This window comes from Aythya marila (genome assembly GCF_965140915.1).
Source record: "Aythya marila genome assembly, chromosome: 34".
Classification (NCBI taxonomy): Eukaryota; Metazoa; Chordata; class Aves; order Anseriformes; family Anatidae; genus Aythya; species Aythya marila.
The window spans coordinates 589,884-652,353 of NC_139075.1; the positions used below are offsets into that span (position 1 = coordinate 589,884).

Sequence of the window (62,470 nt, forward strand, 5' to 3'; positions counted from 1 at the left end):
CTAGGGTTCTTGGGATGCTGACATGACCTGTTCTTCCCCGAAAGCTGTGCAAATACGTTCTTGTCCTTCCTTCAGGGAAAGTCTTGGCTAAATGTTATCTTTCCTATCTTTTCATATGAACCGTATGTTAAGAACCTGAGACCAAGATACCATGTGTCCAAGAGATAAGGAAAAGATTTAAGTCTCCAAGTAAGTACACAGGATCCCATTCCTCTTGACTGCGGTCATCCTTGGGAACATCTCGGGTGGGGTGGATCACTGTGGAGAGAAGCGAGCACCTGTGGGATTGACTTCTCTGAGCTAGTTATCCACAGAAGCCCTTCCTGTCCACAGCAGAGGGCTTCGCCTTTGGGAAGGGAAAGATCTAATGCTAAGGGCACACTTTGCTGCTGTCAGGCACATCCTACTCCAGCAGAGTGTACTGCTGTGGTGGGAAGTGGAAAGTTTTCAAAGAATGAGCTCAGAGGAATATGCTGGGAGGGGTAACAGGTCATTGAAAGATTTCCTTCCTTTGTTGTAAGATAACGAGGACGATTTCACAGAATCACACAGAATCACAGAATTTTCTAGGTTGGAAGAGACCTCAAGATCATCGAGTGGTACATCCCTCGTGCAAATAGTGCAAGCCAAAGGGGTCCTCCTTTGAATTTTTATCGGGGTATTGAGCCACAGATGACAGTCAAGTCCTTGTGGATAAAGTAAGGAACTAACCAAAGTAATTATTTCCTTAGAATCAGAGAGATGTGAGAGTGGAGCTCAGCAGGGATGTCCACCATGTCATTCAGCTGATTATAAAATCAGAAGAGATCAGCTTCCATCAGAACAGACACTGGACATGCCTTTGAGCACAGGTTACTCTTTCCCAGTGGTTCCTCTCTTTCTTTGCAGGAAGGACTGAGGAGATAAACATGAGGGCACAGGGAGAGTCGGAGAGAAATAAGAGTGAGAAAACAGCTGACTTGCAGAGACAACTGGACGTCTCAAAGCACACAGCCCCACCTCCGGAGGAAGTGGCCAACAACCAGGCTTCCCTCCAGGCTATCTCTGAAAAAATGCAATCTCTGATGACATCTTTGCAGAATGTGGAGGCATCTAGAAAGCAAGATGCCTCAGAGATCCTTGAGATCCTCAGAGCAGAGATGAAGGGCAAAATAAGCAATGTTTTGGAGGCAGCAAAGAGGTCGTGGTCTGAGGAGAACCTGCTGGAGATCGACAGTAAACTAGGTGAGCACTACAATCCCCAAAGAAGCCTTTGACCTGTGCTTTAACCCAGGTGGGCAGTGAAACACCACACAGCTGCTCCCTCATGTTTCTCTAAGAGGATGGGGGAGAGAAGTGGAAAGGTAATAGTGAGAAAGCACACGGGTTGAGATATAGACAGTTTAATAGGCAAGGCAAGACATATGCTGCAAGCACAAGCAAAGCAAAATACAGAAGCCATTCACTGCTTCTGACTGATGGGCAGACATTTTGCCATCACAAGGAAAGCAGGGCTCCACCAGAGGTAGTACTTTGTGGGGAAGACCAGTGCAAAAAAGCTATGAATGTCTCCCCTTCCTCCTTCTTTACCCCGGCTTTTATTGCTGAACAAGGTGTCATATGGGATCCCTTTGGGCAGCAGGGGTCTGCTGTCCTGGCTGTGTTTCCCCACTGTAGCTTGGGCACCCCCAACACCCTCCCTGGCAGAGCATGGTGACAAACAGAGAGCAATGGCAGCTGCCCCTGAACCTGAACCATGATCAAGTGAGCCAGTGTGCCAGAGTCAGCGTTCCAACTGGTGTTCCGTATCTTTGGATTTGTCGTCAAAATGCCTAGTGGCCACTAGAGAAACAAGGGACTTTTTTAATGGCAAACTTTCTTGCAGGTGCTAGCTCTGCAGCTCCTCAGCAGGCAGACCCGGTGAGAAGGATGAAGACTCCCCATGCAGGTGAGGGCCTGGCTTCATGCATGCTGTCTGGAGGCAAAGGGAAGCGGAGAGGCTGGGAGCAATACACTTGTCTTGGGATGAATGAGAAGGGTACTGCTGGGTCCATTCCTCTGCTTCCTAAGGTCCCATCCTACCTTGAAATCCCCGGTGCTGCTTCATGGATCCTACTTCACTGCTGGGAAGGTCTCCAGCAAGGCAAGCTTTCAGAGATTTGGAATCTTCGGAAGGGCTTCTCCAGAGGTTTCCACCTCTCTGGCCACACTTTGGGAGAGGTCGTGTCTCCCCTGTGCAATGCAGACAGTTCTAGCTCGGTGGGCACACAGGGCTCGGGCATCCTCCGCCTCCGCCCGCTATCTTTGTGCACTTGCTTCTCCTTCTGGGATGGCAGAAGGTGTGGCACACTGCCAGAGAGGAGGAACCTGTGGAGGTCTGTCATGCTAAAGGCCCACCCCAGGACTGTGAAACCATTGCTCTTGGAAAAAGCACAGTAAACCTTCTCCATCGCCTGTTCCAAGCACAAAGCACTCCCCGCTCTGCCTTCAGCTTTACCTGTGCACATGTCAGGAATGGTCATGCCCTTGGAGAGAATCCATCGGAAGGAGGAGGGGGGGGGGTTCTGATTCACTCTCAGGGGTGGACCACCATGCAAAAAGAACATGAAAGGCAAGGAAGAGCTCTAACTTTTGAAGGCATATAGGAGATGTTAGAAGAGGGTCGGATGTCTCTGCACACTGGCAGAAGCTGCCAGATGGTGAGCGAAATAGTTGCTAGCCTTAGCAGCCTGCTGACCTTTGCCGTGTTCTTGTCTGGAACTTTCACCTTCCCCCACATGGTCCCTACCAAAGTCCTGGATCAAGCACACGTCTCTGACATCGTCCATGTCCTATGCTAGCCCAGTGTACGGCTGCGATTGGTAGTGGAAGGCTTGTGCACGATGAGCTCGTATGAAGATGCTGGGTAGTTGGCATGTCACTTCTCTTGTTCCTTTTCACTCAGACAGCAAAGGAGGAATCTCTCTCCTTGGCATGAGGGTCCTATCAAATAGCCAGGTCAAGGCTGTGTGTGAGATTCAATCACTGCACCGGCAAGGGAGTGGACTCTTCCATTGTAAACCGTCTTGCAGGTAGGAGCTGCCCAAATGCTCTGCTCTGCTATACAGTCAGGGGAAGACCCAACTTGGTTGTATTTTAACCCTGGCTGGCAGCTAAACACCACAGAGGCACTCACTCGCTCTGCCCAAGTGGGATGCAGGAGAGAATCCAAAAGCTAGAAGTGTAGGAACTTGGGTGTTTGAGATAAAGTCGGTTGAATAGGTAAAGCCCTACTCCTTTCTCATCCTCAGTCCAAAACTCAGCACCATACTAGCTCCACTAATTAAAATTAACCCTATCCCAGAGAAAACGTGGGCAGCCTTGCATGGGAGGGCCAAGGCTGACCCGAACTACCCACAGAGAAAATCTGTCCTGGAAGAACAGTGTGTGGAGGGCTGCCTGAAGGGCCCACAGCAGGGAAATGACAGAAGCTTACCGCTCCAGAAACTCTGACTTCCAAGGACCTCCAGCAAGTGCTTTGTCATATCAACTATCCCCGTGCAAATAAGCTGGATCCCAGGCTGCCAGTGTGCAGTGCAATTTCCCAGCACAGAGCAGGACAGCCTGCACTGTGTGGACTGCCCTCTCCCCTGTGCTGTAAGGCAAGATCTTCTCTTTCCTCTGCTCTTCCCGGGGGGGAATGCTTGCAAAGAAAGTTCTTCCCTGGACAAAAGCTTGGAAATCAGCATATCTGGGCCCCCTCTGTGGACGTGGCTTTGGTTTGTGAGGAATGGGTTTCCTCTGAATTTTAATGAGGGTCGTCAGCTGCAGATGAGAGCCAAGTCCTTATGGATAAGGCAAGGAACTAACCAAAGTAATGATTTCCTGAGGAACAGCAAGGTGTGAGAGTGGAGCTCAGCTGGGATGTCCACCATGAAATTCAGCTGATTGTAAAATCAGAAGAGATCAGCTTCCATCAGGACAGACACTGGAGATGCCTTTGAGCACAGGTTACTGTTGAGAATGCCTCTGTCTTGTTCTGGGAAGGGGAAGCATTCAGGTGGCACACAAAGAAGTGTGTGCTTAAATAACACCCAGATCACACTTGGACCATCCTCCAGCTCAGTATAGTATTTATAGGGGGAAAAGCCTGTTGCGCAGAGGAGAGCAAGAGTTAAGGAAAAGGATGGGCGTTCGTTACCTGCCTGTAGCTCATACTGTTGCTCCAGCTGAAACAAGCAAACGTATGGTAACCACACACACACAAGAGAGACCTAAGTGGGAATCACCTGGAAACAATAGAACTATAGAGGCTTTGGACATCCTCCTTGCAGAGAGGGGGCCTAAATTTCCAGCATCAGCCATCAACGTCTCAGCAATTTTTGTTTCTTCACAGAAATGAAAGAGGCGGTAAAGACTAGGATCACCCCTGAATTGATACAGAAAATTATGAAGATTCCCCATTTTGTGAAGATAGTGGAACAGACGGATAAGGAACCAGGTGAGCAGAGCCATCCCCAAGCAGCCCTTCAAGTCCCTGAAAGCAAAGGTGGTCCACAGGGAAATCGTCCTGTGAACTTCTCGCTGGCGTGTCCGTGTCCTCAAAGGAAGGAGCAACATGAGCCCCCTGAAACCTTCCCAGCAAAGACCATAGGCTGTTGCACCTAGGCTCTGGGCCAGCTGAGAGAGCCTCACACTCCTGAGAGCATGAGTGGGACTCTGCAGTAGGATACCCTGGTGCAAGCCCATTACATTGCTCTCAGGCCCACATTTCACAGGACCTTATGCTTCATGGGCTGCCAATGTGACGTGTTCTTCCCAACAGCTGTGCAAATTATTTCTTGTTCTTCCTTTGGGAAAGGTCTTTGCTAAATATTCTCTTTTATTTCTTTTCCTCTGAACATTATGCTAAGAACCTGAGACCAAGGCACAAGGTGTCCAAGAGCTAATGAGAAGATTTCAGCCTCCAAGTAAGTATGCAGGATCCCATGCCTCTTGACTGCGGTCATCTTTGGGAATATCTCAGGTGGGATGTATCACTGTGAGCCCCTGTGGGGTCTACTCCTCTGAGTCCGTAACCCACAGAAGCCCTTTTCTTGTCCACAGCGGAAGACTTAGCCTTTGGGAAGGGATGGATTTCATGCTAGGGGCACACCGCGCTGATACCAGTCTCATCGTAGTCCACAAGAATGTGTTGTTGTGGTGAGGAGTGGAATGCTCTTAAAGAATGGGCACAGAAAAAGATGCTGGGAGGGGTAACAGGTCATTGTGAGAATTCCCTCATTGCTGTATGGTCAAGAGGAGTGTCTTACCCCTTTGTGAGACTCCCCTGTGATAAGTAGGGCATGAGACAAAGCCGGGTCTTCCTCTGCTCAGTGAAGCAATGAACATTCTTCACCCTATACTCTCTTGCAGTTCCTCTCTGCAACTCTTCAGCTGGTAGTTCCATCTCTGCAACTCCTCGGCTGGTAGTCCCAGGTGGAAAGATGATGACACCCCATGCAGGTGAGAGCCTGGCTTTATGTATGCTGTCTGGAGGCAAATGGAGGCAAAGAGACTGGGAGCAGTGCACTTGTCTTGGGATGAATTGGAAGGACACTGCTGAGTCTCTTTCTCTGCTTTCTGTGGTCCTATCCTACTCCGGAGCCTCCAGTGTTTCTCAAAAGTTTATGCCACAGAGCTAGGAAGGTGTCAAACAAGGGCAGCTCTCTCAGAAGTGGCATCCTCATAAGGGTGTCTCCAGAGATTTTAAACTCTCTGGCCATGCTTTGGGGCTGGTGAAGCCTCACATGTCCAATAGAAATTGTTTTAGCTCTTTGGGCACAGGGTTCTCGGGCATCCTCAGCCCCCCTCCTGGCTGTGTTTGTAAACATGCTACTTCTTCTGGCCTATCAGGTGGAGGGAGACATTGTCAGAGAGGACGATTGTGTGAGGTTTGAGGAAGAATGTGGAGGTTTAAAATATAAAATCTAGCCTTTGTGCTGGGGTTTAAACCTGGTGGGCAGCTAAAAACTACACATCTGCTCCCTGATGTTCCTCTGAAAGGATAGGGGAGAAAAATGGAAAGGTACTAGTGAGAAAGAATGTCAGCTGAGACAAAAACAGTTTAATAAGCAAGACCTATGCTGCAAGAACAAACAAAGCAAAATACAGAAGTCATTCACTGCTTTTAATTGGTGGGCAGTGGATAAGTAGTAATGTCTCAGACTTTGTATGGATTCCTACTCCCCAACAAAATCAGGATCCCTTGCCTAGAAAAAAAATCTCTTGACATTTCTCTGACTTTACCAAGACGAAATGCTCTCCCCCTTTATAAAGACAATGACCCGGTTCCCAGGAAACAATGTCAGTTTCCCAGTAGCTCCACTCTTTCTTTGCAGGAAGGACTGAGGAGATAAACATGAGGGCACAGGGAGAGTCAGAGAGAAGAAGAGTGAGAAAACAGCTGACTTGCAGAGTTTTTCAGTACTTAAAGTGAGCCTATAATGGAAATGAAAGAGAGTAAATTTTTTATTATTATTAATTTTTCCTCAAGAAGACAATGTCAGGACAAGGGTGAATGGCTTAAAACTAAAACAGGGGAGATTTAGATGAGAGCTTAGGAGGAAAGTCTTCACAGTAAATGTAGGGAGGCACTGGAACAGGCTGCCCAGAGAAGCTGTGGCTGCCCCATCCCTGGAGGTGTTAAAGACCAGGTTAGATGAGGCCCTGGGCAACCTGGTCTAATGGGTGTCATTGCTGCTTATGGCAGAGGGTTCGGAACTGTATGATCCTTAAGCTCCCTCCAAAACCTGATATATTAATACTCTGTATGATTGATTCTGTGAGTATGGGGAAGGAGATACTAAAAGGGGAAAATTGCCATGAGAGACTGAAAGCCCTGGAAGGAAATCTAAGGGGAGGGAACTGGAGTCCAGGCCTATGGTAAGCTCCACTTCACTTCCACTGACCAAGGAGTGCCCACTCAGTCCTTGTGTGGATTACTTCCTCCCATCCCAATCTGGCTATCAATAGTGCCCCCCTCCCGTAAAACACATCTAAGGAATGGCACCTTTTGTGCCACAATGTAATCTGGAGATAAGTCCACATCAGCACAGAAATCAAAAGAGCATTTTCTCTGACTTTTCTAAGTCAAAGTGCTCTCCCCCTTCAGAAAGATAAGGACACACTTGCCTTGAAGCGATATCAGTTTCCCAGTGGCTCCTCTCTTTCTTTGCAGGAAGGACCGTGGACAGAAACACCGCAAGGGCACTGGAATCCATGCTGGAGGAGATGGAGAGGATTCTGACTGAGAAGCTGGCTGTGTTGCAGAGCCAACTGGAATTCTCACAGCATGCAGCCCCACCTCTGGAGGAAGTGGCCAACAACCAGGCTTCCCTCCAGGCCATCTCTGAAAACATGCAATCTCTGATGACATCTTTGCAGTACATGGAGGCATCTAAAAGGAAGGTTGCCTCAGAGATCCTTGAGATCCTCAGAGCAGAGATGAAGGGCAAAATAAGCAACGATTTGGAGGCAGCAAAGAGGTCGTGGTCTGAGGAGAACCTGCTGGAGATCGACAATAAACTAGGTGAGCACTACAATCCCCAAAGAAGCCTTTGACCTGTGGTTTTTCCCCTGTAGGCAGTGGAACACTACGCAGCTGCTCCCTCATGTTCCTCTAAGAGGATGGGGGAGAGAAGTGGAAAGGTAATAGTGAGAAAGCACACGGGTTGAGATATAGACAGTTTAATAGGCAAGGCAAGACATATGCTGCAAGCACAAGCAAAGCAAAATTCAAAAGTCCTTCACTGCTTCTGACTGGTGGGTGGATGTTCTGCCATCACAAGGAAAGCAGGGCTCCACCAGAGGTAGTACTTTGTGGGGAAAACCAGTGCAAAAAAAAAGCTATGAATGTTTCCCCTTCCTCCTTCTTTACCCCGGCTTTTATTGCTGAACAAGGTGTCGTATGGGATCCCTTTGGGCAGCAGGGGTCTGCTGTCCTGGCTGTGTTTCCCCACTGTAGCTTGGGCACCCCCAACACCCTCCCTGGCAGAACATGATGACAAGCAGAGGGGCCCTTGACCGTTGGGAAGCACTGCCCAGAACAACTAAAACATCCACCAGTTAACAACAACTTTTTCATCACAAATCCAAAACACCACATCGTACCAGCTCCAATGAAGACAGTTAACCTATGCCAGCCAAAAACAGGGTGGCCTCCCGAAGGCCAATGGTGTCATTCGGTGACACCACTGAATGAGCTAGTCTCTGGAGTTCCCCCATGGTAGTGAGAAGGACAGCCCTTTCTTTGGGAGAGGTCTTGTGTCTCACCCCACTGACACAGCCCCATGACAGGGTAGTGCCTGCTGGTGATAAGTGAGTTTCTTCTCTCCCTCCCCTTTAAAGGGATTTGGTTAGGTAGTTTATCTATGATGCCTGCACGTGGTGAAAGTTCCAGGTGGGCTTCCAGGAACATCCACCTCCAGGCTCCGATACCGTCCCTCTCTTTCTCACTCACATTGCTCATTAATAAAGTGTCATCCCACCCATGTCCCACAATTCTCATCTGAGAGATGCAGTGGAGCAATTCCTACCCTCCATCCCACCCAGTAGCACGCTGACAAGCCTTCATGCAGGATCCCGGAGACACTTCCCATTGTCCATCCATCTGGAATTCAGTCTATGCAAACCAAGGCTTGGAAGGTGGAAGGACATTCTCCATTCTGTCCTCCTCCATCCAGAGCCCACTTGACATGGACTATGGAGAAGGAGTCACTTGTGAGGGAGAATGCTGTGAGGGACTGAAAGCCCTAGGGAGCGACTGTAGGGGAGGGAACTAGTGTTCAGTCCTTTGGTAAGCCCCTCTTCTCCTGCAGTGGCTAAGCAGTACCCTCTCAGACCTTGTGTGGATTCCCACCTCCCAGAACAATCAGTATCCCTTGCATGGAAAAAACATCTCAGGAACTGAACCTTTCATGCAACAATGAGAGTCCACATTCGCACTGAAACGAGAAGAGCATTTTCTCTGACTTTTCTAAGTCAAAGTGCTCTCCCCCTTCAGAAAGATAAGGACACACTTGCCTTGAAGCGATATCAGTTTCCCAGTGGCTCCTCTCTTTCTTTGCAGGAAGGACCGTGGACAGAAACACTGCAAGGGCACTGGAATCCGTGCTGGAGGAGATGGAGAGGATTCTGACTGAGAAGCTGGCTGTGTTGCAGAGCCAACTGGAATTCTCACAGCATGCAGCCCCACCTCTGGAGGAAGTGGCCAACAACCAGGCTTCCCTCCAGGCCATCTCTGAAAACATGCAATCTCTGATGACATCTTTGCAGAACATGGAGGCATCTAGAAAGCAAGACCTTGAGATCCTCAGAGCAGAGATGCAGGGCAAAATAAGCAATGATTTGGAGGCAGCAAAGAGGTCGTGCTCTAAGGAGGCCCTGCTGGAGATCGACAATAAACTAGGTGAGCACATTGATCCCCAAAGAAGCCTTTGACCTGTGGTTTAACCTCGATGAGCAGCAAAACACTACACAGCTGCTCCCTCATGTTCCTCTAAGAGGATGGGGGAGAGAAGTGGAAAGGTAATAGTGAGAAAGCACATGGGTTGAGATATAGGCAATTTAACAGGCAAGGTAAGATATATGCTGCAAGCACAAGCAAAGCAAAATATAGAAGCCATTCACTGCTTCTGACTGGTGGTCAGATGTTCTGCCAACACATGCTACAATGAGAATCCACTTTCGCACTGAAACGAGAAGAGCATTTTCTCTGACTTTTCTAAGTCGAAGTGCTCTCCCCCTTTAGAAAGATAAGGACGCACTTGCCAGGAAGTGATGTCAGTTTCCCAGTGTTCCTGGCCTTTACATCCCACTACTGTTTCTCTCTTTCACTTACTCATCTTCCTAATCAATATACAGTCTTCTCTCCCACAGCCCACAAAACCTGCCTGGAGAGAGATGGAGTAGGGCAATTCCTAGTCTCCATTTTACCTTGAAGACCTATCAGGCAGGATCATAGGATGTCTGTGTTTTCTGTATTCCTCTGGCACTCAATTCATACAGGCAAATGTAAGGGAAACATAGAATCATAGAATATCCTGATTTGGAAGGGACCCATAAGGATCATTAAGTCCAATTCCTGGCACCACACAGGTCTACCCAAAAGTTTAGACCATGTGACTAAGTGCACAGTCCAATCACTTTTTAAATTCAGACAGGTTTGGTGAAGTGACCACTGGGGAGCCTGTTCCAGTGTGCAACCACCCTCTCAGTGAAGAACCTCTTCCTGATGTCAAGCTTAAAATTCCCCTGCTTCTGCTTAACATCGTTCCTGTGGGTCCTATCACTGGTGTTTAGAGAGAATAAGTCACCTGCCTCTCCACTCCCCCTCCCGAGGAAGTTGTAGACCGCAATGAGGTCCCCCCTCAGCCTCCTCTTCTCCAGGCTGAACAGGCCCAGTGACCTCAGCTGCTCCTCATACGTCTTCCTCTCTAGGCCCTTCACCATCTTTGTTGCCCTCCTCTGGACAATCTCTAACAGTTTTACATCCTTTTGGTACTGTGGTGCCCAGAACTGTACACGGTACTCGAGGTGAAGCCATACCAGCGCAGAGTAGAGTGGGACAATCACCTCCCTTGACCAACTAGCAATGCCATGCTTGATGCACCCCAGGATACGGTTGTCCCTCCTGGTTGCCAGGGCACACTGCTGGCTCATATTCAACTTGCTATCAACCACAACACACAGATCCCTCTCTGCGGGGCTGCTCTCCAGCGTCTCGTTGCCCAGTCTGTATGTAAAGCCTCAGTACGGTTGCCCCATCCCAGGTGCAGGACCCGGCACTTGCCTTTGTTAAACTTCATGCAGTTGGTGATCGCCCAGCTCTCCAATCTGTCCAGGTCTCTCTGCAAGGCTTTCCACCCTCATCTGAATCCACAACTCCTCCAAGTTTGATGTCATCAGCAAATTTGATCATAACACCTTCTAGTCTTGCATCCAAATCATTTATAAAAATGTTGAAGAGGACTGGCCCTAAAATGGAGCCATGAGGGACACCACTAGTGACCATCTGCCAGCCAGAAGTGGCCCCATTAACCACAACCCTTTGAGCCCTGCCCATCAGCCAATGGCTCACCCATTGTATGATGTTTTTGTTTAGCTGTATGCTGGACATTTTGTCCAGTAGGATCCTATGGGAAACCATGTCAAAAGCCTTGCTGAAGTCCAAAAAAATCACATCAGCAGGTTTTCCTTGGTCGACTAGATGGGTGATCTTATCATAAAGGCAAATTAGATTTGTTAGGCAGGACCTACCCCTCATGAACCCATGTTGGCTGGGACCAATGACTGCATACTCCCCCAAGTGTGCCTCAATAACTTCAAAAATCATCTTCTCCATAATTTTACCAGGCACTGACATGAGACTGACAGGCCTGTAATTGCTAGGGTCTTCTTTCTTACCCTTCTTGAAAATTGGCACAGCATTTGCCAGCTTCCAGTGTACTGGGACCTCTCCAGATTCCCAAGACTGTTGAAAAAAATAATTGAGAGAGGTCCCGCGATGACATCAGCCAGCTCCTTAAGCACCCTGAGATGAATCCCATCTGGACGCATGGACTTGTATGGATCCAGGCAGAGCAGCAAATCCCCCACATGTTCAGGGTCGGTTGGGAGTTTGTCATTCTCACCATCATGGTCCTCCAGCTCAAGACACCCTGGGACCTGAGGCCCACCATCAGTGTTGAAGACAGAGGTGAGGAAGGCATTAAATGTCTCTGCCTTGCTTATGTCATTGTATGTGAGGAGACCTTCCCCATCAAGTAGTGGAAGTTGAATATTTTTCTGTCTTCTGTCCTTTTGGACCACGGGGAGGTGGACAATTCACAGAGGGAATTAGTACAGGAGGCTGAAAGCCCCAGAGAAAGAGTTAAAAGAACAGTGTCTGGACTCAGCTCTGTTTCTCTTCCTTTGGATAAGGAGTGCTCCAACAGTCCTCGTGTGCGTTTGTGGATTCTGTCCTCACTACACCATCTCACCCAGAAACATGTCCTTTTCTGATGAAAGATAAAAAAAACAAACAAACCACAGGTCACAATCTGCATGTTTTATGCTACAATATGCTGTAAGGCTGTGGCATTGAAATAAGAACTGTCTCTTCTTGGTCCTTTCTAAAAGGTAACAGTCAAGTCTATTCCTCACAGGCGACAATGGCAGTGTACCAGGGTGGTACTATAAGCAAGACAAATTTACAGTTCCCAGAGACCTTTCCCCCTTACAGAAGATACCCTGTCCTTTGCTAGAAATGGTCCTGATGGGTGTGATACCACAGACCAAAGCGGAGAGAATGGGATAGAATGAAATAGATAGACTCAGACTGATAAGTCTGACTATATAGGACATATAATTGATGTACAAAGGGAGAGCTCTGAATGGGACAGGTGATTCTTCAAGGGTTGTCCTCACCTATAAGGCAAGGCTGTTTTCCTACCACAGCATGCATTCAGCAGGGATGGTAGGAATTTCTGACAGGAGACAGCAGAAGCAGATCAGAGAAATGTTGACTTCAGAATATAGATTGTAATTATTGCCCAATTAACTGGTGAAGCAGGGCAACTGGTGAGAAAAGAACCTCAAGGAAGGAGAAAACCACTCCCTAGGAAGAAGGGAACATAAAGGAACAGTTTATTTTATTTTATTTTATTTTATTTTATTTTATTTTATTTTATTTTATTTTATTTTATTTTATTTTATTTTATTTTATTTTATTTTTATTTTTTAATTCAGTGACCACTCAGAGAAATATTGGTAAGTGTGGGTGTTCAGTGTATAATGTCCATGGATGGAGCATGCTCCATAGTGGAATGAGGACCATGTGACAGTTGGGCCTCTCCTGGGCACCTGGACTTTCTTTTTCCCCACTGCTCATTTGGCATGTCTAATGGGATGTTCTCATAATGTTAAGGATGCTGATTCAGAGTGGGTTCCGTAGTGAAAGCTCAGTGGCATTATGGCTGAGAGAAGGCTATAAGCATGAAACTGTGAGGGAAAGCAAAACCAGGGAAAGGGATCACTGTCCCCTGGGAAGTAGAGAGCAGCTAGGATCCTGTCCAGGTGTGAGCCAGAAGGAAAGTGTAGAGAGGTTTTGGTGGGGACACGGGACTCATGCCTCAGTGCCCAGGGTAGTCCTGCCTCTGTACAGGGGTAGGTGGAGGTTGAGTGTGGGGAGCAGCAGAGAGGACGGTGGGGTGGGGATCTCCCAACATTGGAGCTGGATGCTACACAGCCCAGAACCCAGGGATCCCTTGCCACCCTGCTGGCAGCAGCTCCTGCCTGGCACAGCCCTCATTTCTCTTTGTTTTCCTCATTGTATTGGCAGAGAACCTGCAAGCGCAAGTCAGGATGCAGGGGGATGCAGACATGATGGGTGAGTACATGCAGAGTGCTGCTTCTGTGCCTACATGTGTGGGGCAGCAGTGGCTGGGTGCATGTGCTGGTGGAGGATGAGTGTGGCTTGCTGAAGGCTTCCCATTCTCTTCCACCAGACCTTTTTTGGGACAGGATACTAAGCATTGTGTCTTCCCTTCTCACTCTCTTCTTGCAGAATCCCTGAAGAAGGAGAATGGTGAGTGTCTTTGTCTGTCTGAAGGCCAAGCACAACAGCTGATGTGTATTTTTTTGGGACATAGTATAGTGGACCTGTGTGGAGGAGTCTTTGGAACATAAGCAAGATTGAGGGAAATGGATTTGGAGGGAAGCCTGAGAAGTGGTGGCTGGAGCTGGAGAGCCTGGTCCACTGAGCAGCCCTGTTACCTTCGGGTGGAGTACAATTCCTGTCAGAAACTGAAGACACCTGCTTGGAGGAAGCTCTTTGCTCCCATAATCTCGATGTTTAACTTCTGAATACTTTTTTAATTTTTTTTTTTTTTTAATTTTTATTTTATTTAAATTTTCATTGACTCTGATTGCATGTGTTTGGAAAGATTAAAACTGTCACTAAAGTTAAGTGGAGGGTGGAAGTATCAGGGATGGAGCAATCCTGGTCTATTTTTTGTCCAAGTATGCAATCAGAGCAGATGCTGAGATGGTCTTATACCTTTTGGGACCTCATTACTTAGTGGGCTCCCTTGTGAAAGCTCAATGATCTTGATATTGAGTCAAGGCTTAAAGCAGCACCTCAGGAGAGCAAGTATCCCCAAAGAACATGAACGCCAAGCTCTGGGCCATAGAGAACTGCCAGGTTGAATTTGCAGTGTGAGGCAGCAAGAATGTGTAGTAGTGCTGTGTTAGGGCTATTGCAGCTTCTGTTGTGCAACGGTCTGGCCAAGGAGAGCTGCTGTGTCCTTCAGCACTTCAACAGCTAGCAAAGGCATGAAGCTGTCATAGCCTTAGAGGCAGCAATGTTGCAGGCTGCGTGTGCCAGTCAGGGCCATTGCCCTGAGATAAAGGGAGCATCCTGGAGGATAGTTGCGTTCTTCTAATGTTGGGTCTTTCAGTGTTGTGTCTGTTGTAATGTCCAAAGCTCAAGGAATATGAAGTGCCTTTCAGCTTCTCTACAAGCTTTCTGTGTGGTGATACAGTCTTTGGAGACAATGAGGACGGCTTTTCCAGGCACCTGCCAGTGCCCTGGTCTCACTGTTCGAACTGGTGCTCTTTAGCTTTGACTTTTCCAAGGCAGTGCCCCTTAGCCACCTGTGGACTGTCTTTCACCTTTTCTTTTTGGTGCTGCAGGGCTCCACTATACAGAAACTGTGGACTTCCTGATTATCTGTGGCTAACTTGTATGTAAACAGTTGTTTTCTCACTTGATGTTTTCTTCTTTACAATTGAAAGTTAAATAGTATTCTGATTAGCTTTCTGACCTGTAGAAGAGACACACTATTGTAGAAGAGCATGCTCTTCTTCCAATAGCATAGGCCGTTATTTAAGTCTTTGGACACTTGGTCTCCCAAAAAACATCCTTTACATCCTTTTCTTGTTTTCCACAGAATTGTTGCGTATACAACGATACAAAGGTAAGAAAAGAAAACAAAACTGGCTGAATTCCACTACTCGGATCTTCAATGCAGTTATTTAAATTTTTTGCTCTTCTCAGGTAACATTTCTGAAATTAACAGTAGAACAGCACAAATTTTTGAATGTCTCTTATTCATTTGGTGTTCTGGAAACTCTGCAAGGCCTTTTTTTTACTGCTACTGAAATATAAAACAACATTATTGCTTCTCCAGTAAAAAATGGGTTGGACTTTGAAAGAAGGAGAAGCTCATTTCAGGGTGTTTAGCTCCAGCTTTTCTACTGCCAAGGGTGTACTAACATGATGTATGTGCAAATCTCAGTCAGTGGAATTTCCCCCCATTCTCATACAAGAGGATTTTGTGATCCTAGTTTTACTCAAAGACAAGATCTGTGTGTAAGCATGCCTCTTATCCTCTGGTGTCCTTTATACAGTTCAGTGATTAAGGCAAAGGCTTGTAATCTCCTTACATTCCTCTTTGAAGCTTTATGCCATTTTCTGGGAAGCATCTCTATGAGTTGTGTTAAATTTGCTGAATGTTGGCTTCTGACTCAGTATACCATAGAAGAGAGACAAGGGACATAGGAGATCTGGGATAGAAGTAGGTGGAAGGAGCCTGGTCAGAGAAAGTTCCGAGGGCCCATCAGACTGGAGATCAAGGCATGGAAGGGAAATAAATGCACAAGGTCAATGAATAGAAAGTTTCAAAGTACTAACTTTCTTGCCCTTTACCACTTAACTAATTGATTATTGCAGTTGATGTCACCCTTGATGCTGACACGGCTCATCCAAGGCTGCAAGTGTCAGAAGATGGGAAGAGTGTGACTGATACTGGTGCAATCAGAAGGGTGCCCAGCAAGAAGGAGAGATTTGATTCCCATGCTTTTGTGTTGGCAAAAGAAGCTTATGCATCTGGGAGACTCTACTGGGAAGTGGATGTTGGAAATAGGAAAAACTGGATCTTGGGTGTTGCCCAGGAGACTGTGACACACAAAGGGACTTTGGTTCTTTCTCCTCATAATGGCTTCTGGGCCATAGGGTTGGCAGATGGGCAAGACTATTGGGCTTACATGGATCCTTGGACCCGTTTGACTGTGAGTGGTAAACCACGAAAGATTGGGATCTTCCTGAATGTCTCAGCCAAGAAACTGTTATTTTACAATGTCCACCAGAAAAATGTTTTGTACACTTTTTCCTTTGATAATGACTGCATCCAGGAAATGAAGCTCTTTCCTTTCTTCTCAACAGGTCCCCCTGCAACAATGGTTGACACTGAGCCTCTACAAATAGCACAGGGGTTTGATGATGATGAGATTTGAAGGGATGAAGTGAGAATGCTCAGCTAATGCATGGCTGAAATCCAGAACCATATGTCTGACAGCACTGTATTTAACGCCATGTTTTGTGCCACAAAATTTGAAGTTGCTAAAAGATGGTTTCATCACTGCTTGCTGAGCCTTATCTGATCCATTTCTGTAGGAAGACCTGGATTTCTTGCCACTGAAATACTTTTAATATCTTTGTGCAAAAGTGGTTTTTTGTTCTAGAGTGGGAGAAGTATCTGATGAACAGAACCATCCCTTCCTAAAAATACCTCTGACTTATGTTTCTAGATGGTCACCAGTCACAGCAGATCCTTCCTGTCATTTGCAAGTATGCCTTGCCTCCTGAACACCACTTGCCTGATGTCTTATCAGTGTTTCTTGAGAGGCTGTGTGAAACAGAGTCCTATCTGACTGGTTTGGGGATGTAGTCCTGTGCTGGGTCTTGCTGGGATGACGTTAGCTTTCCCTGCAGCTGCCCATACAGTGCTGTACTTTGCACTTGTAGCTAGAACAGCACTGGCATCACACCAGTGTTGGGTCTACTGCTGCACAATACCAGCACTGCATCAGGATTCCCTCTAACCCCAGAAGAGCCAGTAGGCTGGGGGTGGGCAAGTGATGGGGAGGAGACATCCCTAGGGCAGCTGACCTAAAGTAACCAAAGGGATATTCCGTGACATATGATGTCACACTCAGCAATAAAAGGTGGGAAAGAAAAAAGGCTGGGGGGGAGGGGTGGGAGGAGGGAGGGAACTCTCATTGTAGAAACATTTGTCCTCTGCTACATGTATTGAGGCCCTGTTTCCCAGGATGTGTCCGAACATTGCTCACTGATGGCAAGGAGAGAATAACTGCTTTTCTATCTTGGTGCTTCCGCACGGCCTACTTTTTTTTTTTTTTTTTTTTTTTTTTCTTTCTATCCTTTTTCCATTTAATTAAATTGTCCTTATCTCAAATCTTGAGCTCTTTGTGTCATATTTTCTCCCCCTTCCTCTTCGAGGACAGGGAGTGAGAGAGTGGCCATGGTGCAACTCAGCTGCCCACCCGACTAAAACCACAAGTCCAAATAATCTTCAGGGGAATTTGTAAAGTATAAATAACCTTACTTTTGTAGTGAGCAAGGACAGAATTCACACATGAAAATCAAGATAGCCAAACTTTCCACGTGTCGTGGTTCCGCTCGAGTGGGCAGCCGAGCTCCACCACAGCCGCTCTCTCACTCCCCCTCCTCAAAGAGGAATGGGGAGAAAATATGTGAAAAGGGCTCAAGGATTGAGATAAGGACGAGAAAATCACGCAATAATTATTGTAACGGGCAAAACAGACTCAGCATAAGGAGATAGTAAGATTTATTGCCTACAACTAACAAGCGAGAGAAGTGAGAAAACAAAGGAAAAAAAAAACAAAAGCACCTTCCCCCCCACATCCACCCTCTTCCACCTCCTCCCCCCGAGCGGCGCAGGGGAACGGGGAATGGGGGTTATGGTCAGTCTACAGCACTTCTTCTCTGCCGCTCCTTCTCGGTCACTCTCGTCCCCTGTGCTGTGGGGTCCCACCCACGGGATGCAGTCCTTGATGAACTGATCCAGCGTGGGCTTCCCACAGGCAGCAGCTCTTTCAGAACTGCTCCAGATATGGGTCCGTACCACGGGGTCCATCCCTCAGGAGAAAACTGCTCCAACCTGGCTCTCTTACGGGCAGCAGCTCCTGCCAGGTCACCTGCTCCTGCGTGGGCTCCTCTCCACGGGCTACAGGTCCGGCCCAGAATCTGCTCCGGCAGGGGTCTTCCACAGGCGGCAGCCTCCGTCGGTGCAGGGCCACCTGCTCCACCGTGGTGTCCTCCACGGGCTGCAGCGTGGAACCCTGCTCCACCGTGGTACTCCATGGGCTGCAGGGGGACATCCTGCTTCACCATGGTCCTCACCACAGGCCACAGGGGACTTCTGCTCCGGCGCCTGGAGCACCTCTCCCCCTCCTTCTACACTGACCTTGGTGCAAGGCTGTTCTCTCACTCCCTTGACTCTCCCGGCTGCTGTGTGGCGCAGCGTTTTTTCCCTGTCTTAAATATGCTCTCACAGAGGCGCAAAACAACATCGCTTATTGGCTCGGATCTGGAAAACAATGGGGCCCTTCCCAAACATGGGCAGCTTCTAGATCTTTCTCACAGAAACCACCCCTATGGCTCCCTGCTACCAAAACCTTGCCACATAAACCCACTACACCACGTCAACGAGTTTGCTCTCAAGCTCTCCTGCCCTTCCTGCCATTTCTAGATTCATGCATTTAATCCTTTTCTCTCATTAAGAGACAACAAATACATCCTCAAGAACACTGAGAATTTACAATGCCTATACAAATTCTCCCTTGCACAGTTTTCAGAAGAGCTTGTGGCAGAAGGAGAATGTCTTTCTCTTACTCTCTGTTGGGGCTTTCTCCTGCTAGGATACCCTCTCATGGGAAGTTCATCATGAGCCCAGGAGGCCCTGCACACACAGACAGATGCCAGGATGCTGAGAATCCTTTTGATCACCCCTAGCTCTTGGCAGATAGTGATGGCAAAGTGGCCAGAAATCATCTACCTTGCAGAACATTCAAAATGACACCATTCTCATGACATTGAAAACCAAGCCTGGTTACTGGTCATTTTTTTTTGAAAGTTAAATTTAGAATCAGGGTAAAAGAAGTGAAGACATGCATTGGAAGCAAGGAAGCAATAGCTAGCAAGGAACTGAAAATGTCTGTAAGGATGATGCTGGGAAACACTAGATTAAGATTAAATCTCATTTAATCTTTATGTTTAAAATCTCATAAACATGAACCAGTGTCAAGAAAAGCTGGTTTGATTAGAAAGCCTTTTGCAAGCAGGAAAAAAATATATGTATATTTTAGATTAATGACAGTTGCAGCCTGTGGTATATTCTGGTGTGCTATGGGTGGAAAAGCAGATGTGAGGTTACAGCTCAATGAATCATAGAAGCATTGAATCAGAGAATGGCTTTGGTTGGAAGAGATCTTACAGATCACCTGTTTACAAAGAGATCTTAATGATCACCTGCACCAAGGGCAGAGATGACACCCCTTAGGTCAGCTAAGGGTCCCATCCAACTTGACCTTAAACCATCATCATACAAAGATATGGTCCTGGGCAATCTGTTCTAGGTGGACCCACTTGAGCAGTGGATTTTGATCAGATGACCTCCAGATGTACGTGCCAACATCAACCTTTCTTTGATCTGTCATTCCTGTGGCCAAAGCCTGTAGAAAGTTCAGAGCCAAATACTGGGCATTTCTTCTGTTACAGGTAACAGGATTAACTGAATAGCAGTTCACCTGCATCCACCTCCCCCAATATGAGTAGGGACACCTTCCATAAAGCCCTATCCAGGCATGACTTGAACTTTTTCAGGGATGATGTATCCATGACTTCACTGAGCAACCTCCTCTTCCACCTCTTCCTATATCTTACCATCTAAATCTAATTCCCTCCAAATATCTAAACTAAATATCCCTTTTAGAAGATGATTTAATTAAAGGGAAAAGGGAGAGGGAAAAAAAAAAAAAAAAAAGGAAAAAAAAAAAAAAAAGACCTCACAGAAGCACAGAGAGAGCAGAGAGAGAAAAGCAGTTCCTCTCTACTTCCCACCAATGAGCAATGTTCAACCACATCGTGGGAAGTAAGGCAGAAAGGCCTCAATATGCATAGTGGTTTTTCAGGAGGATAGACGCTTCCACAGTGACAGCCCCCCTCTGCTTCCCCTTTCCCACCTTTTATTGCTGAATGCGACATCATACGGCATGGAATATCCCCTTGGTCGGTTTAGGTCAGCTGCCCTAATGATGTCCCCTCCCCATCACTAGCCCGATGATCTCTTGAGGTCCCTTCCAACCCCTACAACTCTGTGATTCAGTGATTCTGTGATTCTGATAATGGCTTTGCATTTGAAACAGAAAAAAAAATATTATATCTCAGTTATGATCATAGCTGTCTGGCACTCCTGAGATATCCTTCCAGTGTGTCTTCAGTACCTCCCGTAGGGCGCAGCAGGCTGGGAAGGGTAGCTGAAAGAATTGGGACAAGTGAAAATTCAAATAATTTCCCTAGGAGACTGCTTCATATTGCCTTTCCTGTCAACATTTGCACTTGCATCTGCATTGTGCTTGTCAGGGCAGGGAGTCCAGGCTCATGATTTGGCGGTGTGCACTTGCTGCAGACAATAAGTAATTATCGTTTGTGCTGAACATAAGCAGGCACTTCAAAGGAAAAATAGCTGCCCTCAGGGAAAGAACCTCAAGGCAACAAACAAGCATTACATTTATTGAGATCTGGGATCTCTAGTAAGAGTGCTTCCTGCATCAAAAAGCATCAGTTAACTAGCTGCAAGGGATTTCCAGAAGATTGTTGCTATATGGGAACCTAACAATCTGAGCAGGAACGGCTTTGAATCCTCCTTGATCAGCAGATTATCAGTAAGAAGAAGAAAGACAGAAAAACATCAGAGCACTCAGCATCACAGGAAAACCCACTCTTTCTTATTTCATTTTCTGTTTAATAAAGAGGAACATGGACTGCAAAGACAAGGGAACAGCAAAAACTGGTAGCTGCAGAAGGTGTGAGTGCATCTCCTTGGTTGATAGGTCCAGGTGTTGCTCCTGGGGGTTGATGGCATTTGAAATGACAGGCACAAGTATATTTCCTGCTCTTTCTGAATTTGCCAGTCCAGACTTCTCTGCCACTGACAGAGTTTGGATGGAGCCAAGCAGGGCTGTCAATGATATGCTCTGCTGCTCTGTCCTTTCTCCCTCTCCATGGAGACCAGAAGAATCACTGCAGCTCAGGTCAGGTTTCCACGTACCATATCATGCTGCATTTTTTGTGGGTAATCCCACCCTGTGTTGTGGTTGATGGAGAGGGGTTTCCCCTTCTCTCCTACCTTACCAAGGCCTGGTTTGAGGAAAGGGTACAGTTTCATTGATGGTTCAATAGAGACTTCCAGGATACGTCCTGAAACCCCAGCATTGTAGAAGGAGAGCGTGTTCTGCTCTAAGTCCAGGTCAAGCCCAACCGCTGCTAGTGGGGCAGTATTCTGATGCATCACATTATTGGCTTCCTCAGGCCAGAACTTTCCTTTCTCCCTTTTCAGTGACCAGACTCCATGCTTAGGAAGCTCCTCCCAGCTCTCTCCTATCAGAGTGTCCCTCACTGTCTCTGTTAGTACCCCCACCTCCCAGTCCAGCCCATCCCACACCTGCACCTCCCAGTAATGCCGCCCCAAGGCAAAGCCCTCCCTGCCCACCACGATGGGAAGCTGGCACTTGATGATGGAACCCTGATCAGAAGGCTCGTGATGGACTGTCCTCTTGTCAGGGGACAGGGCGAGCTCAGGGTGTTTCCGTGCTACATCCAGGGTGATGGGCACTGGGAAGACAGAGGAGGAGTCATTAGTTACAAATAGCAGAGAATCCCAGACATTGACATCCTTATGAGGAGAAGGACCTGTTGTCTTTTAGAGTGAACTTTAGAAATAGAGCTCTGCTCCCAGGTCAGGTTGGAGGTCAAACTTGGCTTCTAGCCTGATGGCGATGGCAATTTCCTGGCAAGCAAGGAATGACAACTTCATTCCCAAGTTGGCTGCTCATGGTTCAGTACTGTGGGACCCATACCATGGGTGTAGCTAAACCCAAGGGAGATGCCATCCCTTGTCCATTTGCTACTGCTCAGCAGTGTTTTGGCCAGCTTGTTCCAGAAGGAACAAGGGGACTTGCTCCAAGTTTTGACACCTTGACTTTGCTTCTAACCCTTCTGTCAGATTACATGTCCACAAACTTACCCATGTAGCTTCGAGCCCGTCTGAACTCTGTTTAAATAAAAAGAAAACACAAATCAAAAGCAGAGGCTGTATTCAAAGGCCAAAATGCCCATGCTGGATCCATGTCCCTTCCACATTTGTGGAGCAGTGCTCTGCCATGCCTGAGGTACCTCACAAGCAAAGGAGTAAACCTTCTGTCCTGGCATTAGTCAGGACTGGAGGAGTACCCTGTTAAGTGGACAGGGCATGGCCCAGGCCTTCCACTGAGGAAAGCTTGTGATATGGGACAAAGGAGAAGCTCCTTAGTGATAATGGGAGCTGAACATGGCCTTCACGTGTGTATGTAGTGGTCTAGCCTGCAGGACTTGCATTATATGCCCCGAGTGCCCCCCAAATATATCAGGCAGCTTAGGGACGAGTTCTCTAATCCTGCAGCATGCTGACTGGTATGGGAAAAGGTGTATAATAATTAATTGTCATTTGGAGTCCCCATTGAGTCCCTCTGAGCCCTCAAAGAGGACCTCACTGTCTGGAGTACAGTGCTTTGCTAGGACTGTGGGATCAGTGGAAGGTGTGGCTCCCAACCACTAACAGACTTTTATTTAAAGAGACAGAGAAAAGGAAGATGCCTTGACTTACCTAGTTCTCTGTTTATTGTATCTGAAAGAGAAACATGGACTGTTATGTGCTTGGTCAGTGAGAGGGAGCTACCACTACTAGGTACTGAGAGCTACCCAGGGAGAAGAACAATGACCACAAGGCCAGATAACTGGACTTCATCTCTCACTAACATCTGCCTAGAGCATCAGGACACAGACAGTTTGTATCTATGTCTGTTTTCCACAATAGTGGTAACACACAATTTATTTCCTCCCATAATTGGTCTCTTACCATATCGAGCCTGCAGTAAGTCATAATCTGCAAGAGAAAAAAGATAAAAACATCTTTGCTTTCTGTGTTGAGGATTTGAAGAAGACATTTCAGATCTTTCTGCATCAGATATGCATGGCCTGAAGGGACGGTGAAGTGATTTCCCCTTCTGAGCATGGTACCCTGAGTGAGCTGGATAAGCCTACACCCACTCCATTTTTGTGAGGTGAATTCTAGTGATGGCTGCAGGCATGGATTTTGTTCTGCAGATGCCTTGCCCACAATTTATTTAGTGTAAACTTGTTATGGGAACGAAAAAGAGGATGTGAAAGGAAAGGGCAGATTGGAGGAGGTCCACAGTGAGGAAGGGTGGATGCCTGGCCAGGGAGAAAAGCTGAAGGATAATGACTATATAAACTTGGGAAAACTGGAGTGGGACTTTCTCAATGTGGAGAGATTAATTTTACTGTACCTGCATTTGAAGTCATTTTCTCAGATTCTGTACAGCAAGGGAAAAAAACACAAATGTTAGACATTGAGTAATGGCTTGAGATCCATAAGACTCCTCAGAGAGAATTGAAAACTGATGCGAAAGAGGCGGTCATGGCCCTGATAGAGGTCAGCCTCAGAACACTCAGTCCCTCAGTCCTGTAGACAGATGGAGATGGGTTTGTTTTTAAGCCCCCTCCTGATGCCTGCACTCTGTCTTCTGTTACCCACTAATGCAAGGAGGTTGCAGGTTCCCTCAGTGCTTTCAGATATTGGGAACTAAGACATCCTTCCCTTGTCAGTTGGGGACTTGGGAAAAGGGCTCTGAGCTATTCAGAGGGTCACGTTCTTTGTGCTTGTGCTAGATGAAGGGATGACAGCAGAAGGAATTTCAAGGCACATCATAGGGAAATGTCCAGGGAAAGGAACTGACATCTTCCTGTGCAAGCTAGGACTCACCGACTGGAGAGTCAGGGAGTAATCAGCAAGACTCGCTCACCCTTTAATAGTCCTATATGGCCAGTACGAAAGTCTAATGGCGAGTGGAGGCTAACAGTGGACTATCGAGGCCTGAAAGAAGTCACGCCACCACTGAGTGCTGCAGTGCCAGACATGCTAGAACTTCAGTACGAACTAGAGTCAAAGGCAGCCAAGTGGTATGCCACAATTGATATGGCTAATGCATTTTTCTCCATCCCTTTAGCAGCAGCATGCAGGCCGCAGTTTGCTTTCACTTGGAGGGGCATCCAATACACCTGGAATCGGCTGCCCCAGGGGTGGAAACACAGCCCTACCATTTGCCATGGACTGATCCAGTCTGCACTGGAGCAAGGGGGAGCTCCTGAGCATCTTCAGTACATTGACGACATCCTCGTGTGGGGCAACACAGCAGAAGAAGTTTTTGAGAAAGGGAAGAAAATCATCCAAATTCTCCTGAAAGCTGGTTTTGCCATTAAAAAGAGCAAGGTCAAGGGGCCTACACAGGAAATCCAGTTCTTGGGGGTAAAATGGCAGGATGGACGTCGCCATATTCCAATGGATGTGATCAATAAAATAACAGCAATGTCTCTGCCAACTAGCAAAAAGGAAACGCAAGCTTTCCTAGGCCTCGTGGGATTCTGGAGAATGCATGTGCCAGGCTATAGTCAGCTTGTGAGTCCTCTATATCGAGTGACTCGAAAGAGAAACTATTTTGAGTGGGGCCCTGAGCAACAACAGGCATTTGAACAAATCAAACAAGAAATAGCTCGTGCAGTAGCCCTTGGGCCTGTCCGTACTGGACCAGCTGTGCAAAATATACTGTACACTGCAGCTGGGGAGCATGGGCTCACCTGGAGCCTTTGGCAGAAAACCCCAGAAGAAACTCGAGGTCGACCTCTGGGCTTCTGGAGTCGGGGCTATCGAGGATCAGAAGCCAATTACACCCCAACTGAAAAGGAAATACTCACAGCATATGAGGGTGTTCGAGCTGCTTCAGAAGTTGTGGGTACAGAGGCACAGCTCCTCTTGGCACCACGGCTGCCTGTGTTACATTGGATGTTCAAAGAGAAAATTCCCACTACACACCATGCAACTGATGCTACATGGAGTAAGTGGATAGCGTTAATTACACAGCGGGCTCGAATGGGAAAACCCAATCGCCCAGGAATCCTGGAAGAGATTATGGACTGGCCGGAAGGCAGAGATTTCGGAGTGCCAACAGAAGAGGTAACCCGTGCTGAAGAGGCACCACCATACAATGAGTTGCCAGAAGACAGAAAGCAGTATGCGTTGTTTACTGACGGATCCTGCCGTGTGATAGGGAGCCATCGGAAATGGAAAGCTGCTGTGTGGAATCCCATACGACGAGTTGTGGAAGTCATGGAAGGGGAAGGTGAGTCGAGTCAGTATGCAGAAGTAAAAGCCATACAACTAGCCCTAGATATCGCCGAAAGAGAAAATTGGCCAGTATTGTATCTTTATACTGACTCATGGATGGTGGCAAATGCTCTGTGGGGGTGGCTGCAGCAATGGAAAGAGAGCAACTGGCAGCGCAGAGGTAAGCCTATCTGGGCTGCTACCCTGTGGCAAGATATTGCTGCCCGGGTAGAAAACCTGGATGTTAAAGTACGTCATGTAGATGCCCACATGCCCAAGAGTCGCACTACTGAAGAACATCAGAACAACAAAGAAGTGGATCGAGCTTCGAAAATTGAAGTGGCTCAGGTGGACCTAGACTGGGAACGTAAGGGTGAGCTGTTTGTAGCTCGATGGGCCCATGAAACATCAGGACATCTGGGGAGAGATGCCACTTACAGATGGGCTCGTGATCGAGGGGTGGACTTGACCATTGAGGCCATCACACAGGTTACCCATGAGTGTGAGACCTGTGCTGCAATCAAGAAAGCCATGAAGGTAAAATCTCCCTGGAACAGGGGGAGATGGCTAGGGTTTCAATATGGTGAGGCCTGGCAAATTGACTATATCGGACCACTCCCAAAAACTCGCCAAGGCAAACGGTACATACTCACCATGGTAGAAGCAACTACTGGGTGGCTGGAAACATACCCTGTAAACCACGCCACAGCCCGAAACACTATCTTGGGCCTGGAAAGACAAGTATTGTGGCGTCATGGTACACCAGAGAGAATTGAGTCTGACAATGGGAGTCATTTCCGAAACAATCTTGTTACCTCCTGGGCAAAGAGGCATGGTATTGAGTGGGTGTACCACATCCCTTACCACCCACAAGCCTCTGGGAAGGTTGAGAGGTACAATGGACTGTTAAAGACTATGTTACGAGCATTAGGTGCTGGGACGTGGAAACAATGGGACACAAATCTACCAGAAGCCACTTGGCTAGTTAACAATAGGGGGTCTGACAGCCGTGCTGGTCCTGCCGAAACAAAACCCCTACACACTGTGAAAGGAGCTAAGGTTCCCGTAGTGCATATAGGAAGGTGGATGGGGAAGGCAGTGTGGGTTGCTCCTGCCTCGGGAAAAGGCAAACCCACTCGTGGGATTGTCTTCGCCCAAGGACCAGGGTATACCTGGTGGGTCATGCAAAAGAATGGGGATATCAAGTGTGTGCCTCAAGGAGATTTGACATTGAGAGAAAACTAATCTATAATCTAAGTTATATGTTGTAGGAAGATGCTGTAGGATCAACGACAGGTCAACTTTGCAAGGAGCCGGGCAGTGCAACAAGGACTTGAACTAAGCTGGTGCTGGTGTCCAGACATCCAACTCCGCCTGCCTTGAGTGGCCACTTTGGCAGATGAAGACCTAATCATCAACAGTTCTTATGAACATTTTCCAAGAAAGACCTATGGAATGAAAAGATACATCTGCCTATTAATCCTGTCCTGTTAAATTCTTGTCCTGTTAAAGGACAAGGGATAATGATGAGAATGCTTGTATGCTAAAGTATGGGGATCTGAGTGTGACACAAATGTCATGGAATAAGGGGTGGAGGTTGTACTGGGTCTGGCTGGAATGTTAACTTTCCCGGCAGCAGCCCATTCAGTGCCGTACTCTGTACTTGTAGCTGGAACAGCAGTGTTATCACACCAGTGTTGTGTCTACTGCTGAGCAGCAGTGGCACAGCATTGGGCCTTTTTCTAACCCTCCTAGGGGGTGGGCAAAAAAGTGAGGAGAGAAACATCACTAGGGCAGCTGACCTAAACCAATCAAAGGGATATTCCATACCATGTGGTGTCACACTCAGCAATAAAAGGTGGAAACAGGAAGAAGAGGGGTGGGGTGGGCTCTCGTTGAGAAGACGTCGGTCCTCCTCTCGAACACCGGCTGCGTGCGTTGAGGCCTTGCTTCAAGGACGTGGTCAATCATCGCTCATTTGTGGGAAGTAGAGAGTAATTTCTTTCCTCTGCACTTCCATATAGCTTTCATTTATTTTGTTTGTTTGTTTTCCTCCCTTTTTCCCCTTTCCCTTTTATTTTCCCGTTAGTTAAATTGTTTAGTTCATGGTAGTCTTTATTTAATTATTATAATTATTTCCCTTTAATTAAATTATCCTTATCTCAACCCGTGAGTTGTTCTTTGCTTTACTTCTCCCCCTCCTTATCTAAAGGAGGGGGAGTGAGAGAGCGGTTGTGGGGTTTAGCTGCCCAGCACGGTAAAACCACCACAGCTAGTGAGTCTAAAAGGCTCCTAGGAAAGTAAATGTTTTTCATATTTTCATAAACTCTTCAGCTGAGATAAGAGCACGAGTATAGTAGCTTTCTTCTGTGAATGCAAGGAAATCTCTTTCCAGATGAAGGATGCATGGCAACTGTGACTGATTGTTGAAGTGGGTACTTAGAGATGGAGATCTCCCTTACCTTGATTTTCAAAAGTCTCTTCTACAACTTTTTTTTTCTTAGAGGTCCTCTGTTTTGCTGTAATGTTCAAAGAAGCAAATGAAATAATGAAGAACAGAGGAAATATCTGAAGATCATATGTAGGTTGTATGTGAAAAAAATATCTGAATTCAGTTGGGGGCAGGTCATAGAAAGTTAGGTATCACAGGGGGTTGTATAAACACATCATACTGGGGATGGGGTAGAAGAAACAAATAACTTGTATTTAGTTGAACCATGTCATTTTTTTAATGAAATTATAGTGGGTTTATTTTATTTTATTTTATTTTATTTTATTTTATTTTATTTTACATTCTTTTTCACTCTGTTATTGGCCACAATGTATTACTGAGTATTCTTTGAAGGTTCCAGCTTAGGTACCATGTAAAGATGGGGAGTATTGGGCTTAGCTTCTTTAAATTTTGCAACTTATGATAAATAAACAATCTCCACTCCCTACCTTGAACTCTGACTGGTTTGAACCCTTTAGTATGATGGGGTCAGGCAGGGGTAACTGAAATAAAGACCACTTTGCACAGCAGCAAGACTGTGGCCACACTACCAGCTGAGTGCAGACTTGCACATCTTGTGGCGTGTCTCTGTGCAGATGTATCTACACCCACAGGTGCCTAACATGGTATGGATGAAGGGCCAAGCTCTTTTGTTTTGTTCAATGACCACTTTGTCTTCAATAGGTTTCATTGAGGCAAAAAATAAAAATAATCTTACCTCTAAATAAAAGAAGAGCGCTCACAGCACTTATAAGAAAAGTTAAAGTCAATAGTATCCAGAATGCATGGATCCATGCAGATGTATGTGGAAAAGCAGCACCTTTGAAAAAAAAAAAAAATCTTTGAGTTTTATCTTGCAATGTGCAATCAGGAGGAATCACTTTGGGATCATGTCAGTACTTCTCCAGGAACTACAGAGCTGATTTGACCTATTCAGATCAAAATCTCAGCTTTTGGAAAAAGATGGAGAAGTGAATTCTACCCTAAAATCATCACACATTTTTCCTCTGGATCACAGAGGTTACAAGTGTCCATAAAGACAAGCTAATTCATCTGAGCTGTGGTAAGTGTTACAGAAATGTGTGGATGGATGAGCAATGATCTGGGACTCCTGGGATAGTGTTTTTCACCATTGGGCATCTAACCTTTTTAAAGAGCACCTACCCAAGAGTTCCCTTAGAACTGATGTAAGAAATAGCCACAAACCCTACCTTCTGGGGCAGAGCCTGCCTTCTCTAGAGACTTGTACAGCATTCAGGCCAAGAAGGACCCTTCCCATTCCTTACTACAGCCTGTCCGCCTGCAGTTGGGCATGGTGGTTTGTGATCCATCTAGCTGGACTATCTTCCACCTGGATTCAGCTTCTATCTTCTAGCTGGAGCTATTATCTTCCCTGGCACTGGAAAGCACCTTACAGAGATTCTAGGACAAAGGATATCGTTATAGCAAACGTTTCTCAGGACACTGAGTGATCTCCCTGCCCTTATCTTTACCCTTCAGCCTTTTCATCATATTTTCTTCCCCTTTCCCTTTGGGGAGGGGAAGTGAGAGAGAGCTGTTGTGGTGGAACTCAGCTGCCCAGGTGAGTAAAACCACCACAGGTGTGACTCACTTGAGAGATGCACAGTAGTTTTCTCAGGCTGTGCCATGTTGTTCTGGATTTGACAGGTGACTTCTTCCGCTTCCTGTCCCGTAATTGTGACTCGACTCAGCACACTGAAGAGCTCCTTGCTGTCCTGATGTATTTCAGTGTCTGGAGACAGCATCTGCTTATTCCGAACAACCCACTTGACAGTGGGTTTGGGGAACCATCCATGTGATCTGCAGGCAAGCTCAATACCTTCTCCTTGGGGGCCCAATATTTCAAAGAATACTTCACTGGTACCTTAAAAGCAAGAGTTTGTTAGTGAGAGGAGAGTGTTTCCACAAAAAGCAGCTCTACCTGGGATTTACAGCTCTTGTTTAATAGAGAGTTTGGCCCCATTTCCTGCCAGTTTCTTTTAGTACTTAGCCTAGACCTTGAAATGGTCCTCTGGGATCACAGATCCTCTCTGCTATGTATGCCAGCTTTTCCTTGGCTAAGAAAAAGACACAATGCTGGATGGGTCTGCCTCTCAGCTCCCTACCTGGCAGAGAGAAGATGTGTGTCTTCATACCTTTTGCTTACAAAAATAATCTGTTACTTCTGTTACAGAATCTGTATGACGCTGGTCCAGTTTCGAGGAATTGGAAAGAAGAAAACATAAAAACTGTAAAGCATGCACAGCTTTTTCCCTGGCATCTACCCAGTTCATGCTAGCATGAAGGAGTGGGTATTGACAATTGCTGTATAGGGACTGCACCAAAACTGCTCTAGTGTGAGGGTGTGGGATGCACCACATGCATATCTTAGTCAGACCCCTGAGTCCAAGCTGGACTTTGTAGGGATATTTCCTGGCTGATAGTAGGAAATGGACACCAGCTGGGGCCTCTTTCTCTTGCCTATCCTTAAAGCTTACCTAGCCACTTTTGGATGAGGAGATGTTGTTTTCCATCAGCAAGTCTAGGCTGACTGGCTTCACCTGACATTACTCTCCCCCACACAGATTATGCCTACTGTCCATGAAGACAGGGCAACCATTCACACCAGCACAATTGGTGGGGACTTACGTGTCCATCATACAGAATCACAGAATTGTCTAGGTTGGAAGAGACCTTCAAGATCACCTAGTCCAACCTCTGACCTAACACTAACAAGTCCTCCACTAAACCATATCCCTAAGCTCTACATCTAAACGTCTTTTAAAGACTTCCAGGGATGTTGACTCCACCACTTCCCTGGGCAGCCCATTCCAATGCCTAACAACCCTTTCGGTAAAGAATTTTTTCCTAATATCCAACCTAAACCTTCCCTGGTGCAACTTTCTCCCATTCCCCCTCATCCTGTCACCAGGCACGTGAGAGAACAGACCTTTCCCCACCTCGCTACAGCCTCCTTTAAGGTGATTGTAGAGAGCAATAAGTTTGCCCATGAGCCTCCTCTTCTCCAGGCTGAACAATCTCAGCTCCCTCATCCACTCCTCGTAGGACTTGTTCTCCAGACTCCTCACCAGCTTTGTTGCCCTTCTCTAGACTCTCTCAAGCACCTCCATGTCCTTCTTGTAGCGAGGGGCCCAAAACTGAACACAGTACTCGAGGTGCGGCCTCACCAGAGCTGAGTACAGGGGGACAATCACTTCCCTAGCCCTGCTGGCCACACTGCTTATACAAGCCAGGATGCTGTTGGCCTTCTTGGCCACCTGAGCACACTGCTGGCTCATATTCAGCCAACTATCAACCAATACTCCCAGGTCCTTCTCCGCCAGGCAGCTTTCCAACCACTCATCTCCCAGCCTGTAGTGCTGCTTGGGGTTATTGTGCCCCATCATGTGGTCTCACATCTCCCCAACAGTGATTACTGCAGCTAGCTAACCCTACACTTGTCACAGTAAAGCTGAGAGCAGGGATGAAACCTGCATAGGAACTCACCCTGATCTCTTGGCCGTCTTATCAAGCTATCCTCGCATACTCCACTTCTCTATGTAATGCAATCACTTTTGAACATGTATGGTGAAGTCTCTCAAGAGACTCAGGGAAGCACTTTGTGCTATGAGAGTTTAAAGCTCCTTCCTTGCCTAAAACTAAAAGTGACCCTCCTTGGGCTGCCCAGGTTGCTAGTGCCTCTAGCTGCCTCCTGTGCAGTGAGTGGCACATGGATTATACTCTCAGTATCTCAGTGGCTCTGAATTAAAGAGTTAAATCACATCAAAATTTGGGTGCCATGTGGCCCACTGGATCCTATGACTAGTGAGATTACATGATGGATCATATGAGGGGAGATCAGCTGGGGGCAGTGTACTTTTGAATAACTTTTTTCCTTCTGTAAAAACCCTCTCCCTTTCATAATCCAGCCCACAAAATCTCCAACCTGCAATGCTGAGCACGGTGGTTGTGTCAGCACTCCAGTCCCTGGAATTCACAATGCAGCTGTACATTCCTTCATCTGCTGGCAGCACGTTCTTCAGTGTTAGGGACACATTCCCAGCGGCAAGTCCATCTTTTAGCAGTTCAGTCCTCCCCACATATTTCTGCCCTGGTTTGTTAACTGTGTTCCTCCATATGTAGACATCTTCTATACGCCCATCTGTGATTTTCTTCCACTGAACTTCAATGTCATACAATGGTTTTGTGGAAGAGACACTGCAGGGAAGAACTGTGTCCAAGCCAACAACCCCCAACACATTCTGGGGAGAGATAACCTCGAAATTTTCTGTAGAAACCAAACTTGAATAAGCACCTGGTTGCAATCCATCAGAATAGGTACTAGTATAGAAGGCAAAGAGCACTGGGACATTTATACTTGCCCCAGAGAATGGATAGCACTTGCAAGTTGGAAATCTTCATTAGGGACTATTCTCTTTTCGGTTAAATCTGAAGGCCAGGAAGCAACACATCAGAACAGAAATGTCTGAAAGAATGTGAAGAAGAAGAAAGAAGAAGAAAGAAGAAGAAGAAGAAGAAGAAGAAGAAGAAGAAGAAGAAGAAGAAGAAGAAGAAGAAAGGAAGAGGAAGAGGAAAAGAAAGAAAAAGAAAAAGAAAAAGAAAAAGAAAAAGAAAAAGAAAAAGAAAAAGAAAAAGAAAAAGAAAAAGAAAAAGAAAAAGAAAAAGAAAAAGAAAAAGAAAAAGAAAAAGAAAAAGAAAAAGAAAAAAGAAAAGAACCTACAGGATCCTTTGGGGAAATGACTGTTGTCCACTAGAATAACATTTGGAAAGCATTTTTAATGATATGGGGAAAACTGTTAGCATGCTTGTTTTTATTTATAGATTAAATAAAATGTATTTATTTTATTTTATTTTATTTTATTTTATTTTATTTTATTTTATTTTATTTTATTTTATTTTAATTATCTTTGTAATATTTACTCATTTGTTCTCTCACTCTTTTTCTTTGTCTTTGTCTTGTCTTTGTCTTTGTCTTTGTCTTTGTCTTTGTCTTTGTCTTTGTCTTTGTCTTTGTCTTTGTCTTTTTTTTCTCTGGAGAAAAATGGAAACTGGAAAAGTGGAAGCCCAAAGTGGTGAAAAGTATGGAGAAAATAGGCTCGTAAAAGTGAAATAAGAGAGGATTATTTGGAGGAAAAATAACAACAACAACAACAAAATTGCTTAAAAGAATGTACAGAAATATTTTGTCCAACTTTCTAGCCTGCCATGGCCCTTTCCAACCTATGTCACCAGCAGTGGGGCAGATTTGCCAATGGAAACTGCCCATGTAGACTTGGAAATGCTCTTGCTGCTTTGGCAAGGGCAGATGTGGCAGAGCTGGGTTGGGTTAGGGCTACCCCATCTCCAACAAGGAATATAAACTCAGGCTGGAAAGAGGAAGATTCCAAAACTTCAAACTGACAGGGCAGCTCTGGCTCTTTTGGAGTTAAGAGGAAGTCTCAGGAGACCATGACCTTTAGCGTGTGCATTTCTTATCACCTTCAGACTTTAATCCCTCAGGAATTAAAAGAGTTTATGTGAGTGTTACCTGATGAGATGGGGATGGCTGCTAGCAGTGCCACAGTGAACAAAAGCCAGTTCTTCTGCTCCATGACTGCAGTTGCATATGTAGAATGATCATTCAGCTGACCTGAAAGAGACACAGAAGGGAAATATAATAGAAGGGAAATCTGTCCTAAACACAGGACATCTCTTAAGTTTCACTAACACGCCTTCCAAAGCACTCAAGCAGTTGAGTTTAAATGCCAAGAAAACCTATGGCTGTCCAGATGTCTCAATTTAAATTTCTGAGAATTTCTTGAAGACTACTGTGCTCCCAGAAGGTTATGAGGGTGTATGCAAGAAATAGAAAAAATCAACCCAGCCCACACTCTTTTCTGCAAAATTTGATGAACACATGAATTAACACACCAGTTTAAATCTCTGGTCTGAGTTTCACAAGTCTCTTTGTCCATGCTATGAGATGGGTAAAGAAAGAGGGAAGAAATGGTGTTTAGAAGCTTCTGTACAAAGGTTTACAGGAAGGGGAAACTATCCTCTTTGCTATCATGAAGACACAGCTTCCTTAAACAATCAGACTTCAGAGTGAAATCAGAACCTCTCTTTCAACTTCACACAAGATTTCATGTAGCTAATTAACACAGCCAACCACATTCAGCGCTGACACAAACCTGAGATAATTTAGGGCTGCACCAGGGTCAACTTTGTGCTAGAAGACATACCCTTCTCTGGTCTCTAGCCTTGGAGTTTGACATTGCCAGTACATGGTTGACTGTCGCTGTCTCAGTCCCCATAGCAAAGTTTTTGGTATGGTATCTTTACTACTTTGCTATAGTTCAATATTCTGTATTTTTTTCTTAGAGTGGGTAGCCCTTCACTCTGTGGTACATGGAGGAAATGGGCCCTTTTGGGTCCCAGGTCATCCAAGAAGCTAAAGTTCATGCTTGCACCACAGAATGAGATGACACTGTTAAGTATATTGTCCACATCCCCATGAACTTCACAGGTAGGTCAGGCCATTGAATGTGACACTGCAACTGGCACTAAATTTCATAAATGTTCATTAACTTCATCGATGCTGAATCTTGCTCTTGCCACTCTCCAGGAGTTTTCATGGGATTTGAGATAAACGAAATTGGCTCTTTACAAATCATAGGCACACAAGAAACTAGTGTAATTGAAAATGTAATTGAAGACATTAATTTAGAGACCTAATATGGGAAAGGGATTAACCTTGCCTAGAGATGAGAGCATTGCTCCTCAGTTGCTTAAAAGGAGGTCTCCTTGCTGAGGGGCACTGAGGCTCCTATTTGTTGCCCAGATAACCTATCCAGAGAGGTGTGCTGTCTTCCTGGGGCAAGTGTCAGAGATGTTAGGAAGGCTCTGCCACAGCTCATTAAACAGGAGGATTACTATCCTCCTGTTGTCATTCAGGTTGGATCCTGGGAAGCTGCAAATAGAAAAATGAGGAATATTAAAAAGGACTTTGCATCCCTGGGAAGGTTGTTGAAGAGATCAGGGGCACAGGTAGTGTTCTCCTCTGTCCTCCCTCTGGGTGACCGGGACCCAGAAAGAAGAAGGAGAACATGACAGGTAAATGAGGGGGTGGTGTCTAGACCAAGGATTTGGGTATTTTGATCATGGGCAGGCCTCTGAGAAGCCGGGTATGTGGGCTGCTGACTGACTTCAACTCAGTAAGTGGGGTACGAGTGTATTGGGGAGCAAGCTCTCCGGACTGATTACCAGCGCTTTAAACTAGGTTTGATGGGGGAAGGGAGTTAGAAGTGACAGAGAAGGGCTGAGAGGTGTTGTCATTGCCATCACTGTTGAAGATAGTAGGAAAAAACCTCTGAGTTGTCCCATAAGATCATTTGAGGGCTCCTCAGAGAAGGTGATGATCCTGATACCCTGTCCAGAATTTTCTTCTTCTTGCATCCCTCCAGGGGATACTGCGCCTGCTGCTTCCCTAAAGTGCCATGATACCAATGAGCGGAGCATGGGAAATAAACAGGATGAGGTCGAGATCTGTGTTTGGTCGCAGGGCCACGACCTCGTTGCAATCACAGAGACGTGGTGGGACAGCTCACATGACTGGAATGCCATCATGGAGGTCTATGTCCTCTTTAGAAAAGACAGGCAGGGGAAGCAAGGGGGTGGGGTTGCCCTTTCTGTGAGGGAGCAATTAGAGTGTACCCCACTCCACATGGGGAAGGGTGAAGGACAAGTGCAGAGCTTGTGGGTGATAATTAAGGAGTGGGCTGGTATGGGGGACACTTGTGGGAGTGTGCTACAGGTCACCTGATCAGGAGGAGAAGGTTGATGAGGCATTCTACAAGCAGCTGGTAGTAGCCTCACGATCATGGGTGCTGGTTCTCATGGAGGACTTCAATTTCCCAGACATCGGTTGAGTAAGCAACTCAGCCAGGCACGCACACTCCAAATGGTTCCTACAATGCGTTGAGGACAGTTTTCTGACGCAGGTGGTGGAGGAGCTGATGAGGAGGGGGGTGCTCCTGGACCTTGTCCTTATCAACAGGGATGGGCTTGTTAGGGATGTGAAAGTTGTGGGCAGCTTGGCATGCAGCAACCATGAGATTGTGGAGTTCAAGATGGAACTTGGTGGAAGAAGTAAGGCTAAAGCAGGATTGCAACCCTGGACTTTGAGAGAGCCAACTTCAACCTCTTCCAGGACCTGCTTAGGAGTATCTCATGGGCTAGATTGCTAGAAGGCAAGGGTGGATGTGACAGCTGGGCTACATTTAAATAGCACTTCTTCCAAGCTCAGGATCAGTACATCCCTAAGACGAGGAAATCAGGGAAGGGGGGCAGGAAACCTGTGTGGATGAGCAAGGAGCTCATCGATAAGATCAAAAGGAAGAGGAAGGTCTATGAAATGTGGAAAAAGGGCTTGTCTCTTGGGAGGAGTATACAAGTGTTGTCTGGGTCTGCAGGGACACAACAGGAAAGGCTAAAGCCCACCTAGAGATGAGGCTTGCAAAAGAGATAAAAGATAATAAGAAGGGTTCTTTTCAGTATGTAAACAGTAAAAGGAAGACTAGGGATAATGTGGGTCCCTTGCTAAACAAGGGGGGTGTCCTGGTAATGGGAGACGCTGAGAATGCGGAGATACTGAATGCTTTCTTTGCTTCAGTCTTTGCTTCAAGGACACTCCCCCGGGACTCCTCGACCCTGAAGGGAGGAGAAAGAGTCTGGGAAGTGTAGATTGTTGACAAGGGAATGGTTCTGAGTGGGCTCACAGCACACAAATCCATGGGTCCCGATGGGATGCATCCACGTGTCCTAAGGGAATTGGCAGAGGTGTCGTGGTTCCGCTCGAGTGGGCAGCCGAGCTCCACCACAGCCGCTCTCTCACTCCCCCTCCTCAAAGAGGAATGGGGAGAAAATATGTGAAAAGGGCTCAAGGATTGAGATAAGGACGAGAAAATCACGCAATAATTATTGTAACGGGCAAAACAGACTCGGCATAAGGAGATAGTAAGATTTATTGCCTACAACTAACAAGCGAGAGAAGTGAGAAAACAAAGGAAAAAAAAACCAAAAGCACCTTCCCCCCCCATCCACCCTTTTCCACCTCCTCCCCCCGAGCGGCGCAGGGGAACGGGGGAATGGGGGTTATGGTCAGTCTACAGCACTTCTTCTCTGCCGCTCCTTCTCGGTCACTCTCGTCCCCTGTGCTGTGGGGTCCCACCCACGGGATGCAGTCCTTGATGAACTGATCCGGCGTGGGCTTCCCACAGGCAGCAGCTCCTCCAGAGCTGCTCCAGATATGGGTCCGTACCACGGGGTCCATCCCTCAGGAGAAAACTGCTCCAACCTGGCTCCCCTACGGGCAGCAGCTCCTGCCAGATCACCTGCTCCTGCGTGGTCTCCTCTCCACGGGCTACAGGTCCGGCCCGGAATCTGCTCCGGCAGGGGTCTTCCACAGGCGGCAGCCTCCGTCGGTGCAGGGCCACCTGCTCCACCGTGGTCTCCTCCACGGGCTGCAGCGTGGAACCCTGCTCCACCGTGGTACTCCATGGGCTGCAGGGGGACATCCTGCTTCACCATGGTCCTCACCACAGGCCGCAGGGGACTTCTGCTCCGGCGCCTGGAGCACCTCTCCCCCTCCTTCTACACTGACCTTGGTGCAAGGCTGTTCTCCCACTCCCTTGACTCTCCCGGCTGCTGTGTGGCGCAGCGTTTTTTCCCTGTCTTAAATATGCTCTCACAGAGGCGCAAAACAACATCGCTTATTGGCTCGGATCTGGAAAACAATGGGGCCCTTCCCAAACATGGGGCAGCTTCTAGATCTTTCTCACAGAAACCACCCCTATGGCTCCCTGCTACCAAAACCTTGCCACGTAAACCCACTACAAGAGGTGATTGCTGAACCATTCTCTAACATCTTTGAAAGGTCCTGGAGAACAGAAGAGGTGCCTGAAGAGTGGAGAATAGCCAATGTCACTCTGGTCTTCAAGAAGGACAAGAAGGAGGATCCGGGAAACTACAGGCCAGTCAGTCTCACCTCTGTCCTTGGAAAGGTGTTGGAACAGCTTGTTCTGGATGCCATCTCCAAGCAATTGGAAGAGAAGAAGGTTATGTTTTATGTATTCAACATGGATTCACCAAGGGGAAGTTGTGCTCGACCAACCACATTGCCTTCTATGATGGCATCACCTGATGGGTACATGAAGGGAAAGCGGTGGATGTCATCTACCTTGACTTTAGCAAGGCTTTCGATACTGGCTCCCATGACATCCTGCTAGCGAAGCTTAGAAAGTGTGGGATAGAGGAGTGGACAGTAAGGTGGGTTGAGAACTGGCTGACTGTCTGAGCTTAGAGGGTGGTGATTGGCGGTGCAGAGTCCTGCTGGAGACCTGTGACTAGTGTTGTTTCCCAGGGGTCAGTGCTGGGTCTGGTCTTTTCAACATCATCGACGACCTTGATGGGGGAATAGTGTCTGCCCTCAGCAAGTACGCTGATGACACAAAGCTGGAAGGAGTGGCTGACATGCCAAAAAGCTGTGCTGCCATTCAGCGAGACCTGGACAGGCTGGAGAGATGGGCAGGAAGATAACAAATGTGGTTTAATAATAACAAGTATAGAGTCCTGCAACTGGAAAGGAACAACCCAAAGTATCAGTACAGGCTGGGAGATGACCTGCTCGAGAGGAGCTCTGAGGAGAAGGACGTGGGGGTCCTGGTGGACGACAGGTTGACCATGAGCCAGCAGTGTGCCCTGGTGGTCAAGAGGGCCAATGGGATCCCAGTGTGCATTAAAAAGAGCGTGACCAGCAGGTCAAGGGAGGTGATCCTCCCCCTCTACTCTGTCCTGGTCAGGCCTCATCTGGAGTACTGTGTCCAGTTCTGGGCTCCCCAGTACAAAAAAAAACAACAGAGATCTCGTGGAAAGAGTCCAGCGGAGGGCCACAAAGACAATACGGGGCCTGGGACATCTTCCTTATGAGGAAACTCTGAGAGACCTGGGTCTGTTCATCTTGGAGAAAAGAAGACTGAGAGGCGATCTCATCAATGTGTATAAATACCTGAGGTTTGTGGGGACAGGAGAAGGAGTAATGGTCACAAGATGAAGCACAGAAAGTTCCACAGCAATGTGCAAAAGAACTTCGTCACTGTGAGGGTGACGGAGCACTGGAACAGGCTGCCCAGGGAAGTTGTGCAGTCTCCTTCTCTGGAGATATTTAAGGCCCATCTGGTAATTTAGCTGGGCAACCTGCTCTAGGGAACCTGCTTTAGCAGGGGGGTTGGACCCAATGATCTTTCGAGGTCCCTTCCAACCCCTTCAATTCTGTGATTCCTTGATCCTGTGTGATTCTGTGATTCTATTATTCTGTGATTAAAGGGTATGATTAAAGGCTTTCAGACTATTATTCTGGCTGGAATACTAGGACGAGCATTTGAGTGGGGGACCTGTAGAAACCTGTTGCCATCTGGATTATAAATACCAAATGGCTTAGAAATACCAAAAATGTCACAATATGTTTGTGCTTAGACAAAAGCAGCTTCTGTCCTAGCTGTATTCATTGCCATTTGAATATTGCAAGTTCTTTTGAAATTCAGTGAAACCCCATACATCCAGCCCAAATACAACTGAGATGAATTCTACTGATGAAACTGGATACATCAGAGAGCAGAAAGTAGGAGCAGACACATATGGGAGCATCTGGACAAAGGTGTTCCAGCCAGAAAATTCTGAGACCTGATACTTTGTTTAGCAAAGGTATTTTTGCTAACACATGTTATTTTTTGTTTTCTCTGACTTTAAAAAAAAATATATTGTGTTATATGAGGAGAGACCAAAAAAAACCTCCCTGGCTAGCAGATCAATGTTTATGACTTCAAAGAACAAAACCAACTGAATGCTTATATACCATTTTAAAACAAACAAACAACAAGAAACACACCAAAAAACAACAATTTGTCTTAATTCCCATAGGCTTCATGTGCATTGCTAAATAGACATAGTGTGACATATTTTAAGATAAACAATCATTATTCTACTAGAAGGATAGAAAATTGAATTAACTTTGGCACTGCAACTTGTATCAAATGCACAAAATTCATTGAATGCAGTAGAATTTTAATATGAATGGTTTAATGGTAAGAAAAAAAGACACTTTCATGAAGGCCTGATATTCACTGCATAGAAGATGACAACCTTAATTATTCAAACTAATCAGAAAAGTTTAAGGTTGTTAACATCTCTGCAAAGCATTTATTTTACCCTGAGACACTGTGCTGGGGGGAGGAGTGGGGGGGAGGGAGGGAAGGGGGGGCTTCCCTGAACCCAACAGTCCCCTTCAGAAAGGGAATATAGACCTTTTCTCCTGCTGTGCAGCCTCCGATTCAGAGTTATGCTGCAAGAAAAATGCTATTTCCATACAACAAATACAACAGACAAATCCTTGGTGAAGCAAAACCTAACCCATCTGGTTAGTCAATACCTCAGCTTTCTCCCCCTTTCTCCCACTTTCATTTTTCTCTGTGAGAGCTATCAGGAGCAAACATGCTGCTGATGCCTACACTTCCTCCCTGACAACACTTAAGGAGACATGGGTGGAGAGAAGAGACTGTTGGCCCCTGCGTGCACAGCTTTGGTGAAGGGAATAGAGCAGTTCCCTTCCATCGCTATGGAAGCCTGACATTCTTGGTTTGTTCAGAAGTGAAAGTTAAAAGAGAAACGCCTTACCTGTCTTGATGTATGAAGGTGAACAAGGATATCAGATAGCTGTTTTTCCTTCTTGCCAGAGAAAGTGAACTTAAGGCTTAACTCATGCAGGATGACAATGGGTTATGCACCATCTCCCTGCAGAAGGAAAGGAAAATGAAAGAAAGAATCAAGTACTGAAGTTTAAATCTGACATTCCTCTGCCTGAAGATCACACTTCATCTTTCATACGAGGGCTGCATTGTTGTGTTGTAAACAATCAGATGCAAAAGGAACTTTGGTGTTAGGAAGAGGATTAAGATAATTATGCATCCAGCTGAATGCCCACTGCCCAGCATCAGAAGTGAACCTTATTTCAGAATAAATGTTTATTTCACCTGTTGTAAGGTAGGAAAGGTCTCTCCATCTTCTGACTCAGATCAAAGAGACTGAACTCTGAACAGGAGAACAGAAATGAAGAATGAGATGTTAAAGATTAACTCAGGGTGCAACTCTGAAGATCACGTTTTCTTCTAAGACTGATGCTTTACTGTCAAGTTACAATGGTAATGGAAGCATGTTGTCCTTGGGACTTGGAAGATACCCTTAAAATAAATCAGCTTGAAAAGGGTGTAACTTTCCCTTTGGAGAAGGTAATGTCTTTGAATCTAACTATTTGTGGATTTTCACAGGAATTTCCTCTTAATATCATTTCTCGCAGCAGTTTCTTCCTAAAAAATACAATGCAGGAAGTATTTCTAGTTGCCTTAGAAACAAAGCTGAATTTTCTTTCGGAAGGAGTGAAGGCAGAAAGGAGGAAAGAAGATGTTACATTTGGTGGAGGAGGACCAGGTTAGGGAGCACTGTAAAGAAACGTGGCATACAAAAGTCCATGGAGCTTGATGGATTGGATCCTCAAGTTCTGAGGGATCTGGCTGATGTCACTGAGAGACCACTCTCCATTATCTTTGAAAGGTCATGGCAACTGGGAGAGGCTCCTGAAGTCTGAAAGAGAGCAAATGTTACCCCTAAATTCAAGAAGGGCAATAGGAAGAAGACCTGGGTGACTATGGTCCAAGCAGCCTCACTGCAGTCCCTGGAAAGCTGATGGAGAAAACCCTCCTGGAAACCATTTCCAAACACATAGAAGACAAGAATGTGCTTATGAACAGTCAGCATGGATTTCCGAAGCACAGATCACGCTTTACTACCCTGTTAAACTCCTATGAAGAGGTGACCAGCTTGTTGGATGATGGGGAAAGATGATGTTTTATACCTACATTTTAGTGGGATTTTGACACTGCCTCCCATTAATGTGCTTGTAGACAAGCTGACAAAGTATATGTTAGATCAGCGGACAGTGAGGCAGAATACTCCGTGAAGGGGAAACAGTTTGAACAGCCAGGCTGTGCTAGAGTTACATGGCAGAGTAATAGGGGGGATGACCTCAGCATGGGGCAGGTTTATCCTAAATGACTACAGCCATTGGACAGGACCCACGCTGGAGGAGGGGAAAAGTATGAGCAGGAAGGAACAACAGACAACCGTTAAGGACTGATTGCAGTTCCTCATTCCCCATATGCTTGTTCCAAGTGGTGGGGAGAGGGACTGGAAATAATACAGTGAAGCTGAACCTGGGCAAAGCAGGGGTGGAGGAAGGGTATTGTTTCAATTATGTCTTTGTTTCTTACCACCCAAACCTATTTTAATTTTCAATAATTTGAATTTTCACCAAGGTGAATCAGAAAAATGAAGCACAAAGTCCTGCCCTTGGGGAAGAACTATATAAGACACAAGGACATGCTGGGAACATCCAGCTGGAAAAGCAGCTTGGCAGAAGAAAAGGACCTGGGGGTCCTTGTGGACAGCGAGATGGCCAACAGACAGCAATGTGCCCTTGCTGCATAGAAGGGTAATGGTGTTCTGGGCTGCATTAGTAGGACCAATTGTAGTCTTAAGATGGGGAAAATAAGGAAACCTTAAAGAAAACAGGGAGATGGGTAGCCTTGAGATAGCAGAAGCAAGGGAGATAAAGGATGAAAGGTAAAAAAAAGAAAAAAAAAAAAAAAAAAAAAAGGAGAATAACAGCTGCAGAAAGATTCCAGACTGACCTACGAAAACCTCTTGCTCAGTAAGGGTCATTAACATATTAAAAACCACACCCATCAAAATACTAATATATGTTAATGTGGGCTTTGGTGCCCTCTCTACCGCCCCCACACACACACACCGCCTGTGTCCTCTGTAATGGGCAAACTTAGAAGAGGTAAGTTTTGTGAGATGAAATAGCCAATTAAAACTAGCCAAAGAGATAGTCTCACAAGTTTGTAGTGTAAAAATAATGTTGATTCAAGCCAGAGATGTCCTTGCTTTGTGAAAGATTGCCAAACAGCTGACTCTGCAGTTACATAATTAATTATTTGCGCTAATAATGCAGGAAAGTGGAAGCTAGCAATGACAAGGACCAGCAGGAGGAAGAGTCTTCCCCTAAAGCCTGAGGTGTTCTTGCAGAATCATTTTACCCCCTGCAGATGGAAAAGGAACAAAAGACCCATTGCAGGGGTGTGGAGCTGGGTAAGGCAGCCTGATTTGCTGACCCTATCTGCTCTTGAGTAAGTCTGCTGCTTACCAGGGGCTCATATCACCAAGAAACGGACAAGCCTCATAATCCTAAGGACTATTACCTGCTGCTGCTCTTCCATGAGGGCACCAGAGCAGCTGGAGCTGTCTGGGGACTGTCAAGAGAGTTTACAGAGCCCTGGGAGCAGCAGAAAAGACTCAGTAGCACAGGTAGCATTTTCATAAGTCCTCCAGCTCAAGGGGAAGGGTTTTGAAAGGGACAGTCAAATCCAACAAATCAACAGAGGTATGCAGGACTGGTGCTACAGACAGAGCTACTTAGACAGTAGGACTTGCCTTGAGGAACCTGGTCTGATGGGGACTGATGGGGTCCACCTGTCAGATAAGGGGAAGAACATTTCTGGTGATAGGCTCGCCAATCTGGTAAAGAGGGCTTAAAACTAGAGTTTCCAGGGTATGAGAACCTCTGTCTATCATACTCCTCCCAACTTGAAGCCAGTATTAAAAATAGATGTCCAGAGTCTGAAGAAGGGTCACAGATCAGCAAGAGGGCACCTGAAAAGCAGCACAAAGGAATTCCAGCCATTACAGCTACTCCAGTTAGTAAGGCAGCTTCATCATGGACCCAATTTAAATGTCTCTGTGCTAGCTCACCTAGCACAGGGAACAAACAGAATTACAGATGCAGGGCTATGACCTCATTGATACTATAAAGACGTAGTGGGTGGCTTCCAAGACTGGATTGATGGAATCAAAGGATACAGGCACTTTAGGAGGACAGACAGGGGAGATGGCAATGCCCTCTATGTCAATGAGCAGCTGGAGTTCATGGAGCTCCGCCTGGGGACAGATGAGGAGCTGACAGAAAGCTTAGCTTCATTTTCCTGGTGATAGAGGAGCCAATGAAGAGAGGTGCTGCACTGGATCTCATTCTCACCAGCTAGGAGAGGCTGGTGGGGTGTGTGAAGCTCAAGAGCAGCCTTGGCTGCAGTGACCATGAAATGGTACCATTTAGGATCCAGAGGGCAGTGAGGAGGGAACACAACAAGCTTGCTACCCTGGATTTTGGGAGAGCAGACTTTGCCCTCTTCAGGGGTCTGGCTGGTAGAGTGCCATGGGACAAATCCCTGGAGGGAAGAGGGACCCAAGAAAGTTGCTTAATGTTCAAGGATCACTTCCCCCAAGCTCAGGAGCAATGCATCCCAGCAAAGAGGAAGTCAGGCAAAAACACCAGGAGGCCTGCATGGGTGCACAAGTAGGAGCAAAGACAAATAAACTGGGAGGGATACAGCAACATTGTCCGAGCAGCCAGGCATCAGGTTAGGAAAGCCAAAGCATTCATAGAATTAAATTTGTCCAGGGACTTCAGCTGCTACAAGAAGGGTTCTATAGATACATCAGTGACAAAAGGAAGACTAGGGAATTCATGGGCCCTGTCTGGAAGGAAATGGGAGACCTGGTCACCTGGGATATGCAGAGGGCTGAGGTACTTAATTACTATTTCGTCTCAGTCCTCACTGACAAGAGTTCAAGACATGTGTCCTGGGCCCCAAAAGGCAAAGGCAGGGATTGTTTGAAAAAAGAACTGCCCAGTGTAGGAGAAGATCAGGTTTGAGACCATCTAAAGAACCTGAACTTGCACAAGTCCTTGGGACTTGATGAGATGCATCTACGGATCCTCAGGGAACTGGCAGAGAACTGTTTGAGATGTTGTGGCAGTGCAGTGAAGTTCTCATTGACTGGAAGAGTGGAAATACAACCCTCATTTTAGAAAAGGTAAAAAAGGAAGACCTGGGGAACTGCAAGCCCTTCAGTCTCACCTCTGTGCCTGGCAAGATGATGAAGCAGATAATCCTGGAAACTGTGCTGAGGCACATGGGAAATCAGAAGGTGACTGGTGACAGCCCACGTGGCTCCACTAAGGGCAGATTGTGCCTGACAAATCTGGTGGCCTTCTACCATAGGGTTACAGCACTGGTGGATAGGGGAAGAGCAACTGCGAAGCATCTTACACTGTTCTTCATTATATCCTTGTCTCTAATTTGGAGTGACATGTATTCAATGGAAACCTAGTAGAGGTTTCAACTTTGTGTAATGACCTCAGTGAAAGTCCTTGGCAACTGTTGGACTGCAAATACTTTCCTCTTTCTGAGACTGTCTCAGTGAAAGCTCTTAGCAGGGCTCTGAAACAGGCAAATACTGGACTCTGAAAAGTGTCCTTTTAATGTGACACCCCTCATCCCATCAAAATGAAACCAAAAATGTGTAAACAGATGAAATCAAATAAAAAAACAAGTGATATAATATATAAACAAGAGATATAACATATTTATTATTTACTATCTATACATATTATACCATATTTACATATAATTTACATATTATTATTATTGGTTTTGTTATTGTTATTGTTATATTACATATGTTGTGATATATTTACATATAATATATTCTTAAGGTTTCGCACAATATTTCCATGTTCCATGAGACCTTCAGGCATTTAATCCCATTTTTTTTGTCCATTCTCTTGGTAGATTTCTTCTACAGACCATTAATTTCACCCTTTTGTCTCATCACATCTCTAAAACAGCTGGACATTATGTGTCAAACGTGAACCTTCAATAAAGCATTGTGGTTTCTTTTAAAACAAGTTGCATGCATGTTGTGGTAAACAACTCAGCATCGAAAAACTCACACTCTACAAGCAGTATTTAGGAATTTGAAAGGCAAGAATTAGAAAACTCTTGGCTAAGATAAACAATCAAACAAACAAAACAATACAATAGAAAACGTAGTGCTGTAACATGCAATTTTTCATTACCAGCTGACTGATGCCCAGTTATATTGCACTTTCAGGAGCTTGGAGAAACTGTCAAACAGTATTTGCATGTAAAAGACAAATGCATAAATCTAAGAGCTTAAATGGGGGAACCCTAACTCCTTTTTCAACTGCACTAGTAATAGTGGGTAATCCCTCTTTGGTGAGGCAGCTACTGGCCAGGGCATTGTTATCTCCATCCAGTCATCACAAGTGCTCAAGATTGCATGGATGAGTAGTAAAGACACGTTGATATGGAAAAACAAACAAACAACAACCAAACAAACAAAAAAACCCATCACCCAACAATGTCACAGATCACGAAATGACAGAGAAAACAACAGGGCCTCTAAAACAGCAGAAGGCAATAATCCTCTAATAATCCTACTCATTTAAATGGATTAACTGAATAATCCAACATTTCTGATGTTCTTTTATAATTAAAACTTTGATTTTCTTCATACTCATTCTTCTTAAAACATTCAGAAAAAAAATTAAGAATTTTTTTTCTTTGTCATGTACTTACCATCGTGCATTTTTCTGTGATTCCTTATGCATGCCTTGGAATTCAAATACATCCTTGACATATGCTCCACCAAAATGTCATTACAGGCTTCTCATGTTCTCTTAGTTGAGAACAAATAATATTAAAAGATATTTTGTTTCAAACTTCACTTTTTTTTTCTCTACTTTTAGACACAACATCTTTGCCTCATTATTAACTTTTTTTTTTTTTTTTTCTTCTTTCCAGGTTTTTCTGTTTTTTTCCACAGTACTGCTCTCTGGATTTGATAAGAACTGATGTCCTAAGACATTGTTGTCTCTCCTCTCGTCCACTCTGACACATTGAAAAGAACCTTGCCTCTACAAGCTATTTGATTCAACTTATCCTTCTACAGTGTCTCCAAAGGGACAGGGATTAAGACTGGGCAGATAACAGGTGTGACTACCCCTTCTTCTCCTTTAGGTAAAAATGGGTAAAATATTTCTGCAGGTTGCTTTCCAAGGCTTAGAGGGATTTTCACTATGATATTCTTCTGCTCTGCTTCATAAAATTTGACTTGTGCTTCCTCCAAGTCCAGAAGCACACCAATCACTGAGCAACTCATATTCTTCTTCTCAATCTTGCTGTTTCCTTTGCTAGAGAATAACTCTCCCTGGGATCTGTGCAGAGCCCAGAAGTCCTCACCAGCATTTGTCCCTTCCTCCTCTTGCCTCTCTTTCTCCCTCACCACCCCCAGCACCCAGTCCTGCTGCTGGTCCACCTCCACCTCCCAGTAGTGTTTCCCAGATGCAAACCCTTCCTTCCCCACCAGAACAGGGACTGTGGAGGGACTGCTCAGGCCAGCAGGCTCAGATGAGGTGTCCTCAACTTTTGGAGTCCCCGGCACTGGGAGCTCTAGGACTCGGCAGTCAGGAGTCACATCAATGAAAACTGGAGGAGAAAACAAGAAGAATCCAGTGAACAGAGCCACTCAGGGACCTGTCTCTGTAGGGGACTATGGGCTGAAATCTTTGAGGGTCTGAGCAGTCCTCGTGTGATTCAACAACGAATTGAAACATTCCCCCAAAACAGGGCATGCAACAGTCACTGAGGAACCAACAGGCACCTTTCAATCTCTCATAGCCATGTACTCTCTTGGAGTGTAAGTCCAGGTGACTCTTTCTCTCTCTTCACTCACTTCATAATAAATTTGTCTCTCTTTTCCTTGTTACCGTCCATCTCCTCTGGAATGGTGCCTACACCCTACCCTTTGATACTTCTTAGCAACTGCTTTTCTCAGTCTTCCAAATTGCCCATCCCAGTATAATTTCCTTTTAACCAACCCAGGTGATGGCAGGTCCCTGTGACTCCAGCTCAGCCTACCAGTTTCTAAAGTCATGGCATTGTCATTTCAGGGTAACTTGGACAGATGGAAAAACACTTTTCACACCCTTTTTTCCTGTTGAATTACCTGCATGGCTCCGGGCTTCCCAGAAATCTGCAGAAAGGTAAGAGACAGTAGGGTTGTAACATCCTATTAGGCAGCTAGATACTTATATTGGGTTTACATAGAAAGGTTTTGGTAGTGGGGGACTGCAGGGATGGCGTCTATGAGAAGAGTCCAGAAGCTGCCCCATGTTAGATAAGAGACAGTTTCAGGGAGATCCAAAAGGACAGTGCCAAGCCAATAAGCAATGTTTTTAGCACCTCTGTGAGAGCGTATCACTCTGTGAGACTGAGACACCAAGATCAGTGCAGCAGGAGGGCAGGAGGTGCTCCAGGCATGCAGCACAAGCTACCCTGTGGCCTGTGGAGAATCCCCTGGTGGAGCAGGCTGTCCCCCTGCACCCATGGGTGCCACATGGAGCAGATCTCCATGCTGCAGCCTGTGGAGGAGCCCTTGGTGGAGCAGGTGGCAGTGGCCTGAAGGAGGCTGTGGCCCACAGAAAGTCCCTGCAGGAGCAGGCCCTGGGCCAGAGCTGCAGCCTGTGGAGAGGAGCCCATACAGGAGCAGGGGACCTGGAGGGGAGCTGCTGCCCATGGGTGACCCGTGTTAGAGCAGATCCTGAAGAGCTGCTGCCTGTGGGAAGGCCATGTAGGATCAGTTTGGGAAGGATGGCATCCTGTGGGAGGGACCCCACATTGGAGCAGGGGAGAGAAAGAGACCATGAAGGGGTGGGGGGATACAAAATGTCATGGACTACTGTAACCCTCATTCTTCACTCCTCTGCACTGTTCAGGGGAAGAGGTAGAAGGGGATAGAACGGGGGAAGGTGTTCTTAGGTTTTGTTTGTTTGTTTCTCACTGCTCTAGCCTCTTAGTAATAGGTATTAAATTTCATTAATCCCCCTATGCTGTGTCTGTTTTGCCTGTGGCAATAACTGTTGGGCAATCAAACCTTGAGCCCTTTTCATTGTATTTGCTCTCCCTTTCACTTTGGGGAGTGAGAGAGCAGTTGTGGTGGAGAGCAGTTGTGTGTTCGTCTGCGCTGCTGGGTGAAGCCACCACAATACTTCTCAAACTAAAATACTGAGAAGACTACTCATGTACAATTCATCTCTGATTCTCCATCAGTTTTGCCTTTTCTTCTCTTCACTCACAAATTCTTCTGGTTATTAGCAGTTTTTATGACTTACCCAGCTCAGCTTTCAGTTGACCTGGAAGGGAAAGATATTCCTGTCACTACATTTTTTTTCTTCTTCCCTTTTCACAAAAGTTTTACTAAATAGGACAACACCAAAATACAGAAAAGGAAAAAAATCTGAAACCTGGTGAGAAACATTTTTATTCATTTTATTTCAATACCAGTGTCAGTGGTCTAAGGTGAAGAACACAGAGTTTATCCTCCAGATTCCATCAGCTCTACATTTACACACTAGACCTGGGATAGAGCTTGGCCTGTCTTTTAGCAGAGAAGCTGGGAGCCAGCTGAGGGACAGCCTAGATGGGATCATTTCAGGGAAATTCTGATTTTATCTTTGTGTTTCAGTGTGCTCTCAGGAAAGTCCATTTCTCTACTATGTGTTTGACCCTGGATGTACCTGTGTGTCCTAATGGCTCTTATAATAACACTATCTGACTTTTTTAGAAGGAAAAAAAAATGTCTGGCTTTTACCTAGAAGGGTTTCTCTACTTTGTGATGAGCTGTCAGTTTGTTTTGTGGACATCCTGGACCCAACTGAACCTAAATTCAGCTCCCTACAGCTACAGGCCCAGGATTTTCTTACATTCCTGGAACATATTCTTCCAAATGGAGAAGGTCAAAAGTATAACAGAATACTCTGCCTCCTGCCTAAAAGCCTGGCTGTGGGAATCCTTCATGAAGAATGATTTGTTTAGGTTGTTTGTTTGCTGCTTCACCAGAAGACATTGGAACTGATCTCTCTTGCTCTCTAGAAAAAGGATTAGCCCCACAGCAGTGAAGATTACTCCAGCTGCTTGTGCTTTATAAGCCTTCTAGAGCACATTCAAGTAGAGGGCTGTTTTAGATGACTGGGAGGAAATGTGGTGCATTTTCTCTAGGATAAAACCCATTAGTTATCTGTGTTAGTTATAGCTTTGTTGTGAAGTTGGGCAACAAAATCTTGTGAGCAAGAAAGTGAGGCCTAGTCTAGTCACAGTGTAAAGCAGCAGAAGAGGAACCCAGGGGGGATATTTTTTAATGGAAGGGACAGAATCTCATAGGTGGATGTTTCACCTTATTTTTTTCAGTTTCACATTCAGGGATGGCATAGACACACTCAACTGAAGACCTGGATTATTGTTTCTAAGCTTGACAGGAACATAACATTTATATAAGAAGTTTTGTCTTACCAAAGTGGTCTTTGAGTTTTGATTTTGCTAAAAGAGAAGAGCATAAATGACTGATGTAAAAATTCAAGGAAACAACAGCAAATATTTGTAAGAAAGATAGTAGAATTATATCCCCAGCTGTTCATTCTGGGAACAGTGCATATAATTACATGGGAGACTTCTGTCATTAAACTGAGAATCATAGAACCACTGAAAGGTTTTAGTTAGAAAAGATCTGAAAGATCATCTAGCTACAACCCCCCTGCCATGGACAGGGACACCTCCCAGTAGAACAGGTTACTCAAAGCCGCATCCAACTCAGTCTTAAACACTTCCAGGGATGGGGAACCCACAACTTCTCTGGGCAACCTCTTCCAGTGCCTAACCACCCTCACAGGAAATAATTTCTTCCTAACATCTAATCTAAACCCAACCTCTTTTAGTTTAAAACCATTAATTCTTGTCCTGTCACTACATTCCCTGATAAAAAGTCATACAAGTAATTAGTTGGTTTTTTGTTTGTTTGTTTGTTTGTTATTTTTGTTTTTCCTTCTAACATGAGAAGAGGGGAAGAATAGAATAAGAAAGCTGAACAGAAATTTGTAGTTGTTTTCAGGTGAAACCATAGGGAAGAGAAATAACCTTAGAGGGAGGTAAGTGGACCATGAGCAGGGCAATAGCACTGGTACAACAGTTCCTGCACATAGAGGCAGAGGTAAATATCATCCATCCTTTTCCCATGTAAGCACCTCTGAAAACATTTCTGAGAAGCTATTCAGACTAAAACCAAACTAACTATATAAAGCAGGTTATTTCATTGTGGCTTGACTGCATCCATTCTCAATGATTTTTTTTTTTTAAGAAAATTAGATTTACCTCTACGATTTGTGGCTTTCTCTTGTTCTAAACAGTTCGGCACATAGAATGAAAGAAATAACAGAAATGGAGTAGTTATTGGATGACAGCTGGAAGTTAAAAGTTACCAAGAGAACTTTTGTACTTTATATATATGGACTTTCCATGAGTCTTCACTTTAAACATGTATCACTTCTGTGAAAAACACACGTTCTTTTCAAATATTTTACAGATTAGCACACAACATTTATCTTCTTTTAAAAATAAATAAATTAATTAATTAATTTTAAAAAAAAGTAAAGTAAATGTGTCAGATTGTGTCTGGAGATTTTCACATGAAAATAATTCTTTTAGTTGAGTCTTGTGTCTAATTTTAAATGTGTAAGCACATTAAAGAATACTATCAAGACCAATAATCAGACCAAAATCAACTAACAAAAAAAGAAACAGAAATTCCCCCAAACAGGCATGTCTTCAATACATAGGTTTTATATGCAATGAACAACAGCAACAACAAAAACATCTTACCTAACATTGACTTCAGTTGTTCATTTTCTAGAAAAGACAATACACAGATATCAGTGTAATCTCTGTGATAGAGTTGCTGAATGAGCTCAAAAATGTAAATACACAAACTGTAAAACCATATAGTATATGTATCCTTGAAGCTTGGCTGCTTTCATTGCACTGTTAACTGCTTTAAGTAGGTGTAAGGCCAACAATATAACCCATGAATGTATCACTAAATTTCAACCTTATTTTATTTTGATAACTTATTTTTTTAAACAGGGTAGAAACAAGACATGTTTGTGCTGCTGGTACATATCTTCCTTCAAAACCTGTTCAGATTATGCCTTAATTGACCAATTTAAGAGGGGTATTCAGATGCATAGACACCTAGAACATTTGAGATGCCCTGGGGTATCCCACGTGGCATGTAGGTGTCACTCTAAAAGGGCTCTGGTCTCTTATAGGTGAATCCATGCTCCCAGTGGATATCCATTGAAACATTGGATATAGCATTGAAAAGGGCTACTACTCCACAATTACTGTTTTGAAAATCAACGTGCATTCGAATATTGTTTCCCTGAATTTATATCTTTCAGACTTCTGAACAGCCTAACATAATTTCAAAAGCAAAGAGGTTTTACCTTCTTCCATCTTCATCTTCGTTTTCACTGAAAAACAAAAGAAATTGGATCATAATTGTAGTTATTCATGTAAGCTTCACTTACCCTACAATATTCATGTGTGAACAGAAATAATTGAGGTTCAAACTTGAATTTAATTTAACCTAATAAATTAAATTTCCCAAGGCTTCTTATTCTTCCAGAGAACTTTTTATTTTTTATTTTTTTAATTATTTTTTTTTTTTTTAGCCTTGCTTCATTTCTAATGGAGTTCAACAACAAATAAAATAACAAGATAACATCTTGAGACACTCGGTCCTCCCTAGGTATCGTTTGTCACAACTGATGCCCAACTAAGGTTCATAGACTGGGAATACATATTTTCTGATCAATGGATATTTTCTGATCAGTGGATCAATGGATATCTCTAGCCTCAATTGTCAGTTATGTCAGGGAGCAGTCAGGGACCACAAGTACCTCAGGATAGAATTGTTCATTCAATCCTTTTGTTAGAATAGACCCTGGTATGTTTATGGCATGAGTCTATTAGTTCTCTCCCAAACAATAAGCAGTTTTTTTCTGTGTGACAGCATGAGCCTGGGGCTATTGCTAACAGGTAGTTTGACTGTGGATACTCAAGTATATTTTTAAGTACAGATATAGCTCATGAACACCAACTAGACATAGTCAAAGAAAACTTGCTTCTTGCATGTAAAGTATTCTGGAAGGCCTTGGTTTGGATCCTTGAATTGCTGTTAGTTTGGGGTTTCATTATTATTATTTTTTTTTTCTCCTTTAACGATGTGGAGGAATTATTATGATACTTTAATTAACTCTTGAATGATTAAACAGGGATCTTCGATATGATTGAGATGGCAGGGAATGCCAGTCAGCTCCTTTGAAGCAGACTGTTTACAAAGCACAGATGAAAAAGCTAGTGCAGGGTATTATTGCAGTGTGGTACAAAAGTAAGTGGAAAGCTATAAAACACTTGTCTATAACTAAGATTTCTAATTAGTCCCTTAATATTTATTCTAGTTAAGTTCTAATAACACATACACTCTACAAAGTATCGTAACTGTCATAATCGTCATCTTTATTTCTTACCTGATTTAATTGTTTTCTTGTAGTTACCTGGTTAACAAAACAAACAAATAAACAAAATTCCACTATTTCTGTAGAGTAATACTGAGGGTAAACCGTTCCGTGTTTTGTGTTACATGTCATTGGTTACTCTCTGGATTTATGTCTCCAATTACAGAAAGGGGCCTACAAGTAGTTTAGCTCACAGAGGTACACTTGTCAAACCTGAAACTGTCTGACCTAAGGACATTCAATTTGCATTCCTCCTTGTTAAGCCCATGTTCTTTCCCACACCTTTTTTGTTCCATTTCCTGAATACAGTTATTTAATAATTACTGGTGATTTTGATTGTGTGCTTTTATTACAATCATAGATTTCAATATGAACTGTTGTGATATTTCTATACTTTGACTGATAAAACATAGGAAGAAATACTTACTTCTCAGCTTACAAAATACAGTGGAGATTAGGACCGTGATAAAACATAAAATTACCAGGTGGACAATCAGCCATTTTGAAATGGAGGGAAAGAAAATCTCTGTAAAAATGACCAAAACGAGTTGTATTGTATTAATGAGTAAAATATAAAGATAATTGTAACTCAGGTTTTAGCCAATACATCTGAGGAGATGATGAAATTGTATTTTGCTTGAATTTTCCTGGTAATGTTGCTAAAGAACAACATTCAGGAAGAATCAAATTCAAATTCAAACTCTCCCTCAGAAGTAAATTGGGGATATTCTTTCTGTGGGTACCAGATTTGAAAGTATGAAGGAGATGTTTGAGATAGGTAGACAGGTTTGCACAGTTCATGAAAGACAAGAAAGACAAGAAAAATAGCTGTACTGTCTCTCATTTTCTATTTTTATTTTTATTTTTCCATGGGTGTGTTGCACTTCATAATAAACTGAGTATAAAGCAAGTGATGGAAAGAAGGAAGAAACCATCACCCCTGGGCAATTAGAGACACACTCACTCTGAATATATTTGAGAAATTAATATCTGACACATCCTGCAAACTAAGATGCATAAGTCAGGAAGAATAACATTTAAGACAGTTCTCTATTATGTTGATTCCTATTGTCTCATTACAGGTATCTCCACATTCAGTGTTATATTATTTCTTAATGCCATCGTATAAGGGAGTTTACTCACTTCTTCAAGAGCACTATGCTTCTCTCTAGTTCCCTTTCCAGCCTACACATTGGCTTTTGGGTTGGTGAAGTTCTTTTGGGGGTCAAACCCTATCTTGACACTACCTGATACCTGTCTATATACCCAGGAAAAAGAGATGTATTCAGTGCTACAGAGTGCAGGGAAGCATGACATTATATCCACCTTATAATGATTACACAGTAATGTACATGTTTAAAACAGCAAAGATAAACACATAGAATAAAAATATTTATGAGGTATTGAAACTATCATATTAATTCTTCTGACTATATATTTTTATTATTTATTTTATTTTAGCTATGGGCTAACATGAAAACCACATGTGCACGCCTTGTTAAATTGCCAGGTAACATATTTCTGGATAATGAAATCCTGTGGAGCATTCAGCTGTAGCTAAGGAAATATGTCCTTTTCAAATGTGCATACAGATGGATTTTTAATTAATTTTAATTCAGCTCCAGTAGTTGACTGCCCTAAATCTGAAGAAGGGAACATAGAAAGTATCTGGGCCCTTCTTTGAAGAAGAAAATGATTTATTGGATACAATTGATAGTTGTGTAGTAAACTAGAAATAAAGGGGTAGGAAGACTGCAGTTCTCATGAACTTTTTCCAGTACTCGTTCTGGGACTACTTTTTCAGGCTATCTCACAACATAAAAACAGGACTTATATCAGTTTGTCTATCTTTTTAATCTTACAAACAGGTGACTATTGTGCTCACTCACCTGAAATCAGAATTCTGGACTCACTCATTGTCTTTAGCAGATTATTGACTATCCTGCAGGAGACTTCCATGTCAGATCCGGGCTTTAGGTTCATGGAAGTTATGACTCTGTAAAGGCCTGAAGGCATCATCATCATCTTTGTGGTCGATTGTTCCTTCCGCACCTGTCCTTGGCCATCCAGCCAAATCACCTCAGGTTTAGGAAACCATCCATCTGCATGGCAGGTGAGGCCAATGCTCTGTTTCATGTAACTTCTCAGGGAAATGGAAGGCACACTACCTTTAGCTAAGGAAAAAACATAAGTATTCTCTATTTCAAACACTACTGAGAATGGGAAATTGTCCGTTTTATAAGGACATCACTCATATTCAACACTTACATATGGGTGTATATAAATATATATTTGTATGGAAGCACATGGAAAGACTTTTCTGAATTTGAACTTTGACAGAAACTTGGGCCCTGAAGTTACTTGCTTCATGGTTAACAATTCAGTAACTTTCAGATTAAAAATAAGGACTGACTTAATGGAGATTATGGTAGACAGGGCTAGCTAGGGACTGCTATTCCTGAATGATGTTACCAGTGGAATGTATTAGAGGATTAGGCTAGTTATTTCAAATACATTTCTACTGACATAGCACTAATGAAGTCTGCAGTGAAAAATAAATAAATAAATAAATAAATAAGTCTTAAAATTTATAATCAGGAACTCAGATGACTAACGTGCAGTGTTACTTAGATGTTAAACTTTTGTTTCATCTCAAATTAGCTAAGAAGACATCTGAAAAATTTGGCTGCAATGTGAAATGTCACTACAGCTATTTAGCAGAAATTAGCTTCTGTATAACAGGAAGAAATGTGTCCAATTCAAAGCAAACCACATTAACAAAAGCTACCCATGAAGATGGTGTCTATTAATGTACTGAAATGGAAATACGAGCAGTGAAGACTTACCCGCTAATTTGTTTTCCTGCTGTGTACGAACAGCAAGGGAAGCAGTGAGATATTGGGATGGAACCAAGTGATTATACTGACCATAGAGAGAGCCTGGGCAATAAGATCATAAATGGTCAATTGCATGGTAGAAACCTAAATGTATCTGGATAACTGCAGAGTTCCCTGAACTCTAGGCTTCCATTGAGTTTGGAGGGAGGTTGTACTCCCAAGTCACATACAGATGCAAGTGTTTGGCTACCTGAATGCAGGTATCTCAAGCTGGAGCTAAATCTTACCTCAAATAATCTGATGTACGCATTAAATGAGAGAAAGTTAACTCAAATAAAACACATTCTTACATGAGGAGAGTTCATCCGTCAAATTATATTAAAATTATATTTTCCTCAGTCAGTGATGGATATATATGTCTCTGTTCAGTGTTTCATCTTTGAATAAAGTGAGAGAGAATTGCTACTGACCTGCTACTTTCAGTTCAATTAACACATCATGGTACTCATCGTTGAAAGAGACCACGCAAGTATATGATCCCTTGTCAGAACTCCTGATGTTCTTCAAGAGCAGAGACATGTTTCCTGCCCCAAATTCACTATGAAAGAATTCTGTTCTGCCTTGATATCTCTCATCTTGCTTTTCCTTTTGAGTTTTTCCATCATATGTGCTCACAGGTATTTTTTGAGACTGTTCATTAAATATCCACTGGACAGAGAATATCTCAGGAAAGTTCTCTGCTACCACATAGCAAGGCAGAACCACTCCTTCTCCGATGACTCCAATGACTGAACTATTATGAGGATAGCTAATAAATTGATCTGTGTAGAGATAAAATAACAGTTGTTTTGTTTGCCTATATCACATTTTACATGGCAGTACAACAGACAATGACAGACAAGTGCATCAGATAATATGGCAGAGAACTTAGATGAATAATGTTCATATCATCTGAGGCTCATGGAGTTTCAGTACTTTGAACATGAACTTAAGTAAGTTCATGGCCATTAAGTGATGGCTATTGAGAAGTCATGGAAAAAAGGTGAAAACAAAAAAAAAAAAAGGAGACGACTGCAAAAAGTCTCATACAGGATGCAGGATCTATCTAAAAGAAATACAAAAGTGTGATTCATTTGCCCAGACTATGGCACTTTCTATAAATTGAAGTGTCATAGGGTGTCTAACACATTCACATGGTGCTACGGTGCTGGCAGATGTGACCTGCAACAGATCTTCACTCATGTGAAGCAGTAGCTAGAGGAGAGACAAAGTGAGAGACAAAGGGAGTTAGATTAAGGTCCAGAACTGAGCACTTAAAAACAGACACCCAACCTTCCTAATCATCAACAGAACCAAAAGTGAAGCTTCCATCTTTGAATAAACTGAGATCTGCAACTGACCTGACTTCCAGTCAGTTATTTAATTGACTACATTCTTACCATAGTCAGGGGACATCTAGTCAATACTCTCTTCCATCCGTCCTACAGTAGACAGTGAATCTGTTCATTGGCTGTGACAGAGTTTTTAACACCCATACCTGATGCCCTGATGTACCCTAGATACAGGACTGGTAGATGTGACTCAGGGTACATGTTGAGTCTGGGATTTTTTGGAGCATCAAAAAGCAAGAATAGAACTCTACACTGTCTAAAATACCAGTGTATTCCATTACATGGACAATAAATTGTGTCCTAGATGCTGAGCTTGCATGCCAACACCTACTTGTTGAGAACTAAACATAACCAGATAAATCTATGAACTAAACTGAAAATCTTGGGCATAATTTATTTGGCTACACCTGGTTGTCTAGTACTGAATTACTCTGGAACATCCCACCTGGTATCCATTCACCTGTTTTGAGGGTTATAAGTCTCCTTCTGCCTGATCTTGTTTTCCAGCCTACACAGAGGTCTCAGACCTTAAGGTCTCAACCTTAACACAAACCAGACTGTACCAGGGTCATACTTGTGTATTTTAAGTCTCTGATGTCATCCAAGTTAAAAGGAAATAGAAGATGCAGACTTATTATTTTTTACTTTTACAGTTATGTGAACTGAGGAAAAAATTAAGCTGTTTGATTAAATATATTTGAAGTTGAACTATTTTTACCTGTAATTAGGCATGATACGTGTTGAAAAGTCAGTATGTGAATAGCTGTCAACCACTGAAGGGTGGAACCCATCATCATGCTGGTTTCCTAATCATCAACAGGACCAAAACTAAAGCTTCCAGATGAAACTCCTGTGTGACTCCTTTGCTCTCTTCACATGTTCAATGCAAAATAACAAGCATAAATGCACATGTAACACTATAGGAAAATACATGAATAAAGATTCAGACAATTTAATTCAGATGTTAAAGGCAAAGAAGATTGCAAGGCATTTTTGCTTTAGACATCTCCCTATTAAATTTAACCACCTACACTAAATGGTGCAAAAGAAATATACTTCTTGCCTGCTCTCTTCAGTTGTCCATATTTACCTTTGTCTTCCAGAAACTCTATTGCCTTCACCAGCATATTTTTTTTCTTCCTTTCAGTTAGGTGTTAAAAGTATTTCATTTTGTCTTTTGATACTAGCAAACTGCTCTTTTTTTATTCTTTCTTTCTTAATGAAAAACAAAACAAAACAAAATAAAACTACCCCTGTGGATAAATTCCTAGGGGAAAAAAAATGTTACTATACTAATCTCCCTATTGAATTCCATCAGAATTTAAAAAAAAAAAAAAAAAACTTGTGATTTAATACATGTGGCTTTTTTCAGCTTCCTCCAAAGATCTTGATTTTCTAAGTCACCACCGAACAAATCTGTGCTCAGCATGCTTACAGCATACTACATCAGGCAGGTTCATTCCTGTCAGTGCAACCTGTTAAATCCACAGCAGTTAATTCAAGTATTATTGTAGACGCAGGGGATTTTTCTTTATGGATTTAGTGAAAATATAATCTCTTACCTGAATAGTAAGAACCTTAAGACTTCTGTAGGGGGGTTGGTTATGGTGCACCTTTGTCCTCATATCTTTATTACCACTGAAACTTGTGATTGCATTTTCAACATCCAATAGGGCTAGAGGGGCTTGACCAGCCTGATTGGGGAAAAGGTTAATGTCAAAATTCATGCTGAAGCACCGAAATAGCTTCATTCTTCCCAATTGATCTCTATACTGAACAAGTATAGAGATCAATGAAACAAGTGAAACAAGATGGGGATATTCCTCCTTGCGCTTCTATGCAAATTGGTTCTCTTAGCAACCATCATTTAAAATAAGACTTAGAAGTATGTAATGAACAAGTTAGTACATCATGTTTTCCCTTCCCTTCCCTTCCCTTCCCTTCCCTTCCCTTCCCTTCCCTTCCCTTCCCTTCCCTTCCCTTCCCTTCCCTTCCCTTCCCTTCCCTTCCCTTCCCTTCCCTTCCCTTCCCTTCCCTTCCCTTCCCTTCCCTTCCCTTCCCTTCCCTTCCCTTCCCTTCCCTTCCCTTCCCTTCCCTTCCCTTCATTTTCACCACATGCTTAAGTATTGCCCTCTGTTTGCAGACATATCTGGATCTTGCTAGTATTATGATACTATGATTCTATCATTTTTCTCTCACACAGGTCTTCTTGTGTCCTGTTCAAGATCAGGAAACAATTTAACAATTTCAGTTGAACTTTCTTCCCGTTTTTATACTTCAGCTTTCCTGACTGGTGGTCATCCTGTCAACAAGTGTTCTCAGGACAAGACTGCTTTTTCTCTTTCTATATCCAGATTGTATAGAAGATTCCTGAAAAACTTATGCCCTAGAACTGTTATGTGCGGCAGTAGAACAGAAAGGTTTTTTTGTTTGTTTTATTTTGTTTTGCTTTGGGGGGAAGCTTCTTTCCATATTTCCTGTTTTCCATCATGGAAATACAAGAACTACTGTTGACTGAAAATGTCATCCAAATAGCTTATTAACTTTACTCCAGATTTTATTATTATTATTTTATATTATATGTATTATTATTTATTTATTTATTTAAACAAAAACATAACTGGAAAACAAGTTTATGTGGGCAAAGTGTGCCAATCTCCTTCATCCTTCTGATTTTTGAAGCTAGAAACACAATTGTTTCTAACCAAATTTGATTAAGCAGTGTAGTTTCCCAGAGATACAAAGTTTCTGTAAGGTCTGTGAAAAAAAGAGTTGCTTATTTCTCAAAAGAAAGACATAGATTTGTACTATACCAATGGAATTAATTTAAGTATGGCTACATTCAGAATCAATTTCTCTGCAGTAACTGCATAGCTGAAGTTCTTTTGTTAGCTGAAATGCTTACTGGGGAAATTAAATTAAATTTATTAAAAGAACACCCCAGGAACCTCCTCGGGCACATTTTATAAAAGGTGCAGGAATATCATCATCACTCAGGTTGGATTTCACTCAGTACTACTGGACCCACTTTCAAGCACCCTCCAAGAAAACTAAAGAAAAACATATTTTTTATCTTTATACCAGGGCATGAAACACCACTGAATTTGTAGTAAATCCTACAGACACTTAGGAAGGGAGACTTTTGAAGAAGCATAAGTGATGCTTAAAAACATCTTTCCAGAGGCAAAGCTGGAGAAACCACAAAGGAACTTGCTTGAAAATGAACCTCCTGAATGATGAAGCCCAGGATGACCATAAAGAACAGGTATATTGGGCTTATGTGGCAACACTATGGTAGCAAATGGCATCTGCAACAATACTCAAGAAGCTGCCCCATGTTAGAGAAGATCCAGTTCCTAATGACTCCAAAAGGCCCAGAGCCAAGCCAAGGACTTAACACTTGTTTTCTCTCTGTGATAGGATATTTAAGAAAGGGAAATAACTGCTGTGCCACAGCAAATGGCAGAGGAATGAGAAAATGTGTGAACGAAAAAAGCCCTGCAGACTCCAAGGTCAGTGAAGAAAGAGGGCAGGAGATGCTCCAGATGCAGAGCACAATTTTCCCTGCAGCCCATGAAGAGGTGCCTGGTGGAGCCAGCTGTCGCCCTGCACCCATGGGTCCCACTGCAGAGCAGATCTACACACTGCAGCTGGAGGAGGAGACCACAGTGGAGCAGGTGGCTGTGGCCTGGAGGAAGCTGCAGCCCATGGAGAGCCCTGCAGGTGTAGAGCCCAGGCAGGACCTGCAGCCCATAGATAGGAGACCATGGTGGATCAGGAGTTCTGGCATTAACTGCTGCTTGCAGGGGACCTGAGCAGTCCACTCCTGAAGGATTGGCCCCACCTGGAGTACTGCGTCCAGGTTTGGGGCCCCCGGCACAAGAAAGATGTGGACCACAAGGTGTGGGCCACAAGGATGATCAGAAGGCTGGAGCACCTCTCATATGAAGAAAGGCTGAGAGAGCTGGGGTTGTTCATCCTGGAAAAGAGAAGGCTCTGGGGAGACCTCATTGCAGCCTTTCAATACTTAAAGGAGTCTTATAAAAAGGATGGAAAAGGACTCTTTACTCAGATAATGATAGGGAAGGGAGAAATGGTCTTAAAATAAAAGTTGGTAGATTTGATTAGACATTAGAAGGAAATTCTTCACTGTAAGGGTAGTGAGGCACTGGAACAGGTTGCTAAGAGAATTTGTATATGCCCCATCCCTGGAGGTGTTCAAGATCTGGTTGCATGAGGCCCTGGGCAACCGGATCCAATCTGTAAAAATGCAGGCAGGGAGGGCAGGCAAGGAGGGAAGCTAGGCAAGGACCTGCTGGGCAAAGTTTCCAGGTCTCAGATGAATGTTTATGCTCCCTCTACCGTCCAGAATGTTGAACCTTCCTTGACTGGTAACTGCATCTTGAATAGCTATCAAAATGACTGATCCTTCCTAGGGGCCACAAAACAAATAAACACACAAACAAACAAAACAACAACAGTAACAACAATAGTGCTTTAAATCTTAGTGCAATCTCATATCAGTGACACAAAGAATTCATTCCACCTGTAAGTGAAGGGGAATTAAGCCCTGTTTAGAAGTTCAGTAATTTTTTCTCTGTCTAGGATCTGATTCTTGTAAATCAAGATATTTCCCTTCTCTCTACAGATCTTAACTTTCCCTCTCTCTAATACATAAAGAAAGCTGATATAATTGAATCATAAGGTTTAACTTTTCTAAATTACTTTGATTTCCTACATGGTCTTTGAGCAGTATATTCATACTTCTAATTTCAAATCATCCTCATGGGTAATGGACTCAGGCAACATCCCTTATTCTGTTTTCTCTCTCTTCTGTTCATGCTTTATCAGTTTTATCATATTTTCTCAGTTTAATTGCAGCAATTGTCAGAACGTCATACAAGAATATCAGTTGCACTGAACAGGTACACCGGTGTTTGAAAGTTGCACTTTGGATCTGGGTGTGTGGGCAAATTCCACCTTTAGATATCTCTTACCATAGATTGTCA

At 44.3% G+C, this 62,470-nt stretch overlaps 1 protein-coding gene across 1 annotated transcript; it reads right to left on the bottom strand.

The window, feature by feature from the left end:
• Nucleotides 1-43,749: 43,749 nt before the first annotated feature.
• LOC309889286 (butyrophilin subfamily 2 member A1-like) lies at nt 43,750-58,258 on the bottom strand (the record flags this gene model as incomplete). The annotated part of the gene is made up of 13 exons (XM_082782051.1): nt 43,750-43,899; nt 46,828-47,312; nt 47,833-47,859; nt 48,998-49,018; nt 50,175-50,201; nt 51,030-51,056; nt 51,537-51,563; nt 52,160-52,186; nt 53,246-53,272; nt 53,661-53,759; nt 55,123-55,407; nt 56,541-56,891; nt 58,180-58,258. 13 exons carry the CDS (start codon nt 58,256-58,258, stop codon nt 43,750-43,752), a joined length of 1,632 nt encoding a protein of 543 aa, XP_082638177.1.
• Nucleotides 58,259-62,470: the final 4,212 nt, after the last annotated feature.